Here is a 72,089-nt window from a genome sequence, read left to right on the forward strand (position 1 = left end):
AACATTTGGATTTGTTTCGTAACGTTTGTAAACGTTTGGCTTAATTCGCTAAAAGGGTGAAATAGTTGGATTTTTTTCGTAATGTTTGTAAACGTTTGGCTTAAATTGCTAAAATGGTGAAACGCTTGGATCTTTTTTGCAATGTTTGTTAACGTTACGCTTAAATTGCTAAAAAGGTGAAAAATTTGGATTTATTTCATAACATTTGTAAACGTTTGGCTTAAATTGATAAAAAGGTAAAACGTTTGGATTTTTTTCGTAACGTTTGTAAACGTTTGGCTTAAATTGCTAAAAAGGTGAAATGCTTGGATTTGTTTCGTAGCGTTTTTAAACGATTGGCTTAAATTGCTGAAAAGGTGAAACGCTATGTTTTGTTTCGTAACATTTGTAAAAGTTTGGTTTAAATCGCTAAAAATGCAAAACATTTGGATTTGTTTAGTAACGTTTTAAACGTTTGGTTTTGTTTCGTAATGTTTGTAAACGTTTGGCTTAAATCACAAAAAAGCTGAAACATTTAGATTCGTTTCGTAACGTTTGTAAACGTTTGGCTTATATTGCTAAAAAGGTAAAACGTTTGGATTTGTTTCGTAATGTTTGTAAATGTTTGGCTTAAACCGCTAAAAAGGTAAAACGTTTGGATTTGTTTCGTAATGAATGTAAACGTTTGGCGTAAATCGCTAAAAATATGAAACGTGTTAATTTGTTTCGTATCGTTTGTAAACGTTTGGCTTAAATCTCTAAAAAGGCGAAATATTTGGATTTGTTTCGTGACCTTGGTAAACGTTTGGCTTAAATTGCTAAAAAGGTGAAACGCTTTGATTTGTTTCGTAGAGTTCATAAACGTTTGGCTTAAATCGCTAAAAAGGCGAAACATTTGGATTTGTTTCGTAACCTTTGTAAACGTTTGGCCTAAATTGCTAAAAACGTGAAACGCTTGGATTTATTTCGTAACATTTGTAAACGTTTGGCTTAAATTGCAAAAAAGGTGAAAAATTTGGACTTGTTTCATAACCTTTGTAAACGTTTGGCTTAAATTGCTAAAAAGGTGAAACGTTTGGATTTGTTTCATACGTTTGTAAAGGTTTGGCATAAATCGCTAAAAAGGTAAAACGTTTGGATTTGTTTCATAACGTTTGTAAACGTTTGGCTTAAATTGCTAAAAAGGTGAGACGCTTGGATTTATTCCATGACGTTTTTAAACGATTGGCTTAAATTGCTGAAAAGGTGAAACGCTAGGTTTTGTTTCGTAAGTTTTTACACGTTTGGCTTAAATCGCGAAAAATGCAAAACGTTTGGATTTGTTTAGTAACGTTTTAAACGTTTGGTTTTGTTTCGTAACGTTTGTAAACGTTTGGCTTAAATAGCTAAAAAGGTGAAACATTTAAATTTGTTTCGTAACGTTTGTAAACGTTTGGCTTATATCGCTAAAAAAGTAAAACGTTTGGATTTGTTTAGTAATGTTTGTAAATGTTTGGCTTAAATCGCTAAAAAGGTAAAACGTTTGGATTTGTTTCGTAACGTATGTAAACATTTGGCATAAATCGCTAAAAAGATGAAACATTTGGATTTGTTTCGTATCGTTTGTAAACGTTTGGTTTAAATCGCTAAAAAGGCGAAACATTTGGATTTGTTTCGTAACCTTTGTAAACTTTTGGCTTAATTTGCTAAAAAGGTGAAACGCTTTGATTTGTTTCGTATAGTTCATAAACGTTTGGCTTAAATCGCTAAAAAAGCGAAACATTTGGATTTGTTTTGCAACCTTTGTAAACGTTTGGCTTAAATTGCTAAAAAGAAGAAACATTTTGATTTGTTTTGTAGAGTTCGAAAACGTTTGGCTTAAATCGCTAAAAAGGTGAAATGTTTGGATTTGTTTCGTACTATTTGTAAATGTTTGGCTTCAATCGCTAAATAGGTGAAACATTTGGATTTGTTTCGTAACGTTTGTAAACGTTTGTCTTAAATTGCTAAAAAGGTGAAAGGTTTGGATTTGTTTCGTAACGTTTCTAAACGTTTGGCTAAAATTGCTATAAAGGTGTATTGGATGGATTTGTTTCGTTACGTTTGTAAACGTTTTGCTCAAATTGCTAAAAAGGTGAAACACATGGTTTTGTTTCGTAACTTTTGTTAACGTTTTGCTAAAATAGCTAAAAAGGTGAAACGTTTGGTTTTGTTTCGTAACGTTTGTAAACGTTGGGCGTAAATCGCAAAAAAGGTGAAACGTTTGGATTTGTTTCGTATCGTTTGCAAATGTTTGGCTTAAATTGCTAAAAACCTGAAACACTTTGATTTGTTTCGTAACGTTTGTAAACGTTTAGCTTAAATTACTAAAAAGGTGAAACGCTTGGATTTGTTTTGTAACGTTTGTAAACGTTTGGCTGAAATTGCTTAAAACGTGAAACGCTTGGATTTGTTTCGTAATGTTTGTAAACGTTTGACTTAAATTGCTAAAAAGGTGAAACATTTGGATTTGTTTTTCAACCTTTATAAACGTTTGGATTTATTTCGTAACGTTTGTAAACGTTTTGCTTAAATTGCTAAAAAGGTGAAACACTTGGATTTAAGTCTTAATGTTTGTAAACGTTTGGCTTAAATGGCTAAAAAAGCAAAAAGTTTGAATTTGTTACGTAACATTTTGTAACAGTTTGGCTTTAATGGCTAAAAATGAGGAACGTTTGGATTTGTTTCGTATCGTTTATTAACGTTTGGCTTAAATTGCTAAAAAGGTGAAACGCATGGATTTGTTTCGTAACGTTTGTAAACCTTTTACTTAAATTGCCAAAAAGCAGAAACATTTGGATTTGTTTCATAACCTTTGTAAACGTTTGGATTTTTTTAGTCACGTTTGTAGACGTTTGGCTAAAATTGCAAAAAAGATGAAACTCTTGGATTTGTTTCGTAACATTTGTAAATGTTCGGCTTATATCGCTAAAAAGGTGAAAAGGTTGGATTTGTTTCATAACGTTTGTAAACGTTTGTCTTAAATCACTAAAAAGGTGAAACATTTGGATTTGTTTCGTAAAGTTTGTAAACGTTTGGCATAAATCGCTAAAAAGGTGAAACGTTTGGATTTGTTTCGTAACGTTTGTAAACGGTTGGCTTAAATTGTTAAAAAGGTGAAACGCTTCATTTGTTTCGTAACGTTTGTAAACATTTTGCTTAAATTTCTAAAAAGGTGAAACATTTGGAATTGTTTCATATACTTTGTAAACGTATCGCTAAAAAGGCGAAACGTTTAGATTTTTTTCATAACGTTTGTAAACATTTAGCTTAAATCGCTAAAAAGGTGAAATGTTTGGATTTATTTCGGAACGTTTGGCTTAAATTGCTAAAAAGGTGAAACGCTTAGTTTTGTTTCACAACGTTTTGTAAACGTTTGGCTTATATTGCTAAAAAGGTGAAACATTTGGATTTCTTTCTTAACCTTTGTAAATGTTTGGCTTAAATCGCTAAAAAGTTGAAACGTTTGGATTTGTTTTGTAACGTTTGTAGACGTTTGGCTTAAATCGCTAAAATGGTGAAACGTTTGGATGTGTTTCGTAACGTTTGTAAACGTTTGGCTTCAATCGCTAAAAAGGTGAAACGTTTGGATTTGTTTTTTAACGTTTGCAGATGTTTGGCTTAAATCGCTAAAAAGGTGAAACGTTTGGATGTGTTTCGTAACGTTTGTAAACGTTTGGCTTCAATCGCTAAAAAGGTGAAATGATTAGATTTATTTCTTAACGTTTTAAACGTTTGGCCTAAATCGCTAATATGGGGAAAATTTTGGATTTGTTTCGTAATTTTGGCTTAAATTGCTAAAAAGGTGAAATGTTTGGTTTTGTTTTGTAACGTTTGTAATCGTCCGGCTTAAATCGTTAAAAAGGTGAAACATTTGGATTTGTTTCGTAACGTTTGTAAACATTTGGCTTAAATTGCTAAAAAGGTGAAACACTTTGATTTGTTTCGTAACTCTTGTAAACGTTTGGCCTAAATTACTAAAAAGGTGAAACGCTTGAATTAGTTTCAGTACGTTTGTAAACGTTTGGCTTAAATCGCTAAAAGGGCGAAACATTTGGATTTAGTTCGTAACCTTTGTAAACGTTTAGCTTAAATTGCTAAAAAGGTGAAACGTTTTGATTTGTTTCGTAGAGTTCATAAACGTTTGACTTAAATCGCTAAAAAGGTGAAACGTTTGGATTTGTTTCGTACTGTTTGTAAACGTTTGGCTTAAATTGCTAAATAGGTGAAACATTTGGATTTGTTTCGTAAGGTTTGTAAACGTTTGGCTTAAATTGCTAAAAAGGTGAAACAATTGGATTTGTTTCGTAACATTTTTAAACCTTTAGCTAAAATTGCTAAAAAGGTGAATCACATGGTTTTGTTTCGTTACGTTTGTAAACGTTTGGCTTAAATTGCTAGAAAAGTGAAACGCTTTGTTTTATTTCATAACATTCGTTTTGCTTTAATGGCTAAAAATGTGAAATGTTTGGATTTGTTTCGTAACGTTTGTTAACCTTTGGCTAAAATTGCTAAAAAGGTAAAACGTTTGGTTTTGTTTCATAATGTTTGTAAACGTTCGGCTTAAATCGCAAAAAAAGTTAAATGTTTGGAATTGTTTCGTAACGTTTGTAAACGTTTGACTTAAATTGCTAAAAAGGTGAAACGTTTGGATTTGTTTCGTAACGTTTGTAAATGTTTGGCTTAAATTGCTAGAAAGGTGAAACGCTTGGATTTGTATCGTAACGTTTGTAAATGTTTGGCTTAAATTTCTAAAAAGGTGAAACGTTTGGATTTGTTTCATAACCTTTGTAAATGTTTGGATTTTTTTCGTAACGTTTGTAAACGTTTGGCTTCAATTGCTAAAAAGGTGAAACACTTGGATTTAATTTTGTAAACATTTGCCTTAAATTGCTACAAAGGCGAAAAGTTTGGATTTGTTTCGTAACATTTTGTAACCGTTTGGCTTAAATCACTAAAAAGGTGAAACGTTTGGATTTGTTTAGTATTGTTTGTAAACGTTTTGCTTAAATTTCTAAAAAGGTTAAACGTTTGGATTTGTTTCGTAACGTTTGCAAACGTTTGGCTCAAATCTCCAAAAAGAGGAAACGTTTGGATTTTTTTCGTACTATTTGTAAACGTTTGGCTTAAATCGCTAAAAAGGTGAAACATTTGGATTTGATTCGTAACGTTTGTAAACGTTTGGCTTAAATTGCTAAAAAGGTGAAACATTTGGATTTGTTTCATAACCTTTGTAAACGTTTGGCTTAAATCACTAAAGAGGCGAAACGTTTGGATTTTTTTCGTAACGTTTGTAAACGTTTGGCTAAAATCGCTAAAAAGGTGAAACATTTGGATTTGTTTCGCAACGTTTGTAAACGTTTGGCTTAAATCGCTAAAAAGAGGAAACGTTTGGATTTGTTTCGTAACGTTTATAAACGTTTGGCTTAAATTGCTAAAAAGGTAAAACGCTTGATTTGTTTCGTAACGTTTCTAAACGTTTGGCTTAAATTTCTAAAAAGGTGAAACATTTGGATTTGTTTCATAACCTTTGTAAAGGTTTGACTTAAATCGCTAAAAAGGCGAAACGTTTGGATTTTTTTCGTAACGTTTGTAAACGTTTGGCATAAATCGCTAAAAAGGTGAAATGTTTGGATTTGTTTCGGAACGTTTGGCTTAAATTGCTAAAAAGGGTAAACGCTTGGTTTTGTTTCGTAACGTTTGTAAGCGTTTGGCTTAAATTGCTAAAAAGGTGAAACGCTTGCATTTGTTTCTTAACGCTTGTAAACATTTGGTTTAAATTACTAAAAAGGTGAAACTCTTGAATTTGTTTTAGAACGTTTATAAACGTTTGGCTTAAAACGCTAAAAAGGCGAAACATTTGGATTTGTTTCGTATCCTTTGTAAACGTTAGGCTTAAATTTCTAAAAAGTGGAAACATTTATATTTATTTCGTAGAGTTCATAAACGTTTGTCTTAAATCGCTAGAAAGGCGAAACGTTTGGATTTGTTTCGTACTTTCTGTAAACGTTTGACTTAATTCGCTAAGAAGGTGAAACATTTTGATTTGTTTCGTAACGTTTGTTAATGTTTGGCTTAAATTGCTAAAAAGGGGAAAGGTTTGGATTTGTTTCGTAACGTTTCTAAATGTTTCGCTAAAACTGCTAAAAAGGTGAATCGCATGGATTTGTTTCGTTAAGTTTGTAAACGTTTGGCTTAAATTGATAGAAAGGTGAAACGCTTGGTTTTATTTCGTAACGTTCGTTTGGCTTAAATGGCTAAAAATGTGAAACGTTTGGTTTTGTTTCGTAAGGTTTGTAAACGTTCGGCTTAAATCGCAAAAAGGTGAAACGTTTGGATTTATTTCGAAACGTTTGTAAACGTTTGGCTCAAATTGCTAAAAACTTGAAACGCTTGGATTTGTTTCGTAACATTTGTAAATGTTTGGCTTAAATTGCTGAAAAGGTGAAATATTTGGATTTGTTTCATAACCTTTAAACGTTTGGATTCTTTTCGTAACGTTTATAAATGTTTGGCTTAAATTGCTAAAAAGGAGAAACACTTGGATTTGTTTTGTAACGTTTATAAACGTTTTGCTTAAATTTCTAAAAAGGTAAAAAGTTTGGATTTGTTTCGTAACATTTTGTAACCGTTTGGCTTAAATTGCTAAAAAGGTGAAACGTTTGGATATGTTTAGTAACATTTGTAAATATTTGGCTTATATCGCTAAAAAGGTGAAACATTTGAATTTGTTTCGTAACGTTTGTAAAATTTTGGCTTATATCGCTAAAAAGGTGAAAGGTTTGTAAACGTTTGGCTTAAATCGCTAAAAAGATGAACTGTTTGGATTTGTTTCGTAATGTTTGTAAACGTTTGGCTTAAATTGCTAGAAAGGTGAAACACTTGGATTTGTATCGTAACGTTTGTAAATGTTTGGCTTAAATTTCTAAAAAGGTGAAACGTTTGGATTTGTTTCATAACCTTTGTAAATGTTTGGATTTTTTTCGTTACGTTTGTAAAAGTTTGGCCTAAATTGCTAAAAAGGTGAAACACTTGGATTTAATTCGTAACTTTTGTAAACGTTTGGCTTAAATTGCTACAAAGGCAAAAAGTTTGGATTTGTTTCGTAACATTTTGTAACCGTTTGGCTTAAATCACTAAAAAGGTGAAACGTTTGGATTTGTTTCGTAACGTTTGTAAACGTTTGGCTTAATTCGCTAAAATGGTGAAACGTTTGGATTTGTTTCGTAACGTTTGTAAACGTTTGCTTAAATCGCTAAAAAGGGGAAACGTTTGGGTTTTTTTCGTACCGTTTGTAAACGTTTGGCTTATATCGCTAAAAAGGGGAAACGTTTGGATTTGTTTCGTAACGTTTGTAAACGTTTGGCTTAAATTGCTAAAAAGATGAAACACTTGATTTGTTTCATAACGTTGGTAAACGTTTGGCTTAAATTGCTAAAAAGGTGAAACATTTGGATTTATTTCATAACCTTTGTAAACGTTTGGCTTAAATCACTAAAAAGGCGAAATGTTTGGATTTTTTTCGTAACGTTTGTAAAGATTTGGCTTAAATCGCTAAAAAGGTGAACTGTTTGGATTTGTTTAGGAACGTTTGGCTTAAATTGCTAAAAAGGTGAAACACTTGGTTTTGTTTCGTAACGTTTGTAAATGTTTGGCTTAAATTGCTAAAAAGGTGAAACGCTTGGATTTCTTATGTAACGATTATAAACGTTTGGCTTAAATTGCTAAAAAAGTGAAACGCTGGGATTTGTTTCGTAACGCTTGTAAATGATTGGCTTAAATTACTAAAAAGGTGAAACACTTGAATTTTTTTTAGAACGTTTGTAAACGTTTGGCTTAAATTGCTAAAAAAGTGAAACGTTTGGATTTTTTTCATAACGTTTGTAAACGTTTTGCTTAAATTGCTAAAAAGGTGATACACTTGGTTTTGTTTCGTAAAGTTTGTAAGGGTTTGGCTTAAATCGCTAAAAATGTGAAACGTTTGCATTTGTTTCGTAATCTTTTAAACGTTTGGTTTTGTTTCGTAATGTTTGTAAATGTTTGGATTAAATCGCTAAAAAGGGGAAATATTTGGATTTGTTTCATAATGTTTGTAAACGTTTGGCTTAAATTGCTAAAAAGAGGAAACGTTTGAAATTTTGTAACGTTTGTAAACTTTTGGCATAAATTGCTAATAAGGTGAAACGCTTGGATTTTTTCGTAATTGTTTCATAACCTTTGTAAACAATTGGCTTAAATCGCCAAAAAGGTGAAACGTTTGGATTTGTTTCGTAATGTTTGTAAAAGTTTGGCTTAAATCGTTAAAAAGGCAAAACGTTTGTAACGTTTGGCTTCAATCGCTAATAAGGTGAAACGTTTGGATTTGTTTCATAACGTTTGTAAACGTTTGGCATAAATCGCTAAAAAGGAAAAATGTTTCGATTTGTTTCCTAATGTTTTAAACGTTTTGCCTAAATCGCTAATATGGGGAAACGTTTGGATTTGTTTCGTAACGTTTGTAAACGTTTGTCTTAAATTGCTAAAAGGTGAAAGGTTTGGTTTTGTTTCGAGACGTTTGTAAACGTCCGACTTAAATCGCTAAAAAGGTGAAACTTTTGGATTTGTTTTGTAACGTTTGTAAACATTTGGCTTAAATTGCTAAAAAAGTGAAACGCTGGGATTTGTTTCGTAACGCTTGTAAATGTTTGGCTTAAATTACTAAAAAGGTGAAACACTTGAATTTTTTTTAGAACGTTTGTAAACGTTTGGCTTAAATTGCTAAAAAAGTGAAACGTTTGGATTTTTTTCATAACGTTTGTAAACGTTTTGCTTAAATTGCTAAAAAGGTGATACGCTTGGTTTTGTTTCATAAAGTTTGTAAGGGTTTGGCTTAAATCGCTAAAAATGTGAAATGTTTGGATTTGTTTCGTAATGTTTTAAACGTTTGGTTTTGTTTCGTAATGTTTGTAAAAGTTTGGATTAAATCGCTAAAAAGGGGAAACATTTGATTTGTTTCGTAAAGTTTGTAAACGTTTAGCTTAAATTGCTAAAAAGGGGAAACGTTTGAAATTTCGTAACGTTTGTAAATGTTTGGCTTATATCGCTTAAAAGGGGAAACGTTTGGATTTGTTTCGTAATGTTTATAAACGTTTGGCTTAAATTGCTAAAAAGGTGAAACGCTTGATTTGTTTCGTAACGTTTCTAAACGTTTGGCTTAAATTTCTAAAAAGGTGAAACATTTGGATTTGTTTCATAACCTTTGTAAAGGTTTGACTTAAATCGCTAAAAAGGCGAAACGTTTGAATTTTTTCGTAACGTTTGTAAACGTTTGGCATAAATCGCTAAAAAGGTGAAATGTTTGGATTTGTTTCGGAACGTTTGGCTTAAATTGCTAAAAAGGGTAAACGCTTGGTTTTGTTTCGTAACGTTTGTAAGCGTTTGGCTTAAATTGCTAAAAAGGTGAAACTCTTGCATTTGTTTCTTAACGCTTGTAAACATTTGGTTTAAATTACTAAAAAGGTGAAACTCTTGAATTTGTTTTAGAACGTTTATAAACGTTTGGCTTAAAACGCTAAAAAGGCGAAACATTTGGATTTCTTTCGTATCCTTTGTAAACGTTAGGCTTAAATTGCTAAAAAGTGGAAACATTTATATTTATTTCGTAGAGTTCATAAACGTTTGTCTTAAATCGCTAGAAAGGCGAAACGTTTGGATTTGTTTCGTACTTTCTGTAAACGTTTGACTTAATTCGCTAAGAAGGTGAAACATTTTGATTTGTTTCGTAACGTTTGTTAATGTTTGGCTTAAATTGCTAAAAAGGGGAAAGGTTTGGATTTGTTTCGTAACGTTTCTAAATGTTTCGCTAAAATTGCTAAAAAGGTGAATCGCATGGATTTGTTTCGTTAAGTTTGTAAACGTTTGGCTTAAATTGATAGAAAGGTGAAACACTTGGTTTTGTTTCGTAACGTTCGTTTGGCTTAAATGGCTAAAAATGTGAAACGTTTGGTTTTGTTACGTAAGGTTTGTAAACGTTCGGCTTAAATTGCAAAAAGGTGAAACGTTTGGATTTATTTCGAAACGTTTGTAAACGTTTGGCTCAAATTGCTAAAAACTTGAAACGCTTGGATTTGTTTCATAACGTTTGTAAATGTTTGGCTTAAATTGCTGAAAAGGTGAAACATTTGGATTTGTTTCATAACCTTTAAACGTTTGGATTCTTTTCGTAACGTTTATAAATGTTTGGCTTAAATTGCTAAAAAGGAGAAACACTTGGATTTGTTTTGTAACGTTTATAAACGTTTTGCTTAAATTTCTAAAAAGGTAAAAAGTTTGGATTTGTTTCGTAACATTTTGTAACCGTTTGGCTTAAATTGCTAAAAAGGTGAAACGTTTTGATATGTTTAGTAACATTTGTAAATATTTGGCTTATATCGCTAAAAAGGTGAAACATTTGAATTTGTTTCGTAACGTTTGTAAAATTTTGGCTTATATCGCTAAAAAGGTGAAACGTTTGTAAACGTTTGGCTTAAATCGCTAAAAAGATGAACTGTTTGGATTTGTTTCGTAATGTTTGTAAACGTTTGGCTTAAATTGCTAGAAAGGTGAAACACTTGGATTTGTATCGTAACGTTTGTAAATGTTTGGCTTAAATTTCTAAAAAGGTGAAACGTTTGGATTTGTTTCATAACCTTTGTAAATGTTTGGATTTTTTTCGTTACATTTGCAAACGTTTGGCCTAAATTGCTAAAAAGGTGAAACACTTGGATTTAATTCGTAACTTTTGTAAACGTTTGGCTTAAATTGCTACAAAGGCAAAAAGTTTGGATTTGTTTCGTAACATTTTGTAACCGTTTGGCTTAAATCACTAAAAAGGTGAAACGTTTGGATTTGTTTCGTAACGTTTGTAAACGTTTGGCTTAATTCGCTAAAATTGTGAAACGTTTGGATTTGTTTCGTAACGTTTGTAAACGTTTGCTTAAATCGCTAAAAAGGGGAAACGTTTGGGTTTTTTTCGTACCGTTTGTAAACGTTTGGCTTATATCGCTAAAAAGGGGAAACGTTTGGATTTGTTTCGTAATGTTTGTAAACGTTTGGCTTAAATTGCTAAAAAGATGAAACACTTGATTTGTTTCATAACGTTGGTAAACGTTTGGCTTAAATTGCTAAAAAGGTGAAACATTTGGATTTATTTCATAACCTTTGTAAACGTTTGGCTTAAATCACTAAAAAGGCGAAATGTTTGGATTTTTTTCGTAACGTTTGTAAAGATTTGGCTTAAATCGCTAAAAAGGTGAACTGTTTGGATTTGTTTAGGAACGTTTGGCTTAAATTGCTAAAAAGGTGAAACACTTGGTTTTGTTTCGTAACGTTTGTAAATGTTTGGCTTAAATTGCTAAAAAGGTGAAACGCTTGGATTTGTTATGTAACGATTATAAACGTTTGGCTTAAATTGCTAAAAAAGTGAAACGCTGGGATTTGTTTCGTAACGCTTGTAAATGATTGGCTTAAATTACTAAAAAGGTGAAACACTTGAATTTTTTTTAGAACGTTTGTAAACGTTTGGCTTAAATTGCTAAAAAAGTGAAACGTTTGGATTTTTTCATAACGTTTGTAAACGTTTTGCTTAAATTGCTAAAAAGGTGATACACTTGGTTTTGTTTCGTAAAGTTTGTAAGGGTTTGGCTTAAATCGCTAAAAATGTGAAACGTTTGCATTTGTTTCGTAATCTTTTAAACGTTTGGTTTTGTTTCGTAATGTTTGTAAATGTTTGGATTAAATCGCTAAAAAGGGGAAACATTTGGATTTGTTTCATAATGTTTGTAAACGTTTGGCTTAAATTGCTAAAAAGAGGAAACGTTTGAAATTTTGTAACGTTTGTAAACTTTTGGCATAAATTGCTAATAAGGTGAAACGCTTGGATTTTTTCGTAATTGTTTCATAACCTTTGTAAACAATTGGCTTAAATCGCCAAAAAGGTGAAACGTTTGGATTTGTTTCGTAATGTTTGTAAAAGTTTGGCTTAAATCGTTAAAAAGGCAAAATGTTTGTAACGTTTGGATTCAATCGCTAATAAGGTGAAACGTTTGGATTTGTTTCATAACGTTTGTAAACGTTTGGCATAAATCGCTAAAAAGGAAAAATGTTTCGATTTGTTTCCTAATGTTTTAAACGTTTTGTCTAAATCGCTAATATGGGGAAACGTTTGGATTTGTTTCGTAACGTTTGTAAACGTTTGTCTTAAATTGCTAAAAGGTGAAAGGTTTGGTTTTGTTTCGAGACGTTTGTAAACGTCCGACTTAAATCGCTAAAAAGGTGAAACTTTTGGATTTGTTTTGTAACGTTTGTAAACATTTGGCTTAAATTGCTAAAAAAGTGAAACGCTGGGATTTGTTTCATAACGCTTGTAAATGTTTGGTTTAAATTACTAAAAAGGTGAAACACTTGAATTTTTTTTAGAACGTTTGTAAACGTTTGGCTTAAATTGCTAAAAAAGTGAAACGTTTGGATTTTTTTCATAACGTTTGTAAACGTTTTGCTTAAATTGCTAAAAAGGTGATACGCTTGGTTTTGTTTCATAAAGTTTGTAAGGGTTTGGCTTAAATCGCTAAAAATGTGAAATGTTTGGATTTGTTTCGTAATGTTTTAAACGTTTGGTTTTGTTTCGTAATGTTTGTAAAAGTTTGGATTAAATCGCTAAAAAGGGGAAACATTTGATTTGTTTCGTAAAGTTTGTAAACGTTTAGCTTAAATTGCTAAAAAGGGGAAACGTTTGAAATTTCGTAACGTTTGTAAATGTTTGGCTTAAATTGCTAATAAGGTGAAACGCTTGGTTTTTTTCGTAATTGTAATACCCCGTAAATTTTTTCTATATTTTTTCAATGAGTTCCGAAAATAAAATCGATTCGTTGCGGAGTCTTGGTTCGATTTGGAGTTTATTTATATATTTTTCGGTTGGGTTAAGTTTCAAATTATGGTGCTATTTGATTTGTGGTTCAACCATGGTGGTTAAACCACGAATGAACCTTCTCAGGTCTCAAACGAGACTTGAGAATTGCGTTTGGTCTCGTTCGAGACAAAACGGTCTCGAACGAGACCTGCGCGAATGCAAGTCTGGTCTCGTTCGAGACCCGACAGTCTCGAACGAGACCCTGCATTAAATAGGGTGTCTCGTTCGAGACTGTGTGTCTCGTACGAGACCCTGACTTTCTGCGTGCAGCATGTAACCCCTCCTTCCCCTATTTAACGATTCGGTCCACATTTTATTTCCTAAACCTAATATTTTCCATCACTTTAAACAACCCTAGCAGCCATTCTTCCAACATTGTGAGATCATAATCTTCACCATTCCTCAATTCCATGCTTAAATTGCTAAAAAGGTGAAACGCTTTGATTTGTTTCGTATCGTTTGTAAAAGTTTGGTTTAAATTGCTAATAAGGAGAAAAGCTTAGATTTGTTCCGTAACGTTTGTAAACGTTTGGATTTGTTTCGTAGCGTTTATAAATGTTTGGCTTAAATCGCTAAAAAGGTGAAACGTTTGGATTTGTTTTGTATCATTTGTAAACGTTAGGATTAAATCGCTAAAAAGGTAAAACGATTGGATTTGTTTCGTAACGTTTGAAAACGTTTGGCTTAAATTGCTAAAAAGGTGAAACGCTTGATTTGTTTCGTAACGTTTGTAAACGTTTGGCTTAAATTGCTAAAAAGGTGAAACATTTGGATTCGTTTCATAACCTTTGTAAACGTTTGGCTTAAAGCACTAAAAAGGCAAAACGTTTGGATTTTTTTCGTAATGTTTTTAAACGTTTGGATTTTTTTCGTAATGTTTTTAAACGTTTGGATTTTTTTCGTAATGTTTTTAAACGTTTGGCTTAAATTGCTAAAAAGGTGAACTGTTTGGATTTGTTTCGGAACGTTTGTAAACGTTTGGCTTAAATCGCTAAAAAGGTGAAACGTTTGGATTTGTTTCGTAACGTTTGTAATCCTTTGGCTTAAATCGCTAAAAAGGTGAAACGTTTGGATTTGTTTCGTAAAGTTTGTAAACGTTTTGCTTCAATTGCTAATAAAGTGAAACGTTTGGATTTGTTTCGTAATGTTTGTAAACGTTTGGCATAAATTGCTAAAAAGGTGAAATGTTTGGATTTGTTTCCTAACGTTTTAAACGTTTTCCCTAAATAGCTAATATGGGGAAACATTTGGATTTGTTTCGTAACGTTTGTTAACGTTTGGCTTAAATTGCTAAAAAGGTGAAATGTTTGGTTTTGTTTCGTAACGTTTGTAAACGTCCGGCTTAAATCGCTAAAAAGGTTAAACGTTTGGATTTGTTTCATAAAGTTTGTAAACGTTTGGCTTAAATTGCTAAAAAGGTGAAACGCTTGGATTTGTTTCGTAACGCTTGTAAATGTTTGGCTTAAATTACTAAAAAGGTTAAATGCTTGAATTTGTTTCAGAAAGTTTGTAAACGTTTGGCTTAAATTGCTAAAAAGGGGAAACGTTTGGATTTTTTTCGTAACGTTTGTAAACGTTTGGCTTAAATTGCTAAAACGGTGATACGCTTGGTTTTGTTTCGTAACGTTTTTAAGGGTTTGGCTTAAATCGCTAAAAATGTAAAACGCTTGGATTTGTTTCATAACGTTTTAAACTTTTTGGTTTTGTTTCGTAACATTTGTAAATGTTTGGCTTAAATCGCTAAAAAGGCGAAACATTTGGATTGTTTCGTATCCTTTGTAAACGTTATGCTTAAATTGCTAAAAAGTCGAAACATTTATATTTATTTCGTAGAGTTCATAAACGTTTGTCTTAAATCGCTACAAAGGCGAAACCTTTGGATTTGTTTCGTACTGTTTGTAAACGTTTGACTTAATTCGCTAAGAAGGTGCAACATTTTGATTTGTTTCGTAATGTTTGTTAATGTTTGGCTTAAATTGCTAAAAAGGGGAAAGGTTTGGATTTGTATCGTAACGTTTCTAAACGTTTCGCTAAAATTGCTAAAAAGGTGAATCGCATGGATTTGTTTCGTTACGTTTGTAAAAGTTTTGCTTAAATTGATAGAAAGGTGAAACGCTTGATTTTTTTTCGTAACGTTCGTTTGGCTTAAGTGGCTAAAAACGTGAAACGTTTGTTTTTGTTTCGTAAGGTTTGTAAACGTTCGGCTTAAATCGGAAAAAAGGTGAAATGTTTGGATTTATTTCGTAACGTTTGTAAACGTTTGGCTCAAATTGCTAAAAACGTGAAACGCTTGGATTTGTTTCGTAACGTTTGTAAATGTTTGGCTTAAATTGCTAAAAAGGTGAAACATTTGGATTTGTTTCATAACCTTTAAACGTTTGGATTCTTTTCGTAACGTTTATAAATGTTTGGCTTAAATTGCTAAAAAGGAGAAACACTTGGATTTATTTTGTAACGTTTATAAATGTTTTGCTTAAATTTCTAAAAAGGTAAAAAGTTTGGATTTGTTTCGTAACATTTTGTAACCGTTTGGCTTAAATTGCTAAAAAGGTGAAACGTTTGGATATGTTTCGTAACATTTGTAAATATTTGGCTTATATCGCTAAAAAGGTGAAACATTTGAATTTGTTTCGTAACGTTTGTAAAAGTTTGGCTTATATCGCTAAAAAGGTGAAACGTTTGTAAACGTTTGGCTTAAATCGCTAAAAAGTTGAAATGTTTGGATTTGTTTCGTAGTGTTTGTAAACGTTTGGCTTAAATTGCTAGAAAGGTGAAATGCTTGGATTTGTATCGTAACGTTTGTAAATGTTTGGCTTAAATTTCTAAAAAGGTGAAACTTTTTGATTTGTTTCATAACCTTTGTAAATGTTTGGATTTTTTTCGTTACGTTTGTAAACGTTTGGCCTAAATTGCTAAAAAGGTGAAACACTTGGATTTAATTCGTAACTTTTGTAAACGTTTGGCTTAAATTGCTACAAAGGCAAAAAGTTTGGATTTGTTTCGTAACATTTTGTAACCGTTTGGCTTAAATCACTAAAAAGGTGAAACGTTTGGATTTGTTTCGTAACATTTGTAAACGTTTGGCTTAATTCGCTAAAATGGTCAAACGTTTGGATTTGTTTCGTAACGTTTGTAAACGTTTGGCTTAAATCGATAAAAAGGGGAAACATTTGGGTTTTTTTCGTACCATTTGTAAACGTTTGGCTTATATCACTAAAGAGGTGAAACTTTTGGATTTGTTTCGTAACGTTTGTAAACGTTTGGCTTAAATTGCTAAAAAGATGAAACACTTGATTTGTGTCATAACGTTGGTAAACGTTTGGCTTAAATTGCTAAAAAGGTGAAACATTTGGATTTATTTCATAACCTTTGTAAACGTTTGGCTTAAATCACTAAAAAGGCGAAATGTTTGGATTTTTTTCGTAACGTTTGTAAAGATTTGGCTTAAATCGCTAAAAAGGTGAACTGTTTTGATTTGTTTAGGAACGTTTGGCTTAAATTGCTAAAAAGGTGAAACACTTGGTTTTGTTTCGTAACGTTTGTAAATGTTTGGCTTAAATTTCTAAAAAGGTGAAACGCTTGGATTTGTTTCGTAACGATTATAAACGTTTGGCTTAAATTGCTAAAAAAGTGAAACGCTGGGATTTGTTTCGTAACGCTTGTAAATGATTGGCTTAAATTACTAAAAAGGTGAAACACTTGAATTTTTTTTTGAACGTTTGTAAACGTTTGGCTTAAATTGCTAAAAAAGTGAAACGTTTGGATTTTTTTCATAACGTTTGTAAATGTTTTGCTTAAATTGCTAAAAAGGTGATACGCTTGGTTTTGTTTCGTAAAGTTTGTAAGGGTTTGGCTTAAATCGCTAAAAATGTGAAACGTTTGGATTTGTTTCGTAATGTGTTAAACGTTTGGTTTTGTTTCGTAATGTTTGTAAATGTTTGGATTAAATCGCTAAAAAGGGGAAACATTTGGATTTGTTTCGTAACGTTTGTAAACGTTTGGCTTAAATTGCTAAAAAGGGGAAACGTTTGAAATTTTGTAACGTTTGTAAACGTTTGGCTTAAATTGCTAATAAGGTGAAACGCTTGGATTTTTTCGTAATTGTTTCATAACCTTTGTAAACGTTTGGCTTAAATCGCCAAAAGGTGAAACGTTTGGATTTGTTTCGTAATGTTTGTAAACGTTTGGTTTAAATCGTTAAAAAGGCAAAACGTTTGTAACGTTTGGCTTCAATCGCTAATAAGGTGAAACGTTTGTATTTGTTTCATAACGTTTGTAAACGTTTGGCATAAATCGCTAAAAAGGAGAAATGTTTAGATTTGTTTCCTAATGTTTTAAACGTTTTGCCTAAATCGCTAATATGGGGAAACGTTTGGATTTGTTTCGTAACATTTGTAAACGTTTGTCTTAAATTGCTAAAAAGGTGAAAGGTTTGGTTTTGTTTCGTGACGTTTGTAAACGTCCGACTTAAATCGCTAAAAAGGTGAAACTTTTTGATTTGTTTTGTAACGTTTGTAAACATTTGGCTCAAATTGCTAAAAACGTGAAACGCTGGGATTTGTTTCGTAACGCTTATAAATGTTTGGCTTAAATTACTAAGAAGGTGAAGCACTTGAATTTTTTTTAGAACGTTTGTAAACGTTTGGCTTAAATTGCTAAAAAAGTGAAACGTTTGGATTTTTTTCATAACGTTTGTAAACGTTTTGCTTAAATTGCTAAAGATACGCTTGGTTTTGTTTCGTAAAGTTTGTAAGGGTTTGGCTTAAATCGCTAAAAATGTGAAACGTTTGGATTTGTTTCGTAATGTTTTAAACGTTTGGTTTTGTTTCGTAATGTTTGTAAATGTTTGGATTAAATCGCTAAAAAGGGGAAACATTTGGATTTGTTTCGTAACGTTTGTAAACGTTTGACTTAAATTGTTAAAAAGGGGAAACGTTTGAAATTTTGTAACGTTTGTAAACGTTTGGCTTAAATTTCTAATAAGGTGAAACGCTTGGCTTTTTTCGTAATTGTAATACCCCGTAAATTTTTTCTAAATTTTTTCAATGAGTTCCGGAAATAAAATCGATTCGTTGCGGATTCTTGGTTCGATTTGGAGTTTATTTATATATTTTTCAGTTGGGTCAAGTTTCAAATTATGGTGCTATTTGATTTGTGGTTCAACCATGGTGGTTGAACCACGAATGAACCTTCTCAGGTGTCAAACGAGACTTGAGAATTGCGTTTGGTCTCGTTCGAGACAAAACGGTCTCGAATGAGACCTGCGCGAATGCAAGTCTGGTCTCGTTCGAGACCGTTTTGTCTCGAACGAGACCCTGCATTAAACAGGGTGTCTCGTTCGAGACTGTGTGTCTCGTACGAGACCCTTACTTGCTGCGTGCAGCATGTAACCCCTCCTTCCCCTATTTAACGATTCGGTCCACATTTTATTTCCTAAACCTAATATTTTCCATTACTTTAAACAACCCTAGCAGCCATTCTTCCAACATTGTGAGATCATAATCTTCACCATTTCTCAATTCCATGTTTAAATTGCTAAAAAGGTGAAACGTTTTGATTTGTTTCGTATCGTTTGTAAACGTTTGGTTTAAATTGCTTAAAAGGAGAAAAGCTTAGATTTGTTCCGTAACGTTTGTAAACGTTTGGCTTAAATTGCTGAAAAGGTGAAACGTTTGGATTTGTTTCGTAGCGTTTATAAATGTTTGGCTTAAATCGCTAAAAAGGTGAAACGTTTAAATTTGTTTTGTATCATTTGTAAACGTTAGGCTTAAATCGCTAAAACGGTGAAACGTTTGGATTTGTTTCGTAACGTTTGAAAACGTTTGGCTTAAATTGCTAAAAAGGTGAAATGCTTGATTTGCTTCGTAACGTTTGTAAACGTTTGGCTTAATTTGCTAAAAAGGTGAAACATTTGGATTTGTTTCATAACCTTTGTAAACGTTTGGCTTAAAGCACTAAAAAGGCAAAACGTTTGGATTTTTTTCGTAATGTTTTTAAACGTTTGGCTTAAATTGCTAAAAAGGTGAACTGTTTCGATTTGTTTCAGAACGTTTGTAAACGTTTGGCTTAAATCGTTAAAAAGGTGAAACGTTTGGATTTGTTTCCTAAGGTTTGTAATCATTTGGCTTAAATCGCTAAAAAGGTGAAACGTTTGGATTTGTTTCGTAACGTTTGTAAAAGTTTTGCTTCAATTGCTAATAAAGTGAAACGTTTGGATTTGTTTCGTAACGTTTGTAAACGTTTGGCATAAATCGCTAAAAAGGTGAAATGTTTGGATTTGTTTCCTAACGTTTTAAACGTTTTCCGTAAATAGCTAATATGGGGAAACATTTAGATTTGTTTCGTAACGTTGGTTAACGTTTAGCTTAAATTGCTAAAAAGGTGAAATGTTTGGTTTTGTTTCGTAACGTTTGTAAACGTCTGGCTTAAATCGATAAAAAGGTTAAACGTTTGGATTTATTTCGTAAAGTTTGTAAACGTTTGGCTTAAATTGCTAAAAAGGTGAAACGCTTGGATTTGTTTCGTATTGCTTGTAAATGTTTGGCTTAAATTACTAAAAAGGTTAAACGCTTGAATTTGTTTCAGAACATTTGTAAATGTTTGGCTTAAATTGGTAAAAAGTGGAAACGTTTGGATTTTTTTCGTAACGTTTGTAAACGTTTGACTTAAATTGCTAAAAAGGTGATACGCTTGGATTTGTTTAGTAACGTTTGTAAACGTTTTGCTTAAATCGCTAAAAAGGTGAAACATTTGGATTTGTTTTGTAACTTTTGTAAACGTTTGGCTTCAATCAATAATAAGGTGAAACGTTTGGATTTGTTTCGTAACGTTTTAAACGTTTGGTTTTGTTTAGTAACGTTTGTAAATGTTTGGATTAAATCGCTAAAAAGGGGAAACGTTTGGATTTGTTTCGTAACGTTTGTAAACGTTTGGCTTAAATTGCTAAAAAGGCGAAATGTTTAGATTTGTTTCGTAATGTTTGTAAAGGTTTGGCTTAAATCGCTAAAAAGGTGAAACGTTTGGATTTGTTTCGTAAAGTTTGTAACCGTTTGGCTTAAATCGTTAAAAAGTTGAAACGTTTGAAATTTTGTAACGTTTGTAAACGTTTGGCTTAATTTGGTAATAAGGTGAAATGCTTGGATTTGTTTCGTAATTGTAACACCCTGTAAATTTTGTTAAATTTTTCCGATGAGTTTCAAAAATAAAATCGATTCGCTGCGGAGTCTTTGTTCGATTTGGGGTTTATTTATATATTTTTCGGCTGGGTCAAGTTTCAAATTATGGTGCTATTTAATTTGTGGTTCAACCATGGTGGTTGAACCACGAATGAACCTTTTCAAGTCTCAAACGAGACTTGAGAATTGCGTTTGGTCTCGTTTGAGACCAAACGGTCTCGAACGAGACCTGCGCGAATGCAAGTTTGGTCTCGTTCAAGACCATACAGTCTCCAACGAGACCTTCCATTAAACAGGGTGTCTCGTTCGAGACTGTGTGTCTCGTACGAGACCCTGACTTGCTGCTTGGAGCATGTAGCCCCTCCTTCCCCTATTTAACGATTCGGTCAACATTTTATTTCCTAAACCTAATATTTTCCATCACTTTAAACAAACCTAGCAGCCATTTTTCTAACATTGTGAGATCATAATCTTCACCATTTCTCAATTCCATGCTTAAATTGCTAAAAAGGTGAAACACTTTGGTTTGTTTCGTAACGTTTGTAAACGTTTGGTTTAAATTTCTAAAAAGGAGAAAAGCTTGGATTTGTTCCATAATGTTTTTAAACGTTTAGCTTAAATTGCTGAAAAGGTGACACGTTTGGATTTGTTTCGTAGCGTTTATAAACGTTTGGCTTAAATCGCTAAAAAGGTGAAATGTTGAGATTTTTTTTCTATCATTTGTAAACGTTTGCCTTAAATCGCTAAAAAGGTGAAACATTTGGATTTGGTTCGTAACGTTTGTAAACGTTTGGCTTAAATTGCTAAAAAGGTGAAACGCTTGATTTGTTTCGTAACGTTTGTAAACGTTTGGCTTAAATTGCTAAAAAGGTGAAACATTTGGATTTGTTTCATAACCTTTGTAAACGTTTGGCTTAAAGCACTAAAAAGGCAAAACGTTTGGATTTATTTCGTAACGTTTTTAAACGTTTGGCTTAAATCGCTAAAAAGGTGAACTGTTTTGATTTGTTTCGGAACGTTTGGCTTAAATTGCTAAAAAGCTGAAACGCTTGGTTTTGTTTCGTAACGTTTGTAAACGTTTGGCTTAAATTTGTAAAAAGGTGAAACGCTTGGATTTGTTTCGTAACGTTTGTAAGCGTTTGACTTAAATTGCTAAAAAGGTGAAACATTTGGATTTCTTTCATAACCTTTGTAAACGTTTGGCTTAAATCGCTAAAAAGGTGAATCGTTTGGATTTGTTTTATAACGTTTGTAAACTTTTGGCTTAATTCGCTAAAAAGGGGAAACGTTTGGATTTGTTTCGTAACGTTTGTAAACGTTTGGCTTCAATTGTTAATAAGGTGAAACGTTTGGATTTGTTTCGTAACGTTTGTAAACGTTTGGCATAAATTGCTAAAAAGGTGAAATGTTTGATTTTTGTTTCCTAACGTTTTAAACGTTTTCCCTAAATCGCTAATATGGGGAAACATTTTGATTTGTTTCGTAACGTTAGTTAACGTTTGGCTTAAATTGCTAAAAAGGTGAAATGTTTTGTTTTGTTTCGTAACGTTTGTAAACAACCGGCTTAAATCGCTAAAAATGTTAAATGTTTGGATTTGTTTCGTAACGTTTGTAAACGTTCGGCTTAAATTGCTAAAAAGGTGAAACGCTTGGATTTGTTTCGTAACGCTTGTAAATGTTTGGCTTAAATTACTAACAAGGTTAAACGCTTGTATTTGTTTCAGAACGTTTGTAAACGTTTGGCTTAAATTGCTAAAAAGGGGAAACGTTTGTATTTTTTTTAACGTTTGTAAACGTTTGTCTTAAATTGCTAAAAAGGTGATAAGCTTGGTTTTGTTTCGTAACGTTTGTAAGGGTTTGGCTTAAATCGCTAAAAATTTGAAACGCTTGGATTTATTTCGTAACGTTTTAAACGTTAAGTTTCGTTTTGTAACGTTTATAAACGTTTGACATAGATCGCTAAAAAGGTGAAACGTTTTGATTTGTTTCGTAACGTTTGTAAACGTTTGGCTTAAATCGCTGAAAAGGCAAAACGTTTAGAATTATTTCGTAACGTTTGTAAACGTTTGGTTTAAATCGCTAGAAAGGGGAAATGTTTGGATTCGTTTCGTACCGTTTGTGAACGTTTGACTTAAATTGCTAAAAAGGTGAAACATTTGGATTTGTTTCATAACCTTTGTAAACGTTTGGCTTAAATCACTAAAAAGGTGAAATGTTTGGATTTTTTTCGTAACGTTTGTAAACGTTTGGCTTAAATCGCTAAAAAGGTGAACTGTTTGGATTTGTTTCGGAACGTTTGGCTTCAATTTCTAAAAAGGTGAAACGCTTGGTTTTGTTTCGTAACGTTTTTAAATGTTTGGCTTAAATTGCTAAAAAGGTGAAACGCTTGGATTTGTTTCGTAACCTTTGTAAACGTTTGGCTTTAATCGCCAACAAGGTGAAACGTTTGGATTTGTTTCGTAACGTTTGTAAACGTTTGGATTAAATCGCTAAAAAGGGGAAACGTTTGGATTTGTTTCGTAACATTTGTAAACGTTTGGCTTCAATCGCTAATAAGGCGAAACGTTTGGATTTGTTTCATAACGTTTGTAATTGTTTGGCATAAATCGCTAAGAAGGTGAAATGTTTGGATTTGTTTCCTAACGTATTAAACGTTTTGCCTAAATCGCTAATATGGGGAAATATTTGGATTTGTTTCGTAACTTTTGTAAACGTTTGGCTTAAATTACTAAAAAGGTGAAATGTTTGGTTTTGTTTCGTAACGTTTGTAAACGTCCGACTTAAATCGCTAAAAAGGTGAAAAGTTTGGATTTATTACGTAACGTTTCTAAACGTTTGGCTTAAATTGCTAAAAATGTGAAACGCTTAGATTTGTTTCGTAACGCTTTAAAATGTTTGTCTTAAATTACTAAAAAGGTGAAACGCTTGAATTTGTTTCAGAACATTTGTAAACGTTTGGCTTAAATTGCTAAAAGGGTGAAACATTTGCATTTTATCGTAATATTTGTAAATGTTGGTTTAAATTGCTAAAAAGGTGATACGCTTGGTTTTTTTTGTAACGTTTGTAAGGGTTTGGCTTAAATCACTAAAAATGTGAAACGTTGGGATTTGTTTTATAACGTTGTAAACGTTTGGTTTTGTTTCATAATGTTTGTAAATGTTTGGCTTATATCGCTAAAAAGGGGAAACGTTTGGATTTGTTTCGTAACGTTTGTAAACGTTTGGCTTAAATTGCTAAAAAGACGAAAGTTTGGATTTGTTTCGTAATGTTTGTAAATGTTTTGCTTAAATCGCTAAAAAGGTGAAACGTTTTGGATTTGTTTCTTAGCGTTTATAAACTTTTGGCTTAAATTGCTAAAAAGGTGAAACGTTTGGATTTGTTTTATATCATTTGTAAACATTTGGCTCAAATCGCTAAGAAGGTGAAATATTTGGAATTATTTCGTAACCTTTGTAAACGTTTGGCTTACATTGCTAAAAATGTGAAACGCTTGATTTGTTTCGTAACGTTTGTAAACGTTTGGCTTAAATTGCTAAATATGTGAAACATTTGGATTTGTTTGATAACCTTTGTAAACGTTTAGCTTAAATCACGAAAAAGGCGAAATGTTTGGATTTTTTCGTAACGTTTGTAAACGTTTGGCTTAAATCGCTAAAAAGGGGAACTGTTTGGATTTGTTTTGGAAAGTTTGGCTTAAATTTCTAAAAAGGTGAAACGCTTGGTTTTGTTTCGTAAAGTTTTTAAATGTTTGGCTTAAATTGCTAAAAAGGTGAAACGCTTGGATTTGTTTCGTAACCTTCCTAAACGTTTTGCATAAATCGCCAAAAAAGGGAAACGTTTCGATTTGTTTCGTAACGTTTGTAAACATTTGGATTAAATCGCTAAAAAGGGGAAATGTTTTGATTTGTTTCGTAACATTTGTAAACGTTTGGCTTCAATCGCTAATAAGGCGAAACGTTTGGATTTGTTTCATAACGTTTGTAAACGTTTGGCATAAATCGCTAAAATGGTGAATTGTTTGGATTTGTTTCCTAACATATTAAACGTTTTGCCTAAATCGATAATATGGGGAAACATTTGGATTTGTTTCATAACTTTTGTAAACGTTTGTCTTAAATTGCTAAAGAGGTGAAATGTTTGGTTTTGTTTCGTAATGTTTGTAAACATCCGACTTAAATCGCTAAAAAGGTGAAACTTTTGGATTTATTACGTAACGTTTGTAAACATTTGGCTTGAATTGCTAAAAATGTTAAATGCTTGGATTTGTTTCGTAACGCTTTTAAATATTTGGCTTAAATTACTAAAAAGGTAAAACGATTGAATTTGTTTCAGAACGTTTGTTAACATTTGGCTTAAATTGTTAAAAAGGTGAAACGTTTGGATTTTTTCGTAACATTTGTAAATGTTGGCTTAAATTGCTAAAAAGGTGATACGCTTGGTTTTTTTTTTGTAACGTTTGTAAGGGTTTGGCTTAAATCACTAAAAATGTGAAACGTTGGGATTTGTTTCGTAGCGTTTTAAACGTTTTGTTTTGTTTCATAACGTTTGTAAATGCTTGGCTTAAATCTCTAAAAAGGGAAAACGTTTGGATTTGTTTCGTAACGTTTGTAAACAATTGGCTTAAATTGCTAAAAAGGCGAAATGTTTGGATTTGTTTCGTAATGTTTGTAAATGTTTTGCTTAAATCGCTAAAAAGGTGAAACGTTTTGGATTTGTTTTGTAGCGTTTATAAATGTTTGGCTTAAATTGCTAAAAAAGTGAAACGTTTGGATTTGTTTTACATCATTTGTAAACGTTTGGCTTAAATCGCTAAAAAGGTGAAACATTTCGATTTATTTTGTAACGTTTGTAAACGTTTGGCATACATTGCTAAAAGCTGAAACGCTTGATTTGTTTCGTAACGTTTGTAAACGTTTGGCTTAAATCGCTAAAAAGGTGAACTGTTTGGATTTGTTTCGGAACGTTTGGCTTAAATTTCTAAAAAGGTGAAACGCTTGGTTTTGTTTCGTAATGTTTGTAAACGTTTGGCTTAAATTGCTAAAAAGGTGAAACGCTGGGATTTATTTCGTAACCTTTGTAAATTTTTGGCTTAAATCGCCAAAAAGGTGAAACGTTTGGATTTGTTTCGTAACGTTTGTAAACGTTTGGCTTAATTTGCTAAAAAGGTGAAACATTTGGATTTGTTTCGTAATGTTTGTAAACGTTTGGCTTCAAATGCTAATAAGGTGAAACGTTTGGATTTGTTTCGCGACGTTTTAAACATTTGGTTTTGTTTCGTAACGTTTGTAAATGTTTGGATTAAATCGCTAAAAAGGGGAAACGTTTGGATTTGTTTCGTAAACGTTTGGCTCAAATTGCTAAAAAGGCGAAATATTTAGATTTGTTTCGTAATGTTTGTAAATGTTTGGCTTAAATCGCTAAAAAGGTGAAACATTTGGATTTGTTTCGTAACGTTTGTCAACGTCTGGCTTAAATCGCTGAAAAGGTGAAACGTTTGAAATTTCGTAACGTTTGGCTTAATTTTCTAATAAGGTGAAATGTTTGGATTTGTTTCGTAATTATAATACCGCGTAAATTTTTGTTAAATTTTTCCAATGAGTTCCGGAAATAAAATAGATTTGTTGCGGAGTCTTGGTTCGATTTGGAGTTTATTTATATATTTTTTGGTTGTGTCAAGTTTCAAATTATGGTGCTATTTGTCACGACCCAATTTCCTGGATCGCGACCGGCGCTAGGGTATGGTTATGGTTGTACCGAAACCCGTAGCTAGCCTTGCGGATAACCATACAAACAAATAAACCTGCAAGAAAACCACTGCTCGGGGGCAACCGAGACTCCAACCTAAATCTAACAGTTTATATAAACAGTTATATAAAATGCTCGGCACTAATCCGAGACTCCAACAACATGCCTTATATATAAAAGATCTGAATCTAAAGTAACACATGTCAACATAAGCTTAAACAACAGTCAGACCGTTCTGATATCAATAGTCTAAAATAATAAAGACATAACTATCACTACTGCGGTCTAAGAATTTTAAAAGAATGATTATCTTTATTTAAACCAAAAGTAGATCTCCATAGAATAATGAAAGCTGGAGATCAATCAGACGCGCTCAAAATCGTAAACCTGGAAAAATTGGGAAAACAACGGGGTCAGATATACTGAGATGAGTTCATACAACTATTTACATTTATTAAGTGAAAACCTTTAAAACATCAAAGCACTTTCTTTTATTAATATAATTAACATTATGGAAATACTGTATTGAAATGATCCCAGCATAAGTGCGACGTATCACACTGAATCCAGAGTGGACGGGAACAAATCCTCGTCAATTCCCAGCGTAAGCAAGACATTGGTCTGCCGATCCCAAAGTACTTACCGGTGCACACAGTCTCGATACAAGCCTATCGAGTAGCTCGTTTCAATCCAGATCCATAATGTCTTAAAACAGTTTGCTAACATTTATATATATGAAAATACACAATTTACTTAATAAAGCGGTAAATAGCGATATAAACTCACTGCTTGCTAATTCACGTGATAACCTGGCAAGCAACCTAAACCTGCTCTGACTCCGAAACACGAACAGTCGACGAGTCTAGAAACAAAGTTTAAGTTAAAAACAATTCATCCCCTAACTCTAAGAATACTAGGCACCACATGGGACTAGTATATCAACCACAAGCCAAAGTACAAGCCCAATCACAACATCCATGCATAAACATTCCATATCGAAAGTAATACCAGAGTCAAAAAAACTAAGTTAAGCATAATTGAGTTCTCGTTGAAAATATAGTCCAGAGTACTTATATAACTTAGTTTAAAACTTTAAAACCAAGTGAAAATCTCAGAGTAGTGAATTAGCCTTCAAGCTTAATCTCATATGTCGGGCGACCCAAGTCTAACCCGACCCAACGTTATGCCAGAGTAAAACCAAAGAATATTCCAAAACCTTTAAATCAAAAAAACGTTAATTTAAAAACCATGGAACTCAATCATAGCTTAAGAAACAAATAATCCATTGATACAACATGCTTAAACCTTTTGCCAACATTTGGAAAAACCACCCAGAGTAGACACACATGTGCCAATGCAAAAACGGTGAAATGTTTGGAATTGTTTCGTAACGTTTGTAAACGTTTGACTTAAATTGCTAAAAAGGTGAAACGTTTGGATTTGTTTCATAATGTTTGTAAATGTTTGGCTTAAATTGCTAGAAAGGTGAAACGCTTGGATTTGTATCGTAACGTTTGTAAATGTTTGGCTTAAATTTCTAAAAAGGTGAAACGTTTGGATTTGTTTCATAACCTTTGTAAATGTTTGGATTTTTCCCGTAACGTTTGTAAACGTTTGGCTTAAATTGCTAAAAAGGTGAAACACTTGGATTTAATTTTGTAAACATTTGCCTTAAATTGCTACAAAGGCGAAAAGTTTGGATTTGTTTCGTAACATTTTGTAACCGTTTGGCTTAAATCACTAAAAAGGTGAAACGTTTGGATTTGTTTCGTATTGTTTGTAAACGTTTTGCTTAAATTGCTAAAAAGGTTAAACGTTTGGATTTATTTCGTAACATTTGCAAACGTTTGGCTTAAATCTCCAAAAAGGGGAAACTTTTGGGTTTTTTTCGTACTGTTTGTAAACGTTTGGCTTAAAGCGCTAAAAAGGTGAAACATTTGGATTTGATTCGTAACGTTTGTAAACGTTTGGCTTAAATTACTAAAAAGGTGAAACATTTGGATGTGTTTCATAACCTTTGTAAACGTTTGGCTTAAATCACTAAAGAGGCGAAACGTTTGGATTTTTTTCATAACGTTTATAAACGTTTGGCTAAAATCGCTAAAAAGGTGAAACATTTGGATTTGTTTCGCAATGTTTGTAAACGTTTGGCTTAAATCGCTAAAAAGGGGAAACGTTTGGATTTGTTTCGTAACGTTTATAAACGTTTGGCTTATATTGCTAAAAAGGTTAAACGCTTGGTTTTGTTTCGTAACATTTGTAAACGTTTGGCTTAAATTGCTAAAAAGGTGAAACGCTTGGATTTGTTTCTTAACGCTTGTAAACATTTGGTTTAAATTACTAAAAAGGTGAAACTCTTGAATTTGTTTTAGAACGTTTATAAACGTTTGGCTTAAATCGCTAAAAAGGCGAAACATTTGGATTTGTTTCGTATCCTTTGTAAATGTTAGGCTTAAATTGCTAAAAAGTGGAAACATTTATATTTATTTCGTAGAGTTCATAACCGTTTGTCTTAAATCGCTAGAAAGACGAAACGTTTGGATTTGTTTCGTACTGTTTGTAAACGTTTGACTTAATTCGCTAAGAAGGTGAAACATTTTGATTTGTTTCGTAACGTTTGCTAATGTTTGGCTTAAATTGCTAAAAAGGGGAAAGGTTTGGATTTGTTTCGTAACGTTTCTAAACGTTCCGCTAAAATTGCTAAAAAGGTGAATCGCATGGATTTGTTTCGTTACGTTTGTAAACGTTTGGCTTAAATTGATAGAAAGGTGAAACGCTTGATTTTGTTTCGTAACGTTCGTTTGGCTTAAATGGCTAAAAATGTGAAACGTTTGGCTTTGTTTCGTAAGGTTTGTAAACGTTCGGCTTAAATTGCAAAAAAGGTGAAACGTTTGGATTTATTTCGTAACGTTTGTAAACGTTTGGCTCAAATTGCTAAAAACGTGAAACGCTTGGATTTGTTTCGTAACGTTTGTAAATGTTTGGCTTAAATTGCTAAAAAGGTGAAACATTTGGATTTGTTTCATAACCTTTAAACGTTTGGATTCTTTTCGTAACGTTTATAAATGTTTGGCTTAAATTGCTAAAAAGGAGAAACACCTGGATTTGTTTTGTTACGTTTATAAACGTTTTGCTTAAATTTCTGAAAAGGTAAAAAGTTTGGATTTGTTTCGTAACATTTTGTAACCGTTTGGCTTAAATTGCTAAAAAGGTGAAACGTTTGGATATGTTTCGTAAAATTTGTAAATATTTCTGCTCCAAACTCAGTCCCGTGGTAAGTGTTCTTGACCATTTTTCATTTCAGATTTCAAGCTTTGAACATACTTTGGTTTTCTGATCCGTGTGTGTTCGTTTCTAGATCGAAACTGAAACCGTTTGATCTCAGGCGTTCTAAACTCGTTTGCCTTCGATTCAATTCGTTCGCTTCGCTTAACGGTACGTAATCGATCTCGTTTCAATCGCCGTACGGTTATCGTTTTGAGTTCGGCATATTTCTGTTTTGGTTTTTGGTTTCTGCCGAACCATTTTGTTTCCCTTTGGCCATGGATTTGATTGTTTGGCTTATAGATCTCTAGGGTTATTCGTTAGTTTATGATTCATGGAGTTATCAAACCATTTTCCATTTTCGTGTTGAGAGTTGGAGTCGGCAGTTAACGTTATGGTTTGATTCTTCGTGTTGAATGATTATGGGTGTGTAGAAATTGTGTTATGTTGATTTGGATTGATTTATGGCTATTAGGTTGTTTTGGTTTGATGAGGATTGAAAAATGGTCTTAGTTTCAGAAGCATAAAAATGGTGAATTGGTTGTTTAAGGTTGGCGGGTTCCTTTAGTTTGAAAGGAGGAAGATGGTTAAATTCTCATTTTAATCACCAAAGACTTTAACTTAAATCAATTTAATCCTTAAGGTTAAACTTTAAACTAATAACTTGGGTTTTATTTTGAATATAAATTAAATAGTGGAAATGATAGATAATTATAAATTAAGTTAATATAATTACTCGGGTAGTTATATTTGCCTTCAATGTCGTTTTGTCAAAAGTTGGCTAAATTACAATTTAGCCCCTGAACTTAGTTATAACCTTATTAAGTGGATTTTTGATTAGAAATTTTATATAGGGTTTTAATTATAAACAAAAGCAATTATTTTGATTTCGGATATCAAATTGGCCAAAGTACAATTTAGTCCTTATTTGGCAAAAGTACGTTTTAGTCCCTAAACTTTTATTAACTTAAAATGATTAAGTTTTTGATTTGTAACTTGGGTTACTTAGAATTGAAGTTATTGAGTTCCGCTTTTAAAATGGATTATTATTTTGTTAAATTGTTTTATAAATATAAACTTGGGTTTATATTTGATAAACATTTTGAATCGGGTTAGACTTGGGTCGCCCGACAAGTGAGGTTAGCTTGGTAGTTTATGATAACTCGGCTAACCCACTATTTGGAAATTATTTATTATTTAAAGTTATTAAATAATATTTATAAATTGGATTTTACGCAGGAACTCAATAGACTTATATTAATTGGGTTTTATTACCTTATGGGTATTATTTGTGTGTGCTTTGGATTGTTTATTCCGACGTGTTATTTGTGCTAGTCCTATGTGGTGTCTAGTACTCTCTAGAGTTAGGGTCTGATTTTAATAATTATTTTATTTGTCTAGACTCGTCTACTGTTCGTGCTTCCGAGGCGAACCAGAGTTAGTTGCTTGCCGGTATTTCACGTGGAGTAGCAAGCAGTGAGTTTATATTTACTATTTACCGCTTTATTAAGTAAATTGTTATTTTAATATTAAATATATATACTGTACGTATATTTCGAACTGTTTTTATATTATGGCTCTTAGTTGGAACGTGCTACCTAATGGGCATCATTAGGACTGCGTGCGCACCGGTATTGATCTGGGTAAGGTATATATGGAAATGTGGTAACTCGGTGTGAGCATAGCTCTCGGGACCAGGTAGAGTAACTCGGTGTAGCTCAGCTCTCGGGACTCTGGTATAAGTGTGGTCAGTGGTAACTCGGTGTAGCTCTGCTCTCGGGACCAGACCTATTGGATTATGATTATTATTTAGAATTGTGGATTAGGGTTCCAACTATTATCTGTAATATCGTTATTAAATGTTTTAAACGTTTTAAAGGTTTTCCACTTAATAAATGTAAATAGTGGTATGAACTCATCTCAGTATATCTGACCCCGTTGTTTTCCCAATTTTCCCCAGGGTTATGATCTGAGAGAGTCTGGTGATCTCCGCATTTACTTTTCCTCGGAGGTTCCTTTTATTTTAATAATACTGTAAAACTGTTTTATTCTTAGACCGCAGTAGTAACTAGACGTCTTTGTTATTATTATATATTTTGTCGTATTGGTCTGACTGGTTATATTGCTCTGGCATGTTATGTATTGATTTCGGATTATTTATGTTATATTAACTGTTGATTATTATAACTGCTAGTTTAGGCTGAAGTCTCGGTTGCCCCTGAGCATTGGTTTTCTGCAGGTTTATGTATTTATGTGTTAAATGATAGGCTAGCTACGGGTTTCGGTACTACATTACCCATACCCTAGCGCCGGTCGCGATTCATGAAATTGGGTCGTGACAAACTTGGTATCAGAGCTTTGGTTTCAAACCAAGGCCATTGCTTGCTATGTGTTTACTCTGTTAAGTATGGTTGTGTCTTAGGAACTACTGCGGATATAGGATTCTGTCATGTCTTTAAAAACGTCATCTTTTGATTTTAAAACATTCTGCCTACACCAATAGGATTGCGTCGAGTCAGTCATTATTTGTTGATTTGATGCTTTTAATTGTTAATGCTATTTCACTTGGGTGAGTATTTTATTGTTGTTGATTTCTCGGGAAATCCTAATTATTAATTGTTTTGTTTCATACTTGGGTATGAATTATGTGTTATTTATATTGCTTTGTTCAATTCTTAGGATATGGACAATGTTGTTCGTACTCGTGCTCGTGCTGCGGCAGAGCAAGAAGTTGTGGCTGATGATGCGATTTCCATGGAAGTCGATCAGAACGTACCACCAGTTCAGGCTAATGCTGGACGTGGTCGAGGTGGAGGTGCTGGCAGAGGTAGAGGTGCTGGTAGAGGCAGAGGAGCTGGTGCGGGTAGAGGTGGAGCTAGAGGACGCGGTGCAGCAGGTGTTCAGGCACCGAATGTGCAGCAGGCACCAGGGGTGCAACAAGCACCAAATATGCAAGCGTTCGACTTCACTACTTTCTTGGCTGGCGTTGTCGAAATGCAGAACAATCAGGCTCTACTGCAGAATCAGTGTAATATACTGGGTCAGTTAGCGCAACAACAGCAACCTCAGGCTGGTGTTGTAGCTGGTGTTGGTGGACTTGCTGGTGTCGGTCATATTCCGACGGACAGAGAGTTGGTGATGATCTACTTGAAGTTGAATCCGACTTCTTTTGATGGTACTGGGGATGCTCTTGACTTTTTGGAGGAATTTGAGTACAACAGTCAGAGGATTCAAGCGTCTGATCGTCAATCAGTGATGCTTGTGGAAATGTCGCTGAAGGGTCCAGCTAAGGATTGGTATCGCGATAACATCAGGCCAGTTATGGATACTTTGCCTTGGGCTGATTTTGTGATCAGGTTCAGAGGTTACTATCTACCCTTCTCTGTTACTGAGAGTTTCAGAGAAAAGCTGCTCACTTTGAAGAAGGGGGATAGATCGGTGACAGAGTACACTACTGAGTTTGTACGTTTGGGGCGGTTTGCTACAGATCTACAGGGTGATCAAGAGCGAGTGAACGACCGTTATATTAGGGGTTTAGGCTCGGAGTTTCTTCCTTTGCTGATAGGGACAAACATGGAGTTTGCCCGGTTAGTGGATAGTGCGCGACGGATGGAGAATTCGATGGTTCAGTTTGGGACGATCTCTGACCCTTTCCAGAATCAGAAGGGAAAGAGTGACGTTCCTAGTGGGGGGCAACAGGCCCCAGTGCAGCATAGTAGTGGGAATTACTACAGTGGCTCTTCTCAGGCCAACAGGGGGAGTCGACGGACTCACAACAAAGGGAGGCATAGTGCCAGGAGTGCTCCGTACAGTTCCAGTAGCAGTGGGAGCAACCGTGGTTCAGGACGCGGGTACAGTGGTGGATCGAACATTCCGTTCTGCCAGAATTGCAGACGTAGGCATTATGGTCAGTGCCAGTTAGCTCCTGGAGGTTGTTTCACTTGTGGCCAGCCGGGTCATTTTTCTAGGGAGTGTCCGGCATCTGGGCAGCAGATGTCTAACTCCAGTGTGGCGCAGTCATCTTATCAGCAGCAGAGACCTGCGTTTACACAGTCTGTAGGGTACTCTCAACCTGCAGCATCTTTTGGTGGCCAGCGGGGCCGTGGTTCTGGTGGCAGAGGTTTTGGTGGCCGTGGTAACGGCGGTAGAGGTTCCAACGGTTATGGTACTGGACAGAGTTCGCAGCAGCAGCCGCAGGGTCAGGCCAGAGTGTTCGCACTTACTCCTCAGGATGCGCGTGCATCAAACGCTGTGGTGCAAGGTACCATCCCGATTTCTTTTACTGATGCTTTGGTATTATTTGATGCGGGTGCGACCCATTCGTTTGTTTCTACTTGTTTTGCTGGGAAATTGGGTAGAGCACCATCTGTTTTGAGTGAACCTCTAGCTGTGTCTACACCTATGTCTGAAGGTGTAGTAGTGGACGTCGTCTATCCTTCTTGTCCTGTGGTTATTCAGGGTAGAGAATTATGTGCTGATTTGATTGTACTTGACGTTCTTTCTTTTGATGTTATCTTGGGGATGGACTGGTTGTCACGCCATTATGCTTCTATTGACTGTCGAGGGAAGTCAGTCGAGTTCAGGATTCCAGGTGGTCTACCTTTTTCCTTTCAGGGAGAAAAGGCAGAGACACCTAAGAATCTGATTTCCGCCATCAAGGCGAAGCGGATGTTAGGCAAGGGTTGCCAGGGTTTTCTTGCTGTGGTTCGTGATTTGGAGACAAGTAGTGGTGATATGCATAGTGTTCCGATAGTGAATGAGTTCACTGATGTGTTTCCAGAGGAATTGCCTGGATTACCACCTGATCGTGATATTGAGTTTTGCATTGATGTGGTTTCTGGTACAGCTCCGATTTCGATACCGCCGTATCGGATGGCTCCTGCAGAGCTGAAGGAGTTGAAGGACCAGTTACAAGAGTTGTTGGATAGTGGGTTCATCAGACCGAGTACTTCTCCGTGGGGTGCTCCAGTTCTGTTTGTAAAGAAGAAAGACGGTTCCTTTCGGCTGTGTATCGACTACAGACAGTTGAATAAGGCTACTGTCAAGAACAGATATCCTCTTCCTCGCATCGATGACCTGTTTGACCAGTTGCAGGGTGCGAAGTGTTTTTCCAAGATTGATTTGAGGTCTGGGTATCATCAGCTACGGATCCGTGATGCAGATGTGCCTAAGACTGCTTTTCGGACTCGTTATGGACACTTTGAGTTTCTGGTTATGTCCTTTGGTCTGACGAACGCACCAGCAGCGTTTATGGATATGATGAACAGAGTGTTCAAGCCGTTTTTGGATCAATTTGTTATCGTCTTCATTGATGACATTTTGATCTATTCTCGGAGTGAGGAGGAGCATGCTTATCATTTGAGGACTATACTACAGACGTTGCGTGAGCATCAGTTGTACGCTAAGTTCTCAAAATGTGAGTTCTGGTTGGATCAGGTTACCTTTCTAGGACACGTGGTGTCGAAAGATGGGATCAAAGTTGATCCGAAGAAGATTGAGGCGGTTATGGATTGGCAGAGGCCAAGGTCAGTTACCGAGATCAGAAGTTTTCTGGGTTTAGCTGGCTACTATCGTCGGTTCGTGCAAGATTTCTCCAGAATATCTGCACCTTTGACTAAACTGACACAGAAGGGTGTCAAGTTTGAGTGGACTGACAAGTGCGAGGCGAGCTTTGAGAAGCTCAAGGAGATTTTGACTACAGCTCCGGTGTTGGCATTGCCTTCTGGCATCGATGGTTTCACAGTGTATTGTGATGCGTCTCGAATTGGTTTGGGTTGCGTTCTGATGCAACATGGACAGGTGATTGCCTATGCTTCCAAACAGTTGAAGAAGCATGAGGTGAATTACCCTACTCATGATTTAGAGTTGGCAGCTGTGGTTTTTGCGCTGAAAATCTGGAGGCATTATTTGTATGGTGCTACTTGTGAGATTTTCACTGATCATAAGAGTCTGAAATATATCTTTGATCAGAGAGAGTTAAACTTGAGACAGAGGAGGTGGTTAGAGTTGCTGAAAGACTACGACTGTACTATTCAGTACCATCCTGGTAAGGCTAATGTGGTAGCCGATGCGTTGAGTCGCAAGTCTTCGGGCAGCTTGGCTCATATTTCTGAGATTGGGCGTAGACCCATGGTTAGAGAGTGGCACAGTTTGATAGCTTCAGGCTATGGTTTTCAGATTTCTCATGCTGGATGTTTGTTAGCACAGTTACAGGTGCAACCCGTTTTGATTGATCGGATCAAAGCTTTACAAGCTGAGGATCCACAGTTGAAACGGATTATTGAGGAGATTCAGCAGGATAGTAATTCTGAGTTTACTTTTGTGGATGGAGTTCTGAGACATGGTACGAGATTGTGTGTTCCGGATTAAGATGGTTTGAGAGACCAGATTCTGGAAGAAGCGCACAAGTCTGCTTATAGTGTTCATCCGGGTTCTACCAAGATGTACCATGATCTAAAGGGTACCTACTGGTGGAGCGGGATGAAGAAGGATGTCGCTGAGTATGTTTCTAAGTGTCTGACTTGCCAGCAGGTGAAGCTGGAGCATCAGAGACCATTTGGCTATTTGCAACCACTACCTATTCCAGAGTGGAAGTGGGAGCGGATTGCTATGGATTTTGTGGTTGGTTTACCACGTACTCGACAGGGATACGATTCCATCTGGGTGATAGTTGACCGTATGACCAAGTCAGCTCATTTCCTTCCGATTAAGGTTTCGTATACTGCTTCGAGGTTGGCTCAGTTGTACATCGACAGGATTGTCAGTTTGCATGGTGTACCGGTTTCTATTGTTTCTGACAGAGGTTCAGTGTTTACTTCGAGGTTCTGGAAAGCGTTACAGGAATCCTTGGGTTCTCGGTTGGATTTCAGTACATCTTTTCATCCTCAGACTGACGGTCAGTCTGAGAGGACTATTCAGACGTTGGAGGATATGCTCAGGATGTGTGTTCTCGATTTTCAGGGTAGCTGGGATACTCATTTGCCGTTGATTGAGTTTTCCTATAACAACAGTTATCATGCGAGTATCGAGATGGCGCCGTATGAGGCTTTGTACGGGCGCAAGTGTAGATCTCCTATCTTTTGGGAGGAGGTCGGAGAGCGTAAACTCTCGGGAGCTGAGATTATTCAGATTACCTCAGAGAAGGTACCGTTGATCAAACGGAGGTTAGAGACTGCTTTTAGTCGGCACAAGAGTTATGCGGATCCGAAGAGGAAAGACGTTGAGTTCCAGGTTGGTGATTTCGTGTTTCTTCGGGTTTCGCCTATGAAAGGCGTAGTTCGTTTTGGCGTCAAGGGAAAATTGGCACCGAGGTATATTGGTCCTTATGAGATTTCGGAGAGGATTGGAGCTGTGGCTTATCGTCTGGTTCTACCGCCAGACATGTCGTTAGTACATCCTGTGTTTCACGTTTCTATGTTGAGAAAGTGCATTTCTGATCCTTCACACGTGATTGTGCCCCAGAGTGTTGAGATTGACCAGGAGCTGTCCTATGAGGAACAGCCAGTTGAGATTGTTGATACGCAGTTGCGTAAATTGCGGAACAAGGAGATTCCGATGGTTAATGTTCTCTGGCGCAATCATTCTGTAGAGGAGTGTACTTGGGAGACCGAGTTGGATATGCGGAATCGCTATCCTTTTCTTTTTCCGTGAGGTGCGATATCTTGATTTCTGTGACTTTTTATAACTTCTACTTGTGTTACGTGTTGTTCTAGTGTGAATTTCTTACCGTGTTAAATTCGAGGACGAATTTTTAATTAGTTGGGGAGAATGTAATATCCCGTAAAATTTTAATTTATTTTCCGTTAATTTTTCCGGTGGTTTTTCTGGTCTTTTTATTTTTTTTTGTGATTTTGGTCTTCCGGTTTGGGTTGTGGTTCAACTGGAGGGTTGAACCACCCTTCTTGGTCATCAGGTCTCATTTTGAGACCTGATTTTGTTTGGTCCCGTACGAGACCTGAAGGTCCCGTACGGGACCCCTTCTTTTTTGCCCTGGTCTCGTACGAGACCAGGCTGTCCCGAACGAGAACTCAGCATTTTTGCTGAGTCTCGTTCGAGACTTGTATCGTCCGTTTGGGGGCCTTAATTTCTGCCGTTACCATTCTGATTTCCTTCCTTTTCCAGCTGATTTGATTTCTCATTTTCCTTTCCTACATATTCAGAAAACTCTTGCTTCCATTCCCTTCGTTTTTCTCCATAGTTTTCACCTCCAAATTCTGCTCCAAACTCAGTCCCGTGGTAAGTGTTCTTGACCATTTTTCATTTCAGATTTCAAGCTTTGAACATACTTTGGTTTTCTGATCCGTGTGTGTTCGTTTCTAGATCGAAACTGAAACCGTTTGATCTCAGGCGTTCTAAACTCGTTTGCCTTCGATTCAATTCGTTCGCTTCGCTTAACGGTACGTAATCGATCTCGTTTCAATCGCCGTACGGTTATCGTTTTGAGTTCGGCATATTTCTGTTTTGGTTTTTGGTTTCTGCCGAACCATTTTGTTTCCCTTTGGCCATGGATTTGATTGTTTGGCTTATAGATCTCTAGGGTTATTCGTTAGTTTATGATTCATGGAGTTATCAAACCATTTTCCATTTTCGTGTTGAGAGTTGGAGTCGGCAGTTAACGTTATGGTTTGATTCTTCGTGTTGAATGATTATGGGTGTGTAGAAATTGTGTTATGTTGATTTGGATTGATTTATGGCTATTAGGTTGTTTTGGTTTGATGAGGATTGAAAAATGGTCTTAGTTTCAGAAGCATAAAAATGGTGAATTGGTTGTTTAAGGTTGGCGGGTTCCTTTAGTTTGAAAGGAGGAAGATGGTTAAATTCTCATTTTAATCACCAAAGACTTTAACTTAAATCAATTTAATCCTTAAGGTTAAACTTTAAACTAATAACTTGGGTTTTATTTTGAATATAAATTAAATAGTGGAAATGATAGATAATTATAAATTAAGTTAATATAATTACTCGGGTAGTTATATTTGCCTTCAATGTCGTTTTGTCAAAAGTTGGCTAAATTACAATTTAGCCCCTGAACTTAGTTATAACCTTATTAAGTGGATTTTTGATTAGAAATTTTATATAGGGTTTTAATTATAAACAAAAGCAATTATTTTGATTTCGGATATCAAATTGGCCAAAGTACAATTTAGTCCTTATTTGGCAAAAGTACGTTTTAGTCCCTAAACTTTTATTAACTTAAAATGATTAAGTTTTTGATTTGTAACTTGGGTTACTTAGAATTGAAGTTATTGAGTTCCGCTTTTAAAATGGATTATTATTTTGTTAAATTGTTTTATAAATATAAACTTGGGTTTATATTTGATAAACGTTTTGAATCGGGTTAGACTTGGGTCGCCCGACAAGTGAGGTTAGCTTGGTAGTTTATGATAACTCGGCTAACCCACTATTTGGAAATTATTTATTATTTAAAGTTATTAAATAATATTTATAAATTGGATTTTACGCGGGAACTCAATAGACTTATATTAATTGGGTTTTATTACCTTATGGGTATTATTTGTGTGTGCTTTGGATTGTTTATTCCGACGTGTTATTTGTGCTAGTCCTATGTGGTGTCTAGTACTCTCTAGAGTTAGGGTCTGATTTTAATAATTATTTTATTTGTCTAGACTCGTCTACTGTTCGTGCTTCCGAGGCGAACCAGAGTTAGTTGCTTGCCGGTATTTCACGTGGAGTAGCAAGCAGTGAGTTTATATTTACTATTTACCGCTTTATTAAGTAAATTGTTATTTTAATATTAAATATATATACTGTACGTATATTTCGAACTGTTTTTATATTATGGCTCTTAGTTGGAACGTGCTACCTAATGGGCATCATTAGGACTGCGTGCGCACCGGTATTGATCTGGGTAAGGTATATATGGAAATGTGGTAACTCGGTGTGAGCATAGCTCTCGGGACCAGGTAGAGTAACTCGGTGTAGCTCAGCTCTCGGGACTCTGGTATAAGTGTGGTCAGTGGTAACTCGGTGTAGCTCTGCTCTCGGGACCAGACCTATTGGATTATGATTATTATTTAGAATTGTGGATTAGGGTTCCAACTATTATCTGTAATATCGTTATTAAATGTTTTAAACGTTTTAAAGGTTTTCCACTTAATAAATGTAAATAGTGGTATGAACTCATCTCAGTATATCTGACCCCGTTGTTTTCCCAATTTTCCCCAGGGTTATGATCTGAGAGAGTCTGGTGATCTCCGCATTTACTTTTCCTCGGAGGTTCCTTTTATTTTAATAAAACTGTAAAACTGTTTTATTCTTAGACCGCAGTAGTAACTAGACGTCTTTGTTATTATTATATATTTTGTCGTATTGGTCTGACTGGTTATATTGCTCTGGCATGTTATGTATTGATTTCGGATTATTTATGTTATATTAACTGTTGATTATTATAACTGCTAGTTTAGGCTGAAGTCTCGGTTGCCCCTGAGCATTGGTTTTCTGCAGGTTTATGTATTTATGTGTTAAATGATAGGCTAGCTACGGGTTTCGGTACTACATTGCCCATACCCTAGCGTCGATCGCGATTCATGAAATTGGGTCGTGACAAAACGTTTGGCTTAAATCGCTAAAAAGGTGAAATGTTTGGATTTGTTTCGTAATGTTTGTAAACGTTTGGATTAAATTGCTAGAAAGGTGAAACGCTTGGATTTGCATAGTAACGTTTGTAAATGTTTGGCTTAAATTTCTAAAAAGGTGAAACGTTTGGATTTGTTTCATAATCTTTGTAATCGTTTGGATTTTATTCGTTACGTTTGTAAACGTTTGGCCTAAATCGCTAAAAAGGTGAAATGTTTGGATTTGTTTCGGAACGTTTGGCTTAAATTGCTAAAAAGGGTAAACGCTTGGTTTTGTTTCGTAACGTTTGTAAGCGTTTGGCTTAAATTGCTAAAAAGGTGAAACGCTTGCATTTGTTTCTTAACGCTTGTAAACATTTGGTTTAAATTACTAAAAAGGTGAAACTCTTGAATTTGTTTTAGAACGTTTATAAACGTTTGGCTTAAAACGCTAAAAAGGAGAAACATTTGGATTTGTTTCGTATCCTTTGTAAACGTTAGGCTTAAATTGCTAAAAAGTGGAAACATTTATATTTATTTCGTAGAGTTCATAAACGTTTGTCTTAAATCGCTAGAAAGGCGAAACGTTTGGATTTGTTTCATACTGTTTGTAAACGTTTGACTTAATTCGCTAAGAAGGTGAAACATTTTGATTTGTTTCGTAGCGTTTGCTAATGTTTGGCTTAAATTGCTAAAAAGGGGAAAGGCTTGGATTTGTTTCGTAACGTTTCTAAACGTTCCGCTAAAATTGCTAAAAAGGTGAATCGCATGGATTTGTTTCGTTACGTTTGTAAACGTTTGGCTTAAATTGATAGAAAGGTGAAACGTTTGGATTTATTTCGTAACGTTTGTAAACGTTTGGCTCAAATTGCTAAAAACGTGAAACGCTTGGATTTGTTTCGTAACGTTTGTAAATGTTTGGCTTAAATTGCTAAAAAGGTGAAACATTTGGATTTGTTTCATAACCTTTAAACGTTTGGATTCTTTTCGTAACGTTTATAAATGTTTGGCTTAAATTGTTAAAAAGGAGAAACACTTGGATTTGTTTTGTAGCGTTTATAAACGTTTTGCTTAAATTTCTAAAAAGGTAAAAAGTTTAGATTTGTTTCGTAACATTTTGTAACCGTTTGGCTTAAATTGCTAAAAAGGTGAAACGTTTGGATATGTTTCGTAACATTTGTAAATATTTGGCTTATATCGCTAAAATGGTGAAACATTTGAATTTGTTTCGTAACGTTTGTAAAAGTTTGGCTTATATCGTTAAAAAGGTGAAACGTTTGTAAACGTTTGGCTTGAATCGCTAAAAAGGTGAAATGTTTGGATTTGTTTCGTAATGTTTGTAAACGTTTGGATTAAATTGCTAGAAAGGTGAAACGCTTGGATTTGCATAGTAACGTTTGTAAATGTTTGGCTTAAATTTCTAAAAAGGTGAAACGTTTGGATTTGTTTCATAACCTATGTAATCGTTTGGATTTTATTCGTTACGTTTGTAAACGTTTGGCCTAAATCGCTAAAAAGGTGAAATGTTTGGATTTGTTTCGGAACGTTTGGCTTAAATTGCTAAAAAGGGTAAACGCTTGGTTTTGTTTCGTAACGTTTGTAAGCGTTTGGCTTAAATTGCTAAAAAGGTGAAACGCTTGCATTTGTTTCTTAACGCTTGTAAACATTTGGTTTAAATTACTAAAAAGGTGAAACTCTTGAATTTGTTTTAGAACGTTTATAAACGTTTGGCTTAAAACGCTAAAAAGGAGAAACATTTGGATTTGTTTCGTATCCTTTGTAAACTTTAGGCTTAAATTGCTAAAAAGTGGAAACATTTATATTTATTTCGTAGAGTTCATAAACGTTTGTCTTAAATCGCTAGAAAGGCGAAACGTTTGGATTTGTTTCATACTGTTTGTAAACGTTTGACTTAATTCGCTAAGAAGGTGAAACATTTTGATTTGTTTCGTAACGTTTGTTAATGTTTGGCTTAAATTGCTAAAAAGGGGAAAGGTTTGGATTTGTTTCGTAACGTTTCTAAATGTTTCGCTAAAATTGCTAAAAGGGTGAATCGCATGGATTTGTTTCGTTAAGTTTGTAAACGTTTGGCTTAAATTGATAAAAAGGTGAAACGCTTGATTTTGTTTCGTAACGTTCGTTTGGCTTAAATGGCTAAAAATGTGAAACGTTTGGTTTTGTTTCGTAAGGTTTGTAAACGTTCGGCTTAAATCGCAAAAAGGTGAAACGTTTGGATTTATTTCGTAACGTTTGTAAACGTTTGGCTCAAATTGCTAAAAACGTGAAACGCTTGGATTGGTTTCGTAACGTTTGTAAATGTTTGGCTTAAATTGCTGAAAAGGTGAAACATTTGGATTTGTTTCATAACCTTTAAACGTTTGGATTCTTTTCGTAACGTTTATAAATGTTTGGCTTAAATTGCTAAAAAGGAGAAACACTTGGATTTGTTTTGTTACGTTTATAAACGTTTTGCTTAAATTTCTGAAAAGGTAAAAAGTTTGGATTTGTTTCGTAACATTTTGTAACCGTTTGGCTTAAATTGCTAAAAAGGTGAAACGTTTGGATATGTTTCGTAACATTTGTAAATATTTGGCTTATATCGCTAAAATGGTGAAACATTTGAATTTGTTTCGTAACGTTTGTAAAAGTTTGGCTTATATCGTTAAAAAGGTGAAACATTTGTAAACGTTTGGCTTAAATCGCTAAAAAGGTGAAATGTTTGGATTTATTTCGTAATGTTTGTAAACGTTTGGATTAAATTGCTAGAAAGGTGAAACGCTTGGATTTGCATAGTAACGTTTGTAAATGTTTGGCTTAAATTTCTAAAAAGGTGAAACGTTTGGATTTGTTTCATAACCTATGTAATCGTTTGGATTTTATTCGTTACGTTTGTAAACGTTTGGCCTAAATCGCTAAAAAGGTGAAATGTTTGGATTTGTTTCGGAACGTTTGGCTTAAATTGCTAAAAAGGGTAAACGCTTGGTTTTGTTTCGTAACGTTTGTAAGCGTTTGGCTTAAATTGCTAAAAAGGTGAAACGCTTGCATTTGTTTCTTTACGCTTGTAAACATTTGGTTTAAATTACTAAAAAGGTGAAACTCTTGAATTTGTTTTAGAACGTTTATAAACGTTTGGCTTAAAACGCTAAAAAGGAGAAACATTTGGATTTGTTTCGTATCCTTTGTAAACGTTAGGCTTAAATTGCTAAAAAGTGGAAACATTTATATTTATTTCGTAGAGTTCATAAACGTTTGTCTTAAATCGCTAGAAAGGCGAAACGTTTGGATTTGTTTCATACTGTTTGTAAACGTTTGACTTAATTCGCTAAGAAGGTGAAACATTTTGATTTGTTTCGTAACGTTTGTTAATGTTTGGCTTAAATTGCTAAAAAGGGGAACGGTTTTGATTTGTTTCGTAACGTTTCTAAATGTTTCGCTAAAATTGCTAAAAAGGTGAATCGCATGGATTTGTTTCGTTAAGTTTGTATACGTTTGGCTTAAATTGATAGAAAGGTGAAACGCTTGATTTTGTTTCGTAACGTTCGTTTGGCTTAAATGGCTAAAAATGTGAAACATTTGGTTTTGTTTCGTAAGGTTTGTAAACGTGCGGCTTAAATCGCAAAAAGGTGAAACATTTGGATTTATTTCGTAACGTTTGTAAACGTTTGGCTCAAATTGCTAAAAACGTGAAACGCTTGGATTTGTTTCGTAACGTTTGTAAATGTTTGGCTTAAATTGCTGAAAAGGTGAAACATTTGGATTTGTTTCATAACCTTTAAACGTTTGGATTCTTTTCGTAACGTTTATAAATGTTTGGCTTAAATTGCTAAAAAGGAGAAACACCTGGATTTGTTTTGTTACGTTTATAAACGTTTTGCTTAAATTTCTGAAAAGGTAAAAAGTTTGGATTTGTTTCGTAACATTTTGTAACCGTTTGGCTTAAATTGCTAAAAAGGTGAAACGTTTGGATATGTTTCGTAAAATTTGTAAATATTTGGCTTATATCGCTAAAAAGGTGAAACATTTGAATTTGTTTCGTAACGTTTGTAAAAGTTTGGCTTATATCGTCAAAAAGGTGAAACGTTTGTAAACGTTTGGCTTAAATCGCTAAAAAGGTGAAATGTTTGGATTTGTTTCGTAATGTTTGTAAACGTTTGGATTAAATTGCTAGAAAGGTGAAACGTTTGGATTTGCATAGTAACGTTTGTAAATGTTTGGCTTAAATTTCTAAAAAGGTGAAACGTTTGGATTTGTTTCATAACCTTTGTAAACGTTTAGGTTTTTTTGTTACGTTTGTAAACGTTTGGCCTAAATTTCTAAAAAGGTGAAACAGTTGGATTTAATTCGTAACTTTTGTAAACGTTTGGCTTAAATTGCTACAAAGGCAAAAAGTTTGGATTTGTTTCGTAACATTTTGTAACCGTTTGGCTTAAATCACTAAAAAGGTGAAACGTTTGGATTTGTTTCGTAACGTTTGTAAACGTTTGGCTTAATTCGCTAAAATGGGGAAACGTTTGGATTTGTTTCGTAACGTTTGTAAATGTTTGGCTTAAATCGTAAAAAGGGGAAACGTTTGGGTTTTTTTCCTACCGTTTGTAAACATTTGGCTTATATCGCTAAAAAGGTGAAACGTTTGGATTTGTTTCGTAACGTTTATAAACGTTTGGCTTAAATTACTAAGAAGGTGAAACGCTTGATTTGTTTCGTAACGTTTGTAAACGTTTGGCTTAAATTGCTAAAAAGATGAAACATTTGGATTTGTTTCATAACCTTTGTAAACGTTTGACTTAAATCGCTAAAAAGGCGAAACGTTTGGATTTTTTTCGTAACGTTTGGCATAAATCGCTAAAAAGGTGAAATGTTTGGATTTGTTTCAGAATGTTTGGCTTAAATTGCTAAAAAGGTTAAACGCTTGGTTTTGTTTCGTAACGTTTGTAAACGTTTGGCTTAAATTGCTAAAAAGGTGAAACGCTTGGATTTGTTTCTTAACTCTTGAATTTGTTTTAGAACGTTTATAAACGTTTGGCTTAAATCAATAAAAAGGCGAAACATTTGGATTTGTTTCGTATCCTTTGTAAACGTTAGGCTTAAATTGCTAAAAAGTGGAAACATTTATATTTATTTCGTAGAGTTCATAACCGTTTGTCTTAAATCGCTAGAAAGACGAAACGTTTGGATTTGTTTCGTACTGTTTGTAAACGTTTGACTTAATTCGCTAAGAAGGTGAAACATTTTGATTTGTTTCGTAACGTTTGCTAATGTTTGGCTTAAATTGCTAAAAAGGGGAAAGGTTTGAATTTGTTTCGTAACGTTTCTAAACGTTTCGCTAAAATTGCTAAAAAGGTGAATCCCATGGATTTGTTTCGTTACGTTTGTAAAAGTTTGGCTTAAATTGATAGAAAGGTGAAACGCTTGATTTTGTCTCGTAATGTTCGTTTTGCTTAAATGGCTAAAAATGTGAAACATTTGGTTTTGTTTCGTAAGATTTGTAAACGTTCGGCATAAATCGCAAAAAAGGTAAAAAATTTGGATTTATTTCATAACGTTTGTAAATATTTGGCTTATATCGCTAAAAAGGTGAAACATTTGAATTTGTTTCGTAACGTTTGTAAAAGTTTGGCTTATATCGTTAAAAAGGTGAAACGTTTGTAAACGTTTGGCTTAAATCGCTAAAAAGGTGAAATGTTTGGATTTGTTTCGTAATGTTTGTAAACGTTTGGCTTTTTGTAACCCTTTGGCTTAAATTGCTAAAAAGGGGAAACGTTTGGATATGTTTTGTAACATTTGTAAATATTTGGCTTATATCACTAAAAAGGTGAAACATTTGAATTTGTTTCGTAACGTTTGTAAAAGTTTGGCTTATATCGTTAAAAAGGTGAAACGTTTGTAAACGTTTGGCTTAAATCGCTAAAAAGGTGAAATGTTTGGATTTGTTTCGTAATGTTTGTAAACGTTTGGCTTAAATTGCTAGAAAGGTGAAACGCTTGGATTTGTATCGTAACGTTTGTAAATGGTTGGCTTAAATTTCTAAAAAGGTGAAACGTTTGGATTTGTTTCATAACCTTTGTAAACGTTTGGATTTTTTTCGTTACGTTTGTAAACGTTTGGCCTAAATTGCTAAAAAGGTGAAACACTTGGATTTAATTCGTAACTTTTGTAAACGTTTGGCTTAAATTGCTATAAAGGCAAAAAGTATGAATTTGTTTCATAGCATTTTGTAACCGTTTGGCTTAAATCACTAAAAAGGTGAAACGTTTGGATTTGTTTCGTAACGTTTGTAAACGTTTGGCTTAATTCGCTAAAATGGTGAAACGTTTGGATTTGTTTCGTAACGTTTGTAAACGTTTGGGTTAAATCGCTAAAAAGGGGAAATGTTTGGGTTTTTTTCGTACCGTTTGTAAACGTTTGGCTTATATCGCTAAAAAGGTGAAACGTTTGGATTTGTTTCGTAACGTTTGTAAACGTTTGGCTTAAATTGCTAAAAAGATGAAACACTTGATTTGTTTCATAACATTGGTAAACGTTTGGCTTAAATTGCTAAAAAGGTGAAACATTTGGATTTATTTCATAACCTCTGTAAACGTTTGGCTTAAATCACTAAAAATGCGAAATGTTTAGATTTTTTTCGTAACGTTTGTAAACATTTGGCTTAAATCGCTAAAAAGGTGAACTGTTTGGATTTGTTTAGGAACGTTTGGCTTAAATTGCTAAAAAGGTGAAAGACTTGGTTTTGTTTCGTAACGTTTGTAAATGTTTGGCTTAAATTGCTAAAAAGGTGAAACGCTTGGATTTGTTTCGTAACGATTGCAAACGTTTGACTTAAATTGATAAAAAGGTGAAACGCTGGGATTTGTTTCGTAACGCTTGTAAATGTTTGGCCTAAATTACTAAAAAGGTGAAACACTTGAATTTTTTTTAGAACGTTTGTAAACGTTTGGCTTAAATTGCTAAAAAAGTGAAACGTTTGGATTTTTTTCATAACGTTTGTAAACGTTTTGCTTAAATTGCTAAAAAGGTGATACGCTTGGTTTTGTTTCGTAAAGTTTGTATGGGTTTGGCTTAAATCGCTTAAAATGTGAAACGTTTGGATTTGTTTCGTAATGTTTTAAACGTTTGGTTTTGTTTCGTAATGTTTGTAAATGTTTGGATTAACTCGCTAAAAAGGGGAAACATTTGGATTTGTTTCGTAACGTTTGTAAACGTTTGGCTTAAATTGCTAAAAAAGGGGAAACGTTTGAAATTTTGTAACGTTTGTAAACATTTGGCTTAAATTGCTAATAGGGTGAAACGCTTGGATTTTTTCGTAATTGTTTCGTAACCTTTGTAAACGTTTGGCTTAAATCGCAGAAAAGGTGAAACGTTTGAATTTGTTTCGTAATGTTTGTAAACGTTTGGCTTAAATCGTTAAAAAGGAAAAACGTTTATAACGTTTGGCTTCAATCGCTAATAAGGTGAAACGTTTGGATTTGTTTTAGAACGTTTGTAAACGTTTGACATAAATCGCTAAAAAGGAGAAATGTTTGGATTTGTTTCCTAATGTTTTAAACGTTTTGCCTAAATCGCTAATATGGGGAAGCGTTTGGATTCGTTTCGTAACGTTTGTAAACGTTTGTCTTAAATTACTAAAAAGATGAAAGGTTTGGTTTTGTTTCGTGACGTTTGTAAACGTCCGACTTAAATCGCTAAAAAGGTGAAACTTTTGGATTTGTTTTGTAACGTTTGTAAACATTTGGCTTAAATTGCTAAAAAAGTGAAACGCTGGGATTTGTTTCGTAACGCTTGTAAATGTTTCGCTTAAATTACTAAAAAGGTGAAACACTTGAAATTTTTTTAGAACGTTTGTAAACGTTTGGCTTAAATTGCTAAAAAAGTGAAACGTTTGGATTTTTTTCATAACGTTTGTAAATGTTTTTCTTAAATTGCTAAAAAGGTGATACGCTTGGTTTTGTTTCGTAAAGTTTGTAAGGGTTTGGCTTAAATCGCTAAAAATGTGAAACGTTTGGATTTGTTTTGTAATGTTTTAAAGGTTTGGTTTTGTTTCGTAATGTTTGTAAATGTTTGGATTAAATCGCTAAAAATGGGAAACATTTGGATTTGTTTCGTAACGTTTGTAAACGTTTGGCTTAAATTGCTAAAAAGGGGAAACGTTTGAAATTTCGTAACGTTTGTAAACGTTTGGCTTAAATTGCTAATAAGGTGAAACGCTTGGTTTTTTTCGTAATTGTAATACCCCGTAAATTATTTCTAAATTTTTTCGATGAGTTCCGGAAATAAAATCGATTCGTTGCGGAGTCTTGGTTCGACTTGGAGTTTATTTATTTATTTTTCGGTTGGGTCAAGTTTCAAATTATGGTGCTATTTGATTTGTGGTTCAACCATTGTGGTTAAACCACGAATGAACCTTCTCAGATCTCAAACGAGACTTGAGAATTGTGTTTGGTCTCGTTCGAGACCAAACGGTCTCGAACGAGACCTGCGCGAATGCAAGTCTGGTCTCGTTCGAGACCATACAGTCTCGAATGAGACCCTGCATTAAACAGGGTGTCTCGTTCGAGACTGTGTGTCTCGAACGAGACCCTGACTTGCTGCGTGCAGCATGTAACCCCTCCTTCCCCTATTTAACGATTCGGTCCACATTTTATTTCCTAAACCTAATATTTTTCATCACTTTAAACAAACCTAGCAGCCATTTTTCCAACATTGTGAGATCATAATCTTCACCATTTCTTAATTCCATGCTTAAATTGCTAAAAAGGTGAAACGCTTTGATTTGTTTCGTATCGATTGTAAACGTTTGGTTTAAATTTCTAAGAAGGAGAAAAGCTTAGATTTGTTCCGTAACGTTTGTAAACGTTTGGCTTAAATTGCTGAAAAGGTGAAACGTTTGGATTTGTTTCGTAGCGTTTATAAACGTTTGGCTTAAATCGCTAAAAAGGTGAAACGTTAAGATTTGTTTTGTATCATTTGTAAACGTTAGGCTTAAATCGCTAAAAAGGTGAAACGTTTGGATTTGTTTCGTAACGTTTGTAAACGTTTGGCTTAAATTGCTAAAAAGGTGAAACGCTTGATTTGTTTCGTAACGTTTGTAAACATTTGGCTTAAATTGCTAAAAAGGTGAAACATTTGGATTTGTTTCATAACTTTTGTAAACGTTTGGCTTAAAGCACTAAAAAGGCAAAACGTTTGGATTTTTTTCGTAACGTTTTTAAACGTTTGGCTTAAATCGCTAAAAAGGTGAACTGTTTGGATTTGTTTCGGAACGTTTGGCTTAAATTGCTAAAAAGCTGAAACGCTTGGTTTTGTTTCGTAACGTTTGTAAACGTTTGGCTTAAATTGGTAAAAAGGTGAAACACTAGGATTTGTTTCGTAACGTTTGTAAACGTTTGACTTAAATTGCTAAAAAGGTGAAACATTTGGATTTCTTTCATAACCTTTGTAAACGTTTGGCTTAAATCGCTAAAAAGGTGAATCGTTTGGATTTGTTTCATAACGTTTGTAAACGTTTGGCTTAAATCGCTAAAAAGTGGAAACGTTTGATTTGTTTCGTAACGTTTGTAAACGTTTGGCTTCAATTGCTAAGGTGAAACGTTTGGATTTGTTTCGTAACGTTTGTAAACGTTTGGCATAAATCGCTAAAAAGGGGAAACGTTTGATTTTTGTTTCCTAACGTTTTACACGTTTTCCCTAAATCGCTAATATGGGGAAACATTTGGATTTGTTTCGTAACGTTAGTTAACGTTTGGCTTAAATTGCTAAAAAGGTGAAATGTTTGGTTTTGTTTCGTCACGTTTGTAAACATCCGGCTTAAATCGCTAAAAAGGTTAAATGTTTGGATTTGTTTCGTAACGTTTGTAAACGTTTGGCTTTAATTGCTAAAAAGGTGAAACGCTTGGATTTGTTTCGTAACGCTTGTAAATGTTTGGCTTAAATTACTAAAAAGGTTAAACGCTTGAATTTGTTTCAGAATGTTTGTAAACGTTTGGCTTAAATTTCTAAAAAGGGAAAACGTGTGTATTTTTTTTAACGTTTGTAAACGTTTGTCTTAAATTGCTAAAAAAGGTGATACGCTTGGTTTTGTTTCGTTACGTTTGTAAGGGTTTGGCTTAAATCGCTAAAAATTTGAAACGCTTGGATTTGTTTCGTAACATTTTAAACGTTTAGTTTTGTTTTGAAACGTTTGTAAACGTTTGGCATAGATCGCTAAAAAGGTGAAACGTTTTGATTTGTTTCGTAACATTTGTAAACGTTTGGCTTAAATCGCTAAAAAGGCAAAACGTTTAGAATTGTTTCGTAACATTTGTAAACGTTTGGCTTAAATCGCTAGAAAGGGGAAATGTTTGGATTTGTTTCGTACTGTTTGTGAACGTTTGGCCTAAATCGCTAAAAAGGTGAAACGTTTGGATTTGTTTCGTAACGTTTGTAAACGTTTGGCATAAATTGCTAAAAAGATTAAATGCTTGATTTGTTTCGTAACGTTTGTAAACGTTTGACTTAAATTGCTAAAAAGGTGAAACATTTGGATTTGTTTCATAACCTCTATAAACGTTTGGCTAAAATCACTAAAAAGGTGAAATGTTTGGATTTTTTTCGAAACGTTTGTAAACGTTTGGCTTAAATCGCTAAAAAGGTGAACTGTTTGGATTTGTTTCGGAACGTTTGGCTTCAATTTCTAAAAAGGTGAAACGCTTGGTTTTGTTTCGTAACGTTTTTAAATGTTTGGCTTAAATTGCTAAAGAGGTGAAACGCTTGGATTTGTTTCGTAACCTTTGTAAATGTTTGGCTTAAATCGCCAACAAGGTGAAACGTTTGGATTTGTTTCGTAACGTTTGTAAACGTTTGGATTAAATCGCTAAAAAGGGGAAACGTTTGGATTTGTTTCGTAACATTTGTAAACGTTTGGCTTCAATCGCTAATAAGGCGAAACGTTTGGATTTGTTTCATAACGTTTGTAATTGTCTGGCATAAATCGCTAAGAAGGTGAAATGTTTGGATTTGTTTCCTAACGTATTAAACATTTTGCCTAAATCGCTAATATGGGAAATATTTGGATTTGTTTCGTAACTTTTGTAAACGTCCGACTTTAATCGCTAAAAAGGTGAAATGTTTAGATTTATTACGTAACGTTTCTAAACGTTTGGCTTAAATTGCTAAAAATGTGAAACGCTTAGATTTGTTTCGTAACGCTTTTATATGTTTGGCTTAAATTACTAAAAAGGTGAAACGCTTGAATTTGTTTCTGAACATTTGTATACGTTTGGCTTAAATTGCTAAAAGGGTGAAACGTTTGCATTTTTTCGTAATATTTGTAAATGTTGGCTTAAATTGCTAAAAAGGTGATACGCTTGGTTTTTTTTTGTAACGTTTGTAAGGGTTTGGCTTAAATCACTAAAAATGTGAAACGTTGGGATTTGTTTTGTAACGTTGTAAACGTTTGGTTTTGTTTCATAACGTTTGTAAATGTTTGGCTTATATCGTTAAAAAGGGGAAACATTTGGATTTGTTTCGTAACGTTTGTAAACGTTTGACTTAAATTGCTAAAAAGGCGAAAGTTTGGATTTGTTTCGTAATGTTTGTAAATGTTTTGCTTAAATCGCTAAAAAGGTGAAACGTTTTGGATTTGTTTCTTAGCGTTTATAAACTTTCGGCTTAAATTGCTAAAAAGGTGAAATGTTTGGATTTGTTTTATATCATTTGTAAACGTTTGGCTCAAATCGCTAAGAAGGTGAAATATTTGGAATTATTTCGTAACGTTTGTAAACGTTTGGATTACATTGCTAAAAAGGTGAAACGCTTGATTTGTTTCGTAATGTTTGTAAATGGTTTGCTTAAATTGCTAAATATGTGAAACATTTGGATTTGTTTGATAACCTTTGTAAACGTTTGGCTTAAATCACGAAAAAGGCGAAATGTTTGGATTTTTTCGTAACGTTTGTAAACGTTTGGCTTAAATCGCTAAAAAGGTGAACTGTTTGGATTTGTTTCGGAAAGTTTGGCTTAAATTTCTAAAAAGGTGAAACGCTTGGTTTTGTTTCGTAACGTTTTTAAATGTTTGGCTTAAATTGCTAAAAAGGTGAAACACTTGGATTTATTTCGTAACCTTCCTAAACGTTTGGCATAAATCGCCAAAAAGGGGAAACGTTTCGATTTGTTTCGTAATGTTTGTAAACGTTTAGATTAAATTGCTAAAAAGGGGAAACGTTTTGATTTGTTTCGTAACATTTGTAAACGTTTGGCTTCAATCGCTAATAAGGCGAAAAGTTTGGATTTGTTTCATAACGTTTGTAAACGTTTGGCATAAATCGCTAAAATGGTGAATTGTCTGGATTTGTTTCCTAACATATTAAACGTTTTGCCTAAATCGCTAATATGGGGAAACATTTGGATTTTTTTCATAACTTTTTTAAACGTTTGTCTTATATTGCTAAAAATGTGAAATGCTTGCTTTTGTTTCGTAACGTTTGTAAACATCCGACTTAAATCGCTAAAAAGGTGAAACGTTTGGATTTATTACGTAACGTTTGTAAACGTTTGGCTTGAATTGCTAAAAATGTTAAATGCTTGGATTTGCTTCATAACGCTTTTAAATATTTGGCTTAAATTACTAAAAAGGTAAAACGCTTGAATTTGTTTCAGAACGTTCGTTAACGTTTGGCTTAAATTGCTAAAAAGGTGAAACGTTTGGATTTTTTCGTAACGTTTGTAAATGTTGGTTAAATTGCTAAAAAGGTGATACGCTTGGTTTTTTTTTGTAACGTTTGTAAGGGTTTGGTCTAAATCACTAAAAATGTGAAACGTTGGGATTTGTTTCGTAGCGTTGTAAACGTTTGGTTTTGTTTCACAACGTTTGTAAATGTTGGCTTAATTCGCTAAAAAGGGGAAACGTTTGGATTTGTTTCGTAACGTTTGTAAACAATTGGCTTAAATTGCTAAAAAGGCGAAATGTTTGGATTTGTTTCGTAATGTTTGTAATTTTTTTGCTTAAATCGCTAAAAAGGTGAAACGTTTTGGATTTGTTTTGTAGCGTTTATAAACGTTTGGCTTAAATTGCTAAAAAAGTGAAACGTTTGGATTTATTTTATATCATTTGTAAACGTTTGGCTTAAATCGCTAAAAAGGTGAAACATTTGGATTTATTTCGTAACGTTTGTTAACGTTTGGCATACATTTCTAAAAAGGTGAAACGCTTGATTTGTTTCGTAACGTTTGTAAACGTTTGGCTTAAATTGCTAAAAAGGTGAAACATTTGGATTTGTTTCATAACTTTTGTAAACGTTTGGATTTTTTCCGTAACATTAGTAAACGTTTGGCTTAAATCGCTAAAAAGGTGAACTGTTTGGATTTGTTTCGGAACGTTTTGCTTAAATTTCTAAAAAAGTGAAACGCTTGGTTTTGTTTCATAACGTTTGTAAACTTTTGGCTTAAATTGCTAAAAAGGTGAAACGCTGGGATTTATTTCGTAACCTTTGTAAACGTTTGGCTTAAATCGCCAAAAAGGTGAAACGTTTGGATTTGTTTCGTAACGTTTGTAAACGTTTGGCTTAATTTGCTAAAAAGGTGAAACATTTGGATTTGTTTCGTAACGTTTGTAAACGTTTGGCTTCAATCGCTAATAAGGTGAAACATTTGGATTTGTTTCGCAACGTTTTAAACATTTGGTTTTGTTTCGTAACGTTTTTAAATGTTTGGATTAAATCGCTAAAAAGGGGAAACGTTTGGATTTGTTTCGTAACGTTTGTAAACGTTTGGCTTAAATTGCTAAAAAGGCGAAATATTTAGACTTGTTTCGTAATGTTTGTAAATGTTTGTCTTAAATCGCTAAAAAGGTGAAACGTTTGAATTTGTTTCGTAACGTTTGTCAACGTCTGGCTTATATCGCTGAAAAGGTGAAACGTTTGAAATTTCGTAACGTTTGGCTTAATTTTCTAATAAGGTGAAATGTTTGGATTTGTTTCGTAATTATAATACCGCGTAAATTTTTGTTAATTTTTTCCGATGAGTTCCGGAAATAAAATAGATTTGGTTCGGAGTCTTGGTTTGATTTGGAGTTTATTTATATATTTTCGGTTGTGTCAAGTTTCAAATTATGGCGCTCTTTGATTTGTGGTTCAACAAAGGTTGTTGAACCAGGAAAGAACCTTCTCAGGTCTCAAACGAGACTTGAGAATTGCGTTTGGTCTCGTTCGAGACCAAACGGTCTCGAACGAGAACTGCGCGAATGCAAGTCTGGTCTCGTTCGAGACCAAACAGTCTCGAACGAGACCCTGCACTAAACAGGGTGTCTTGTTCGAGACTGTGTGTCTCGTACAAGACCTTGACTTGCTGCGTGAAGCATGTAACCCCTTCTTCCCCTATTTAACGATTCTGTCAACATTTTATTTCCTAAAGCTAATATTTTCCATCGCTTTAAACAACCCTAGAGGCCATTCTTCCAACATTGTGAGATCATAATCTTCACCATTTCTCAATTCCATGCTTAAATTGCTAAAAAGGTGAAATGTTTTTGATTTGTTTCATAACATTTGCAAACGTTTGGTTTAAATTGCTAAAAAGGAGAAAAGCTTGGATTTGTTCCATAACGTTTTTAAACGTTTGGCTTAAATTGCTGAAAAGGTGAAACGTTTGGATTTGTTTCGTAGCGTTTATAAACGTTTGGATTAAATCGCTAAAAAGGTGAAACGTTTGGATTTGTTTTGTATCATTCGTAAACGTTTGGCTTAAATCGCTAAAAAGGTGAAACGTTTGGATTTGTTTCGTAACGTTTGGCTTAAATTGCTAAAATGGTGAAATGCTTGATTTGTTTCGTAACGTTTGTGAACGTTTGGCTTAAATTGTTAAAAAGGTGAAACATTTGGATTTGTTTCATAACCTTTGTAAACGTTTGACTTAAAGCACTAAAAAGGCAAAATGTTTGGATTTTTTTCGTAACGTTTTTAAACGTTTTGCTTAAATCGCTAAAAAGGTGAACTGTTTGGATTTATTTCGGAACGTTTGGCTTAAATTGCTAAAAAGATGAAACGGTTGGTTTTGTTTCGTAACGTTTGTAAACGTTTGGCTTAAATTGCTAAAAAGGTCAATCACTTGGATTTGTTTCGTAATGTTTGACTTAAATTGCTAAAAAGGTGAAACATTTGGATTTCTTTCACAACCTTTGTAAAAGTTTGGCTTAAATCGCTAAAAAGGTGAATCGTTTGGATTTGTTTCATAACGTTTGTAAACGTTTGGCGTAAATCGCTAAAATGGTGAAACGTTTGGATTTTTTTCGTAATGTTTGTAAAAGTTTGGCTTCAATTGCTAATAAGGTGAAACGTTCACATTTGTTTCGTCCAGTTTGTAAACGTTTGGCATAAATCGCTAAAAAGGTGAAATGTTTGATTTTTGTTGCCTAACGTTTTAAACGTTTTCCCTAAATCGCTAATATGGGGAAACATTTGGATTTGTTTCGTAACGGTTGTTAACGTTTGGCTTAAATTGCTAAAAAGGTGAAAGGTTTGGTTTTGTTTCGTAACGTTTGTAAACATCCGGCTTAAATCGCTAAAAAGGTTAAACGTTTGGATTTGTTTCGTAACGTTTGTAAACGTTTGGCTTAAATTGCTAAAAAGGTGAAACGCTTGGATTTGTTTCGTAACGCTTGTAAATGTTTGGCTTAAATTACTAAAAAGGTTAAACGCTTGAATTTGTATCAGAACGTTTGTAAACGTTTGGCTTAAATTGCTAAAAAGGGGAAACATTTGTATTTTTTTCGTAAAGTTTGTAAATGTTTGTCTTAAATTGCTAAAAAGGTGATACGGTTGGTTTTGTTTCGTAACGTTTGTAAGGGTTTGGCTAAAATCGCTAAAAATGTGAAACGCTTGGATTTGTTCCGTAACGTTTTAAACGTTTAGTTTTGTTTTGTAACGTTTGTAAACGTTTGGCATAAATCGCTAAAAAGGGGAAACGTTTCGATTTGTTTCGTAACGTTTGTAAACGTTTGGCTTAAATCGCTAAAAAGGTGAAACGCTTGGATTTGTTTCGTAACATTTGTAAATGTTTGGCTTAAATTGCTAAAAAGGTGAAATGCTTGGATTTGTTTCCTAACATTTGTAAACGTTTGGCTTAAATTGCTAAAAAGGTTTTGGATTTGTTTCGTAGCGTTTGTAAACGTTTGGCTTAAATTGCAAAAAAGGTGAAACATTTGGATTTGTTTCATAACCTTTGTAAACGTTTGGCTTAAATCGCTAAAAAGGGTAAACGTTTGGATTTTTTTGTAACGTTTGTAAACGTTTGGCTTAAATTGCTAAAAAGACGAAACGTTTAAATTTGTTTCGTAACATTTTTTAAATGTTTGGCTTGAATAGCTAAAAAGGTGAAACGTTAGGATTTGTTTCGTAACTTCGGTAAATGTTTGGCTTAAATCGCTAAAAAGGTGAAACGTTTGGATTTGTTTTGTAACGTTTGTAAACGTTTGGCATAAAGCGATAAAAAGGTGAAACGTTTGGATTTCTTTCGTAACGTTTGTAAACGTTTGGATTAAATAGGTAAAAAGGTGAACCGTTTGGATTTGTTTCGTAACGTTTGTAAACGTTTAGCTTAAATTGCAAAAAAGGTGAAACGTTTGGATTTGTTTCGTACCGTTTTTAAACGTTTGGCTTAAATTGCTAAAAAGGTGAAACGCTTGGATTTGTTTCGTAACGCTTGTAAATGTTTGGCTTAAATTACTAAAAAGGTTAAACGCTTGAATTTTTATCAGAACGTTTGTAAACGTTTGGCTTAAATTGCTAAAAAGGGGAAACATTTGTATTTTTTTCGTAACGTTTGTAAATGTTTGTCTTAAATAGCTAAAAAGGTGATACGGTTGGTTTTGTTTCGTAACGTTTGTAAGGGTTTGGCTAAAATCGCTAAAAATGTGAAACGCTTGGATTTTTTCCGTAACGTTTTAAACGTTTAGTTTTGTTTTGTAACGTTTGTAAACGTTTGGCATAAATCGCTAAAAAGGGGAAACGTTTCGATTTGTTTCGTACCGTTTGTAAACGTTTTGCTTAAATTGCTAAAAAGGTGAAACGCTTGGATTTGTTTCGTAACATTTGTAAATGTTTGGCTTAAATTGCTAAAAAGGTGAAATGCTTGGATTTGTTTCCTAACATTTGTAAACGTTTGGCTTAAATTGCTAAAAAGGTTTTGGATTTGTTTCGTAGCGTTTGTAAACGTTTGGCTTAAATTGCAAAAAAGGTGAAACATTTGGATTTGTTTCATAATCTTTGTAAACGTTTGGCTTAAATCGCTAAAAAGGGTAAACGTTTGGATTTTTTTGTAACGTTTGTAAACGTTTGGCTTAAATTGCTAAAAAGGCGAAACGTTTAATTTTGTTTCGTAACATTTTTTAAACGTTTGGCTTGAATAGCTAAAAAGGTGAAACGTTAGGATTTGTTTCGTAACTTCGGTAAATGTTTGGCTTAAATCGCTAAAAAGGTGAAACGTTTGGATTTGTTTTGTAATGTTTGTAAACATTTGGCATAAAGCGATAAAAAGGTGAAACGTTTGGATTTCTTTCGTAACGTTTGTAAACGTTTGGATTAAATAGGTAAAAAGGTGAACCGTTTGGATTTGTTTCGTAACGTTTGTAAACGTTTAGCTTAAATTGCAAAAAAGGTGAAACGTTTGGATTTGTTTCGTACCGTTTGTAAACGTTTGGCTTAAATCGCTAAAAAGGCGAAACGTTTAGATTTGTTTCGTAAGGTTTGTAAACGTTTGGCTTAAATCGCTAGAAAGGGGAAATGTTTGGATTTGTTTCGTACCGTTTGTAAACGTTTTGCTTAAATTGCTAAAAAGGTGAAACGCTTGGATTTGTTTCGTAACGTTTGTAAACGTTTTGCTTAAATTGGTAAAAAGGTGAAACGCTTGGATTTGTTTCGTAACATTTGTAAATGTTTGGCTTAAATTGCTAAAAAGGTGAAATGCTTGGATTTGTTTCATAACGTTTGTAAACGTTTGGCTTAAATTGCTAAAAAGGCAAAACGTTTAAATTTATTTCGTAACATTTTGTAAACGTTTGGCTTGAATAGCTAAAAAGGTGAAACGTTAGGGTTTGTTTCGTAACTTTATTAAATGTTTGGCTTACATCGCCAAAAAGGTGAAACGTTTGGATTTGTTTTGTAACGTTTGTAAACGTTTGACATAAAGCGATAAAAAGGGAAACGTTTGGATTTGTTTCGTAACGTTTGTAAACGTTTGGATTAAATCGGCAAAAAGGTGAACCGTTTGGATTTGTTTCGTAACGTTTGTAAACGTTTAGCCTAAATTGCAAAAAAGGTGAAACGTTTGGATTTGTTTTGTAACGTTTGTAAACGTTTGGCTTAAATTGCTAAAAAGTTGAAACGCTTGGATTTGTTTCGTAACGTTTGTAAACGTTTGGCTTAAATCGCAAGAAAGGTGAAACATTTGGATTTGTTTCATAACCTTTGTAAACGTTTGGCTTAAATAGCTAAAAAGGTGAAACGTTTGGATTTGTTTCGTAACATTTGTAAACGTTTGGCTTCAATCGCTAAAAAGGTGAAACGTTTGAATTTGTTTCGTAACGTTTGTAAACGTTTGGTATAAATTGCTAAAAAGGTTAAATGTTTGGATTTGTTTCGTGACGTTTTAAACGTTTGGCTTAAATTGCTAAAATGGGGAAATGTTTGGATTTGTTTCGTGACGTTTGTAAACGTTTGGCTTAAATTTCTAAAAATGTGAAATGTTTGATTTTGTTTCATAACGTTTGTAAACGTTCGGCTTAAATCGCTAAAAAGGTGAAACGTTTGGATTTCTTTCGTAACGTTTGTAAACGTTTGGCTTAAATCGCTGAAAAGGGGAAACGTTTGGATTTGTTTCGTAACGTTGGTAAACGTTTGGCTTAAATCGCTATAAAGGCGAAACGTTTGGATTTGTTTCGTAACGTTTGTAAACGCTTGGCTTAAATTCCTAAAAAGGGGAAACGGTTGGATTTGTTTCGGAACATTTGTAAACGTTTTGCTGAAATTGCTAAAAAGGTGAAATGCTTGGTTTTATTTCGTAACTTTTGTAAAGGTTTGGCTTAAATCGCTAAAAAAGTAAAATTTTTGGATTTTTTTCGTAACGTTTTAAATGTTTGGTTTTGTTTCGTAAGGCTTGTAAACGTTTGGCTTAAATCGCTAAAAAGGGGAAACATTTGGATTTGTTTCGTAACGTTTGTAAATGTTTAGCTTTAATAGCTATAAAGGCGAAACGTTTGGATTTGTTTCGTAACGTTTGTAAACGTTTGGCTTAAATCGCTAAAAAGGTTACACGTTTGGATTTGTTTCCTGACGATTGTAAACGTTTGGCTTAAATCGCTAAAAAGGGGAAATGTTTGGATTTGTTTCGTATCGTTTGTAAACGTTTTGCATAAATTGCCAAAAAGGTGAAATGCTTGGTTTTATTTCGTAACGTTTGTAAAGGTTTGGCTTAAATCGCTAAAAAAGTAAAATGTTTGGATTTTTTTCGTAGCCTTATAAATGTTTGGTTTTGTTTCCTAATGTTTGTAAATGTTTGGCTTAAATCGCTAAAAAGGGGAAACGTTTGGATTTGTTTCGTAACGTTGGTAAACGTTTTGCTTAAATCGCTATAAAGGCAAAACGTTTTGATTTGTTTCGTAACGTTTGTAAACGTTTGGCTTAAATCGCTACAAAGGGGAAACGTTTGGATTTGTTTCGTAACGTTGGTAAACATTTGGCTTAAATCGCTATAAAGGCGAAACGTTTGGATTTGTTTCGTAACGTTTGTAAACGTTTGGCTTAAATCGCTAAAAAGGTTAAACGTTTGGATTTGTTTCATAACGTTTGTAAACGTTTGGCTTAAATCGCTAAAAAGGTGAAATATTTGGATTTGTTTCGTATCGTTTGTAAACGTTTGGCTTAGGTCGCTAAAAAGGCGAAACGTTTGGCATAAATTGCTAGATAGGTGAAACCCTTTTATTTGTTTCGCAACGTTTGTAAACGTTTGGCTTAAATTGCTAAAAAGGAGAAACACTTGGATTTGTTTCGTAACGTTTGTAAACGTTTGGCTTAAATTGCTAAAAAGGTGAAACATTTGGATTTCTTTCATAACCTTTGTAAATGTTTGGCTTAAATGGCTATAAAGGTGAAACGTTTGGATTTGTTTCGTAACGTTTGTAGACGTTTAACGTTTACAAACGTTTCGAAATAAATCCAAATGTTTCACCTTTTTAGCGATTTAAGTCGGACGGTTACAAACGTTACGAAACAAAACCAAACATCTCACCTTTTTAGCAATTTAAGACAAACGTTTACAAAAGTTACTAAACAAATCCAAATGTTTCCGCATATTAGCGATTTAGGCAAAACGTTTAATACGTTAGGAAACAAATCCTAACAGTTCACCTTTCTAGCGATTGATGCCAAACGTTTACAAACGTTATGAAACAAATCCAAACGTTTCGCCTTATTAGCGATTGAAGCCAAACGTTTACAAATGTTACGAAACAAATCCAAACGTTTCCCCTTTTTAGCGATTTAATCCAAACGTTTACAGATGTTACGAAACAAATCCAAACGTTTCACCTTTTTGGCGATTTAAGTCAAACGTTTACAAATGTTATGAAACAAATCCAAACATTTCACCTTTTTAGCAATTTGAGCCAAACATTTAAAAACGTTACGAAACAAAACCAAGCGTTTGAATTTTTTAGAAATTTAAGCCAAACGTTCCGAAACAAATCCAAACAGTTCACTTTTTTAGCGATTTAAGGAAAACATTTACAAACGTTACGAAAAAAATCCAAACGTTTCACCTTTCTAGTGATTTAAGCCAAACGTTTACAAAGGTTATGAAACAAATCCAAATGTTTCACCTTTTTAGCAATTTAAATCAAACGTTTACAAACATTACGAAACAAATCAAGCATTTCATCCTTTTAGCAATTTCAGCCAAATGTTTACAAACGTTCTGAAACAAATCCAAACATTTCACCTTTTTAGCGATTTATGCCAAACGTTTACAAACGTTCTGAAACAAATCCAAGCTTTTCACCTTATTAGAAATTTAAGCTAAACGTTTACAAACGTTACGAAACAAATCCAAATGTTTCACCTTTTTATTGATTTAAGCCAAACGTATGCAAATGGTACAAAACTAATTCAATCGTTTCACCTTTTTAGCTATTTAAGCCAAACGTTTACGAACGCTAAGAAACAAATCCAAACATTTCACTTTTTTTAGCAATTTAAGCCAAACGTTTACAAACGTTACGAAACAAATCCAAGTGTTTCTCCTTTTTAGCAATTTAAGCCAAACGTTTGCAAACGTTACGAAACACATAAAAAGGTTTCACCTATTTAGCAATTTATGCCAAACGTTTACAAAGGTTACGAAACAAATCCAAACGTTTCGCCTTTTTAGCGACCTAAGCCATACGTTTACAAACGATACGAAACAAATCCAAATATTTCACCCTTTTAGCGAATTAAGCCAAACGTTTAGAAACGCTAGGAAACAAATCCAAACGTTTAACCTTTTTAGCGATTTAAGCCAAACGTTTACAAACGTTACGAAACAAATCCAAACGTTTGGCCTTTATAGCGATTTAAGCAAAACGTTTACCAACGTTACGAAAAAATCCAAACGTTACCCCTTTTTAGCGATTTAAGCCAAACGTTTACAAACGTTACGAAACAAATCCAAACGTTTCGCCTTTATAGCGATTTAAGCCAAACGTTTACCAACGTTACAAAACAAATCCAAACGTTTTCCCTTTTTAGCGATTTAAGCCAAACGTTTACAAACATTACGAAACAAAACAAAACATTTAAAAGGTTACAAAAAAAATCCAAACATTTTACTTTTTTAGCGATTTAAGCCAAACCTTTACAAACGTTACGAAATAAAACCAAGCATTTCACCTTTTTGGCAATTAAAGCAAAACGTTTACAAACGATACGAAACAAATCCAAACATTTCCCCTTTTTAGCGATTTAAGCCAAACGTTTACAATCGTTAGGAAACAAATCCAAACGTGTAACCTTTTTAGCGATTTAAGCCAAACATTTACAAACGTTACGAAACAAATCCAAACGTTTCGCCTTTATAGCGATTAAAGCTAAACATTTACAAACGTTACGAAACAAATCCAAATGTTTCCCCTTTTTAGTGATTTAAGCCAAAACGTTTACAAGCCTTACGAAACAAAACCAAACATTTGAAACGTTACGAAAAAAATCCAAACATTTTACTTTTTTAGCGATTTAAGCCAAACCTTTACAAAAGTTATGAAATAAAACCAAGAATTTCACCTTTTTAGCAATTTCAGCAAAACGTTTACAAATGTTCCGAAACAAATCCAACCGTTTCCCCTTTTTAGGAATTTAAGCCAAACGTTTACAAACGTTACGAAACAAATCCAAACGTTTCGCCTTTATAGCTATTTAAGCCTAACGTTTACCAACGTTACGAAACAAATCCAAACGTTTCCCCTTTTTAGCGATTTAAGCCAAACGTTTACAAACGTTACGAAAGAAATCCAAACGTTTCACCTTTTTAGCGATTTAAGCCGAACGTTTACAAACGTCATGAAACAAAATCAAACATTTCACATTTTTAGAAATTTAAGCCAAGCGTTTACAAACGTCACGAAACAAATCCAAACATTTCCCCATTTTAGCAATTTAAGCCAACCGTTTAAAACGTCACGAAACAAATCCAAACATTTCACCTTTTTAGCAATTTATACCAAACGTTTACAAACGTTACGAAACAAATCCAAACGTTTCACCTTTTTAGCGATTGAAGCCAAACGTTTACAAACATTTCGAAACAAATCCAAACGTTTCACCTTTTTAGCTATTTAAGCCAAACATTTACAAAGGTTATGAAACAAATCCAAATGTTTCACCTTTCTTGCGATTTAAGCCAAACGTTTACAAACGTTACGAAACAAATCCAAGCGTTTCAACTTTTTAGCAATTTAAGCCAAACGTTTACAAACGTTACAAAACAAATCCAAACGTTTCACCTTTTTTGCAATTTAAGCTAAACGTTTACAAACGTTACGAAACAAATCCAAACGGTTCACCTTTTTACCGATTTAATCCAAACGTTTACAAACGTTACAAAACAAATCCAAACGTTTCCCTTTTTTATCGCTTTATGTCAAACGTTTACAAATGTTACAAAACAAATCCAAACGTTTCACCTTTTTAGCGATGTAAGCCAAACATTTACCAAAGTTACGAAACAAACCCTAACGTTTCACCTTTTTAGCTATTCAAGCCAAACGTTTACAAAATGTTACGAAATAAATTTCCACGTTTTGCCTTTTTAGCAATTTAAGCCAAACGTTTACAAACGTTACGAAAAAATCCAAACGTTTACCCTTTTTAGCAATTTAAGCCAAACGTTTACAAAGGTTATGAAACAAATCCAAATGTTTCACCTTTTTTGCAATTTAAGCCAAACGTTTACAAACGCTACGAAACAAATCCAAGTGTTTCACCATTTTAGCAATTTAAGCCAAACATTTACAAACGATACGAAACAAATCCAAACATTTCCCGTTTTTAGCGATTTAAGCCAAACGTTTACAATCGTTAGGAAACAAATCCAAACGTGTAACCTTTTTAGCGATTTAAGCCAAACATTTACAAACGTTACGAAACAAATCCAAACGTTTCGCCTTTATAGCGATTAAAGCTAAACATTTACAAACGTTACGAAACAAATCCAAATGTTTCCCCTTTTTAGTGATTTAAGCCAAAACGTTTACAAGCCTTACGAAACAAAACCAAACATTTGAAACGTTACGAAAAAAATCCAAACATTTTACTTTTTTAGCGATTTAAGCCAAACCTTTACAAAAGTTATGAAATAAAACCAAGAATTTCACCTTTTTAGCAATTTCAGCAAAACGTTTACAAATGTTCCGAAACAAATCCAACCGTTTCCCCTTTTTAGGAATTTAAGCCAAACGTTTACAAACGTTACGAAACAAATCCAAACGTTTCGCCTTTATAGCTATTTAAGCCTAACGTTTACCAACGTTACGAAACAAATCCAAACGTTTCCCCTTTTTAGCGATTTAAGCCAAACGTTTACAAACGTTACGAAAGAAATCCAAACGTTTCACCTTTTTAGCGATTTAAGCCGAACGTATACAAACGTCATGAAACAAAATCAAACATTTCACATTTTTAGAAATTTAAGCCAAGCGTTTACAAACGTCACGAAACAAATCCAAACATTTCCCCATTTTAGCAATTTAAGCCAAACGTTTAAAACGTCACGAAACAAATCCAAACATTTCACCTTTTTAGCAATTTATACCAAACGTTTACAAACGTTACGAAACAAATCCAAACGTTTCACCTTTTTAGCGATTGAAGCCAAACGTTTACAAACATTTCGAAACAAATCCAAACGTTTCACCTTTTTAGCTATTTAAGCCAAACATTTACAAAGGTTATGAAACAAATCCAAATGTTTCACCTTTCTTGCGATTTAAGCCAAACGTTTACAAACGTTACGAAACAAATCCAAGCGTTTCAACTTTTTAGCAATTTAAGCCAAACGTTTACAAACGTTACAAAACAAATCCAAACGTTTCACCTTTTTAGCAATTTAAGCTAAACGTTTACAAACGTTACGAAACAAATCCAAACGGTTCACCTTTTTACCGATTTAATCCAAACGTTTACAAACGTTACAAAACAAATCCAAACGTTTCCCTTTTTTATCGCTTTATGTCAAACGTTTACAAATGTTACAAAACAAATCCAAACGTTTCACCTTTTTAGCGATGTAAGCCAAACATTTACCAAAGTTACGAAACAAACCCTAACGTTTCACCTTTTTAGCTATTCAAGCCAAACGTTTACAAAATGTTACGAAATAAATTTAAACGTTTTGCCTTTTTAGCAATTTAAGCCAAACGTTTACAAACGTTACGAAAAAATCCAAACGTTTACCCTTTTTAGCAATTTAAGCCAAACGTTTACAAAGGTTATGAAACAAATCCAAATGTTTCACCTTTTTTGCAATTTAAGCCAAACGTTTACAAACGCTACGAAACAAATCCAAGTGTTTCACCATTTTAGCAATTTAAGCCAAACATTTACAAATGTTACGAAACAAATCCAAGCGTTTCACCTTTTTAGCAATTTAAGCAAAACGTTTACAAACGTTACGAAACAAATCCAAACGTTTCACCTTTTTAGCGATTTAACCGGAACGTTTACAAATGTTACGAAACAAAACCAAATGTTTCACCTATTTAGCGATTTAAGCCAACCGTTTACGAACGTTACGAGAAAAATTCAAATGTTTCCCCATTTTAGCTATTTCAGTCAAACGTTTAAAACGTTATGAAACAAATCCAAACGTTTTAATTTTTTAGCGATTTAAGCCAAACGTTTACAAACGTTAAGAAACAAATCCAAACGTTTCACCTTTTTAGTGATTTAAGCCAAACGTTTACAAACGTTACGAAACAAATCCAAACATTTCACCTTCTTAGTGATTTAAGGCAAACGTTTACAAGCATTACAAAATAAATCCAAACGTTTCACATTTTTTGGTATTTAAGCCAACCGTTCACAAATTTTACGAAAAAAATCCAAACGTTTCCCCTTTTTAGCAATTTAAGCCAAACGTTTACAAACGTTCCGAAACAAATTCAAGCGTTTAACCTTTTTAGTAATTTAAGCCAAACCTTTACAAGCATTACGAAACAAATCCAAGTGTTTCACCTTATTAGCAATTTAAGCCAAACTTTTAAAAATGTTACACCTTTTTGGCGATTTAAGACGGACGTTTACAAACGTTACGAAACAAAACCAAACATTTCACCTTTTTAGAAATTTAAGCCAAATGTTTACTGACGTTACGAAACAAATCAAAATGTTTCCCCATATTAGCGATTTAGGGAAAACGTTTAAAACGTTTGGAAACAAATCCAAACATTTCACCTTTTTAGCGATTTATACCAAACGTTTACAAACGTTATGAAACAAATCCAAACGTTTCACCTTATTAGCGATTGAAGCCAAACGTTTACAGACGCTACGAAACAAATCCAAACGTTTCACCTTTTTAGCAATTTAAGCCAAACGTCTACAAACGTTACGAAACAAATCCAAACGTTTCACCTTTATAGCCATTTAAGCCAAACATTTACAAAGGTTATGAAAGAAATCCAAATGTTTCACCTTTTTAGCAATTTAAGCCAAACGTTTACAAACGTTACGAAACAAATCCAAGTGTTTCTCCTTTTTAGCAATTTAAGCCAAACGTTTACAAACGTTGCGAAACAAATAAAAGGGTTTCACCTATCTAGCAATTTATGCCAAACGTTTCGCCTTTTTAGCAACCTAAGCCAAACGTTTACAAACGATACGAAACAAATCCAAATATTTCACCTTTTTAGCGATTTAAGCCAAACGTTTACAAACGTTAGGAAACAAATCCAAACGTTTAACCTTTTTAGTGATTTAAGCCAAACGTTTACAAACGTTATGAAACAAATCCAAACCTTTCGCCTTTATAGCGATTTAAGCCAAATGTTTACCAACGTTACGAAACAAATCCAAACGTTTCCCCTTTGTAGCGATGTAAGCCAAATGTTTACAAACGTTACGAAACAAATCAAAACGTTTTGCCTCTATAGCGATTTAAGCAAAACGTTTACCAACGTCACGAAACAAATCCAAACGTTTCCCCTTTTTAGCGATTTAAGCCAAACATTTACAAACATTACGAAACAAAACCAAACATTTTACTTTTTTAGCGATTTAAGCCAAACCTTTACAAACGTTACGAAATAAAACCAAGCATTTCACCTTTTTGGCAATTTATGCAAAACGTTTACAAACGATACGAAACAAATCCAAAGATTTCCCCTTTTTAGCGATTTAAGCCAAACGTTTACAATTGTCAGGAAACAAATCCAAACGTGTAACCTTTTTAGCGATTTAAGCCAAACGTTTACAAACGTTACGAAACAAATCCAAACGTTTCGCCTTTATAGCTATTAAAGATAATCATTTACAAACGTTACGAAAGAAATCCAAATGTTTCCCCTTTTTAGCGATTTAAGCCAAACGTTTACAAGCCTTACGAAAAAAACCAAACATTTAAAACGTTACGAAAAAAATCCAAAAATTTTACTTTTTTAGCGATTTAAGCCAAACCTTTACAAAAGTTACGAAATAAAACCAAGCATTTCACCTTTTTAGCAATTTCAGCAAAACGTTTACAAATGTTCCGAAACAAATCCAACTGTTTCCCCTTTTTAGGAATTTAAGCCAAACGTTTACAAACGTTACGAAACAAATCCAAACGTTTCGCCTTTATAGCGATTTAAGCCAAACGTTTACCAACGTTACGAAACAAATCCAAACGTTTCCCCTTTTCAGCGATTTAAGCCAAACGTTTACAAACGTTACGAAAGAAATCCAAACGTTTCACCTTTTTAGCGATTTAAGCCGAACATTTACAAACGTTATGAAACAAAATCAAACATTTCACATTTTTAGAAATTTAAGCCAAACGTTTACAAACGTCACGAAACAAATCCAAACATTTCCACATTTTAGCAATTTAAGCCAACCGTTTAAAACGTCACGAAACAAATCCAAACATTTAACCTTTTTAGCAATTTATACCAAACGTTTACAAACGTTACGAAACAAATCCAAACGTTTCACCTTTTTAGCGATTGAAGCCAAACGTTTACAAACGTTTCGAAACAAATCCAAACGTTTCACCTTTTTAGCTATTTAAGCCAAACATTTACAAAGGTTATGAAGCAAATCCAAATGTTTCACCTTTCTTGCGATTTAAGCCAAACGTTTACAAACGTTACGAAACAAATCCAAGCGTTTCAACTTTTTAGCAATTTAAGCCAAACGTTTACAAACGTTACAAAACAAATCCAAACGTTTCACCTTTTTTGCAATTTAGGCTAAACGTTTACAAACGTTACGAAACAAATCCAAACGGTTCACCTTTTTACCGATTTAATCCAAACGTTTACAAACGTTACAAAACAAATCCAAACGTTTCCCTTTTTTATCGCTTTATGTCAAACGTTTACAAACGTTTCAAAACAAATCCAAACGTTTCACCTTTTTAGCGATTTAAGCCAAACATTTACCGAAGTTACGAAACAAATCCTAACGTTTCACCTTTTTAGCTATTCAAGCCAAACGTTTAAAAAATGTTACGAAACAAATTTAAACGTTTCGCCTTTTTAGCAATTTAAGCCAAACGTTTACAAACGTTACAAAAAAATCCAAACGTTTACCCTTTTTAGCGATTTAAGCCAAACGTTTACAAAGGTTATGAAACAAATCCAAATGTTTCACCTTTTTTGCAATTTAAGCCAAACGTTTACAAACGCTACGAAACAAATCCAAGTGTTTCACCTTTTTAGCAATTTAAGCCAAACATTTACAAATGTTACGAAACAAATCCAAGCGTTTCACGTTTTTAGCAATTTAAGCAAAACGTTTACAAACGTTACGAAACAAATCCAAACGTTTCACCTTTTTAGCAATTTAACCGGAACGTTTACAAATGTTACGAAAGAAAACAAAATGTTTCACCTATTTAGCGATTTAAGCCAACCGTTTACGAACGTTACGAGAAAAATTCAAATGTTTCCCCATTTTAGCTATTTCAGTCAAACGTTTAAAACATTACGAAACAAATCCAAACGTTTTAATTTTTTAGCGATTTAAGCCAAACGTTTACAAACGTTATGAAACAAATCCAAACGTTTCACCTTTTTAGTGATTTAAGCCAAACGTTTACAAACGTTAAGAAACAAATCCAAACGTTTCACCTTCTTAGTGATTTAAGGCAAACGTTTACAAGCATTACAAAATAAATCCAAACGTTTCACTTTTTTTGGTATTTAAGCCAACCGTTTAAAAACTTTACGAAAAAAATCCAAACGTTTCCCCTTTTTAGCAATTTAAGCCAAACGTTTACAAACGTTCCGAAACAAATTCAAGCGTTTAACCTTTTTAGTAATTTAAGCCAAACCTTTACAAGCATTACGAAAGAAATCCAAGTGTTTCACCTTATTAGCAATTTAAGCCAAACTTTTAAAAACGTTACACCTTTTTGGCGATTTAAGACGGACGTTTACAAACGTTACGAAACAAAACCAAACATTTCACCTTTTTAGCAATTTAAGCCAAACGTTTACTGACGTTACGAAACAAATCAAAATGTTTTCCCATATTAGCGATTTAGGGAAAACGTTTAAAACGTTTGGAAACAAATCCAAACATTTCACCTTTTTAGCGATTTATGCCAAACGTTTACAAACGTTATGAAACAAATCCAAACGTTTCACCTTATTAGCGATTGAAGCCAAACGTTTTAGATTTGTTTCGTAATGCTTTTAAATGTTTAGCTTAAATTACTAAAAAGATGAAACACTTGAATTTGTTTTAGAACGTTTGTAAACGTTTGGCTTAAATTGCTAAAAAGGTGAAACGTTTGGATTTTTTCGTAACATTTGTAAATATTGGCTTAAATTGCTAAAAAGGTGATACGCTTGGTTTTTTTTGTAACGTTTATAAGGGTTTGGCTTAAAACACTAATACTGTGAAACGTTGGGATCTGTTTTGTAACGTTGTAAACGTTTGGTTTTGTTTCATAACGTTTGTAAATGTTTGGCTTAAATCGCTAAAAAGGGGAAATGTTTGGATTTTTTTCGTAACGTTTGTCAACGTTTGGCTTAAATTGCTAAAAAGGCGAAATGTTTGGATTTGTTTCGTAATGTTTGTTAACGTTTGGCTTAAATCGCTAAAAAGGGGAAACGTTTGGATTTATTTCGTAACGTTTGTAAACGTTTGGCTTAAATCGCTAAAAAGGGGAAACGTTTGGATTTGTTTTGTAACGTTGGTAAACGTTTGGCTTAAATCTCTATAAGGTGAAACGTTTGGATTTGTTTCGTAACGTTTGTAAACGTTTGGTTTAATTCGCTAAAAAGGTGAAACGTTTGGATTTGTTTTGTATCATTTGTAAACGTTTGGCTTAAATCGCTAAAAAGGTGAAACAGTTGGATTTATTTCGTAAAGTTTGTAAACGTTTGGCTTACATTGCTAAAAAGGTGAAACGCTTGATTTGTTTCGTAACGTTTGTAAACGTTTGGCTTAAATTACTAAAAAGGTGAAACATTTGGATTTGTTTCATAACTTTTTAAACGTTTGGCTTAAATCGCTAAAAAGGTGAAACGTTGGGATTTGTTTCGTAACGTTGAAAACGTTTGGTTTTGTTTCATAACGTTTGTAAACGTTTGGCTTAAATCGCTAAAAAGGTGAACTATTTGGATTTGTTTCGGAACGTTTTGTTTAAATTGCTAAAAAGGTGAAACGTTTGGTTTTGTTGGGTAACGTCTGTAAACATTTGGCTTAAATTGCTAAATAGGTGAAACGCTTGGATTTGTTTCGTAACGTTTGTAAACGTTTGGCTTAAATTGCTAAAAAGGTGAAACATTTGGATTTCTTTCATAACCTTTGTAAATGTTTGGCTTAAATCGCTAAAAAGGTGAAACGTTTGGATTTGTTTTGTAACGTTTGTAAACGTTTAAATCGCTAAAAAGGTGAAACGTTTGGATTTGTTTCGTAACGTTTGTTAATGTTTGGCTTCAATTGCTAATAAGGTGAAACTTTTGGATTTGGTTCGTAACGTTCGTAAACGTTTGGCATAAATCTCTAAAAAGGTGAAATGTTTGGATTTGTTTCCTAATGTTTTAAACGTTTTCCCAAAATCGCTAATATGGGGAACCATTTGGATTTGTTTCGTAACGTTTGTAAACGTTTGGCTTAAATTGCTAAAAAGGTGAAATGTTTGGTTTTGTTTCATAACGTTTGTAAACGTCTGACTTAAATCGCCAAAAAGGTGTAACGTTTGTAAACGTTTGACTTAAATTGCTAATAAGGTCAAACGCTTGGATTTGTTTCGTAACGCTTGTAAAGATTTGGCTTAAATTACTAAAAAGGTTAAACGCTTGAATTTGTTTCAGAACGTTTGTAAACGTTTGGCTTAAATTGCTAAAAAGAGGAAGCGTTTGGATTTTTTTCGTAACGTTTGTAAACGTTTGGCTTAAATTGCTAAAAAGGTGAAACATTTGGATTTCTTTCATAACCTTTGTAAATGTTTGGCTTAAATCGCTATAAAGGTGAAACGTTTGGATTTGTTTCGTAACGTATGTATACGTTTGGCTTAAATCGATAAAAAGGTGAAACGTTTGGATTTGTTTCGTAGCGTCTGTAAACGTTTGGCTTCAATCGCTAATAAGGTGAAACGTTTGGATTTGTTTCGTAACGTTTGTAAACGTTTGGCATAAATCGCTAAAAAGGTGAAATTTTTGGATTTGTTTCCTAATGTTTTAAACCTTTTCCCTAAATCGCTAATATGGGGAAACATTTGGATTTGTTTCGTAATGTCTGTAAACGTTTGGCTTAAATTGCTAAAAAGGTGAAATGTTTGGATTTGTTTCATATCGTTTGTAAACGTTTGGCTTAGGTCGCTAAAAAGGCGAAATGTTTGGCATAAATTGCTAGATAGGTGAAACCCTTTTATTTGTTTCGCAACGTTTGTAAACGTTTGGCTTAAATTGCTAATAAGATGAAACGCTTGGATTTGTTTCGTAATGCTTGTAAAGGTTTGGCTTAAATTACTAAAAAGGTTAAATGCTTGAATTTTTGTTTCAGAAGGTTTGTAAACGTTTGGCTTAAATTGCTAAAAAGGGGAAACGTTTAGATTTTTTTCGTAAAGTTTGTAAACGGTTGGCTTAAATTGCTAAAAATGTGAAACGTTTGGATTTGTTTTGTAATGCTTTTAAACGTTTGCCTTAAATCACTAAAAAGGTGAAATGTTTGGATTTGTTTCGTAACCTTTGTAAACGTTTGGCTTAAATCGCTAAAAAATTGAAACGTTTGGATTTGTTTCGTAATGTTTTAAACGCTAAAATGGGGAAACATTTGAATTTTTTTCGTAACGTTCGTAAACGGTTGGCTAAAATCGCTAAATAGGTGAAACATTTGGTTTTGTTTCGTAACGTTTGTAAACGTTCCGCTTAAATCTCTAAAAAGGTGAAACGTTTGGATTTGTTTCGTAACGTTTGTAAATGTTTTGCTTAAATTGCTAAAAAGGTGAAACGCTTGGATTTGTTTCGTAACATTTGTAAATGTTTGGCTTAAATTGCTAAAAAGGTGAAATGCTTGGATTTGTTTCATAACGTTTGTAAACGTTTGGCTTAAATTGCTAACAAGGTGAAACACTTGGATTTGTTTCGCAGCGTTTGTAAACGTTTGGCTTATTTTGCAAAAAAGGTGAAACATTTGGATTTGTTTCATAACCTTTGTAAACGTTTTGCTTAAATCACTAAAAAGGGAAAACGTTTGGATTTTTTC

Source organism: Mercurialis annua, linkage group LG4 (genome assembly GCF_937616625.2).
Source record: "Mercurialis annua linkage group LG4, ddMerAnnu1.2, whole genome shotgun sequence".
Taxonomy (NCBI): domain Eukaryota; kingdom Viridiplantae; phylum Streptophyta; class Magnoliopsida; order Malpighiales; family Euphorbiaceae; genus Mercurialis; species Mercurialis annua.